The following is a 70,127-nucleotide window of genomic DNA, read 5'->3' on the forward strand; positions in this document are numbered from 1 at the left end:
AGACCCAGAACATGCTGGAGGGATTACATATCTCATCTGACCTGGGAGCGCCTTGGGGTCCCCCAGGAGGAGCTGGAAACCATTGCTGGGGAGAAAGACGTCTGGGGTGCTTTGCTCGGCTTGCTGCCCCCGTGACCCAGCCCCAAGTAAGCGGATGAAAGTGGATGGAGCACTGAGACAAGAAAATGCATTTAAGCATTTAACCAGAAATGCAAAAAGCAGTGAACTTCAGAGTGATACACAGAATATATAGAATAAATTAAATTATCAGCCTATATATAAAATCTATTGTGGCAAGCATGTGGGAGAACAACAGTGGCGAACCCAAATGGCCTGATCTCAAGCCGGTGTTTGGTGTCTTCATTCTCAGCTACTGCAGAACAACATGGCGGCCTCTGTGGAAGAGGACCTGCTCTGTGTGTATAAACGGCTCATTCACAGGTAGCGAAAACACAGTGATTCTTCAGGTGATCATACACAAATTAGAGTTATAAATATTATATTCAATTTCTGCCAATAGATGCCCCTAAATCCTACAGACTGGACTTTTCATTAGTATGTTTAATAGTTAAGTCCCATCGTACCATACACATCTATATTTGGTTGTTGTTGCTCATGTTGTACAGTCATTCATATTTATATCTGTATGCACTTTGCTATCTGGTTAGATGCTAAACTGCATTTTGTTGTACTCGTACCTACGCTGTGCAAAGACACTAATCTAATCTAATCTAATCTGATGTAATCTAATCAGAGTTGAACATACAAACATCATGTGGCTGCACAACTGCATAAAATGAAAATGTCAGAATGAAATAAAAGCCTGACGAGCAGTAACTTTGTAAAATATGAGTGAAATCAGAGCTAACATTTCTGTGGTTTGGAGTTGTGGTTGTTTGTTGTGATGAACCTGCTGGTGGAGCCACTGTTTTAAATAAGAAGCAGCAGGAATGGACCGCATTAACAGTTTCAAGCTTTGTTTATTCTTTAGAAAACAGCATTTCTCAAGTCAAGGCCACCATACCCCTGCGAGAGATGATTACATTAGCCGTAACTACAATATTGCATGCATTTATTCACTTTTGGAATGAGCTGTGTGCAACACGCACCAAGGAGGAGGGGGAGTGCAATAGAAAGTGCTTGTAGAAAAATCTTGAATCTTCCTCCTCTCGTGGAAAGGGACTGCTAGGAATGTGCAAAAATGATGGTCAAAAATCATGAGAAAGTCTCTCATCCTCCAAATTTCCACATCTCTTGTATTCTTATGACTTCTACCTGCAGTATCATGGAGTCACTGTGAGATTAAAGCATGTTTATCAGCTTTTTGTGTCCACTGTATTCGAGCTCAGGAAATACATGGTTAGTTGTTGAAGTACACAATACAAAATCATTACAGCCTCAGACTTTTGCTCTTATGGCATATAAAAGGCTTATTTTACAATACTAAATGCTTGTCATTCCACTTCTCCAATCTGAAAGAATCTGCCTCTCATATTCAGAGATGTAGGGCATAGTTGCAAATAATCAGTCCTTTAATCCAGTGCCTGATTCATTCTGAGTTGGCCTGAGAAGCCTTGCCTGGCTCCACAAAGGAAAAATAAAACCTAATAAATCCCCTGTGTAGTCGACGTTTTTAATTCCCTGTATGACTGTTTTTTGGAAAAATAGGGCTGATTGGTTAAATGGCTGCAGGTAAGAGACAAGCCCAAATGTAATATCTTCTCCTTTTCTGTAATATGGTTTTATTATATGTTATGCAACCCTTACGTGCACTTCATTCAAAGCAAAGCTCTGACCCGAGCACGCAATGGTTTCAAGCTGGACTCATACAGTGATTATTTTACCAAAAAGAAACAGTTTGTCATGTTGAGAAAGACGTTTGACAAAGTTTTCTTGTAAAGTTTCCTAATGATCACTTTTAAAACATTTATGGAGAGTAACTCTGAAGGTTGAAATATCACTCTTAGCTGCAGCAAGATAACCAATGCATCACAGTGATGTATCACAGTGTTTTCTCACAGTGGAGCTGATATCATAGGCTACACATGGTCGCTAAAAGCATCAGGAATTAATTTCTGTGCAAACATGATTACATGTTAAAGGGACAGTTCACCCCTAAATCAAAAACACAAATTTTTCCTCTTACTCTAGCTTATTTCAGTGTGAGCTGAAGTGTTGGGGATATCGGCTGTAGAGATGTCTGCCTTCTCTCTAATATAATAGAACGAGATGGCGCTCAGCTTGTGGTGCTCAAAGTGCCAAAAAAATAAATTTGGAAAAACTCAACAGCAATGTCTCTTTTCAGAAATCATGATGCGGATACTCAAGATAATCCACAGACCTTGTGAGCAGTTTCATGTAGGAACTATTTTCTTTCTACCGAACTACACCCACCAATCATATTACGGTGCAGAAGGAAGAGTGCATCTATTCATTTATGAGAGGCTTGTGCTCATGACAGCTCAAGATCTAAACATTGATGGTGTCCTCCTCAGCTGGGCTGTAACGTTAGCTAGCCCAGTGATGCTAGGTGAGCTAGTAGTAGATGCACACTTCCTTCTGCGCGGTGATGTGGTTGGTGTGTGTAGTTTGGTGGAAAGGAAATAGTTCCTACATGAAACTGCTCACAACAAGGTCTGTGGATTATCTTGAGTAACCAGGTCATGATTTCTGAAATGTGAAATTACTGATGAGTTTTTCAAAGTATTTTTTGGCACTTTGAGCACCACAAGCCGAGTGCCATCTAGTTGCATTATATAGGAGAGAAGGCAGACATCTCTACAGCTGATATCTCCAACACTGCGACTCACACTAAAACAATCTAGACTGATGAAGAGCACTACAAGTAAGAGGAAAATATGTGTTCATGATTTCAGGTGTGTGTCCCTTATAAGATTTTTTGACAACCACAAATGATAATAATCTGTCCCTGTGTACTGCAAACTTAAAACAGCCAATAGGTTTCATTTCGATACGTTTTTACTGCTTATTGCTTGTGCTTTCTGTATGTGTAAACATCCTGCTTGTTATTTGTCCCATGTAAGTTTAACACTCGCAGGCTGAAGTATAATTCAAACATTTAAAGCTAACTCTTTGGCTGACTGGTCGCTATTTCTATTATGTAGTGCGTTCAACACCTTTGAGTATTCCAATAATGTTATCTTATCTTTGGAGCTGGAAAATGTTGCAGAATATAGGTTCCTATATATTATTACACTAGAAGAGTCTCGTATATATAGTATCAAAATCTACAAAGTGTAACACATTTCCATCAAGGAATAAATGGCAAAGCACTTGAAACAAATGAGATTCGACTGAGCTCCCATTACATGCTGCTTCCAAAACTTTACTGTGCTATAAAGAAAGTGCGTATCCTCTTGTCTTTTCAAAGCAGTGACAGTTTCACCCTTCTAAAAATGCTGGTTTATATAAAATATAAAGCAAATCTACAAACAGAATGGAATGTTTTTAAGGCCACAAAGTAAAAAAATATCGCCACAAAGAAATATGTATAAAGTAGAAGCTTTAAAGCCAGCACTTTTTAAAGGTAATAAGATATACTGCAGAAGCTTTGTCTGGAAATCACCCTGACTCCCCCTGTTCAAACAATATACAACCAACTAAGTGTTTTATAAGTTTAAAGGTAAACATCGACTCGTCTATTAAGACCAATTGTAAACTTTTAAATGATGGCAGTGCCAATTTAAGACAGGAAGTGTCAATAGGAGGGATTTGGATGCTTTAACCCCCTGCCTCAGTCACCTCTGAACAAGCCTGGACTTTAACAGGCTGAGTAACGTGCATAATAAAGATGCTGGTGAATTGGCATCATGTTTGTACTGCCAATGTGGTTTAGCTGCATGTTTGTTCCAATGGGTGGCATGATAAGGCTTTAGTTCTGAATGTGTGCTTGTGTTGTGCGCTGGTAGCATTGCATCGAGATTACAAAGGCTCAGAGGTCCTCTAACTGGATTTCTTCTGGTCACTGGCGCCTGTGCCTCTCGACTTGTTCAACACCACCGTGGCCTGAAAACAGAGGAGAAAAAAAAGGGAATATAATTAATTCGACGGCATGCTGTGTGCAGTGTTTCTTGCAACACTCGCCAACTTCTGTTTTTTGAGTTTTCTTTTTCTGCTGCTGTGGTTAATTCACTGAAACCTCTCAGCTTCACCGTCATATGTTTAGCCCTGTCAGGAAGTGCACCAGTTCAAACCACTTCCGGTTTCATGTGAGTAAGAGGCATGATGTTCAACTCTGAACTGCCTCTGAGGGTTTTTAGACTCTCACCATTTTGAGTTTGGACGCTGGATCCAGCTTATACTTTTAAAATGGTGTCTGTTATCTAATTAAAGGTCTACATATGAATTTTTAAATATACCATGCAATATTTTCCTCAACAATAATGTATAGACTCATACAGAGATACTTCCTCTCAGTCATTACTTATAACCCACTAGAAGTGAGTGGCAGTGAAACTCTGCCCTCTGCCTGTGTTCTTATTTCCTGTGTTCAGGATGTTCATAGGCGTGCACCCCTTCAGTGCTCAGGCGAGGGCGGGGCTTTATAAGACGGTAAAGACCAGGTGCCAGACCATAAGCAGCAGTCATCCAAGAGACATAGCACTGAGAGTAAATCTAGGGCTAGCTTTTACTTTTGATGGCGAGTGTGGTTATGAACAGTCACCCACAGTCTTATGTAGTATACCTTTAATGGCTAAATGAAAGGGGTTGCAATAGTTCAAGTCACAGTGAAACACATTTCCACATGCAACAGAACATCTGGGTGGAGTTCAGCTCTTGAAGGATTTAATCAAATATTAACATGCAGGGCTGTTTATGTATTCACACAAAACTGTCACTGTATGTGAGATCAAGGTCTGTTGAACGCAGCGGCACGCAGAATACACAGTATCTAGACTGATGCACCTAATGTATAACCAAAGTTCATACGTGTAAGTCCCACCTGCAAAGTTATAGCTGTACATTGTTAGTAGCATTTACTGAGGTTGGCACAACGAGTGGATTGGCTTGTGACTGTGTGGAAAATGAAACGCTGGAGCTAGAAAAACCTGCTTGCAGCTTCCTGGTCAGCTACAACAGCACCGGAGATAGAGTAGTGTATAAGACAAGGACAATGTGTCGGTGTTCCTCTACTGTTGTAGGGGATGTGAATGGAAACACATCCACCATGCTAACGCACATTTGACAGCATCACCCAGATGTGCCGATCACCAAGATGAGGAAAAAACATTTTGGAGCCCAACTTCTTATCCCCATTGCTTTCAAGCAGCCTTTAGATATTAAACCAGAACAGGATGAAACAATTACTGAAGCAACTGGCATTAACACCGGCATATAGCCAAGGTAAAACTAACTGAAACACTCCTCCTAATGCACAAGTTGTATTTATTACTCCAGGTATCTTTAATTTCATAGCATAACAGATGCCTTTCAGTTTTAAGTCCTTATTTCAACCTGTTGTCTTCTGGGAAAGTGTTCTTTGAGTGTTTGTTCAGTGTAATACACAAGCGTTTAAAATGTTCCTTATTTTTTTAATGTAAATAGTTTATCAAAAATTGTCAGTGGGCAAAATGCTCTCAGTCCCCAGCGAGAGGATTTTGTCTGTCTTTGACACTACTCTATTCAAATTAAATGAAAACCAACATGTCTGTATGAATCTATTTTTTCACCACTGTACTGAACTGAACCATGACTCTTAAACCAAGGTATGAACCTAACTGTGACATTTGGTTTGGGCAAAAACATGACTCGATGTGGAGCTTGAGAGGATTTTGGCCTCGACACTCACTCACCTGCCTTGTTTAATCAGGAGGACAACGGTTAAATGAATAATCAGACATCAGCCACATTCTGTGTTTAACAGGTTTACCAGCTATAATATCTAAACATACACCTCCTAATTTGATACTGCCCTGCTGGCAAAGTGTGGTTTTATAAGACAGGCGGGGTTAGTTGGTCGCCACAGATCCCATTTCACTGGTGAAACTTCACTAGGCTCAAGATGAGTCATCAAAAGTTATATTTACATTTTTCCAGGAAGAGAAAAGAGCAGGACTTTGTTATAAAACTGTGCCCCTATGAACCCACAGACAACCTTATTAGCATGTTTTAGTTTTTTTGCCTTCACTTTTTAAATACACATTTACTGTGTATGATTCAGTCTCACTGCTCATATTAACCCTGTTTAAAAAAGCAAACAAGTGACGACGAACCCACTGTACGCAGCACCAAAAGCAGACAAAGTTAACTAATAGAAACATGAACATTGTCAATCATCTAGCAGGCTTACTCCTGCTGATATGTGCCTAGTACACTCTTACAAAGGTGCTCGTTAGATGGTCTAACAGTGTCTGAAACCCTTTTGTTGTTTTTGTCCCAAGGTACAGACCTCTCTCAACGAGCTCTAAAATGGGACTTCTCTTTACATACTATTTTTTATGTTGTTTTTGTGACCAGTTTGTTGGCAGGTGAGGCAAAATATAGATCACTACTATATTTCTTTAAGTCTCAATTTGCTGAACGCCATGTCTGTCCTTTATCAATTGCTCCCTCTAGTGACTTTTATGGGTACATACATTTAAAAAACAAAGACTATAACACGGTCAGACATCAGCCCTGTTATTCTTACCTGTTCCAGGACGACGCCTGCGGCCTGGTCGATGGCTCCCCCTACATTCCGGTACCGACCGGAGTAGCGGATGAAGGCCCACGTCAGCATGGACATCATGACCACACCCAGAGTACAGTCACACACCAGGGCGAAGGTAGACAGGCCGACGAAGAGCAGTATACCTGACAGCACGTAGAGGAGGCACACCAGGACAAACAGCACTGCAGGTGTCCGGAAGGCGCTGAAGAGATTTTTTGACTTTTTAAAGCAAAGAGACAAAACAGATGATTAAGACACTTCCCAAATCACATCACCGCCATTAACAGAAATGCATGCAATTATAATATACTTTACTGAGAATAATTTCAAGGTGGACGACAACTTAAATGTTTCACAAACGCCACACAATAGAATAAATGAGGTACTTCTGTGTAAGATTCAAATGATTACTTCGATGTTAAACAGGCGTAAAGCTTACGTCATGTTTGTGAAATAGTCTACCTCATTGTGCTTGCTGAGTGACTTCCACATTTCCTCCAGCTCACTCTCCAGCTGTGCTTGGTAACGGTCACAAAACTCTTGTCCGCCCATCTTCTTGGTAGAGGAGAAGTTGTGGAGAGACTCTTTAAAGAAGAATTGATGCTTTTCCTCCAGAGAGTCAGGAGCCACGTAGGGCAGGTCTCCCCCACACACCTTAGAGAGGAAAGACAGAACGTTTGTAGTCAGGATCACATTATGGTGTTACCATGTCCCGTAACACCAACAATGATAGACAAATAGAGCGAAGAGTTAGTTAATGCATCCTGTGACCAACCTTCTCCATGTTCTTGTTATACAGATCTTTGGCTGCTGCCACGGCTGCCAGGTTGTTTGCCTCTGCTGTAGCCTGGTGAGACAAACAAAGCTCTTAGTTAACAGGAATAATTCACGGCTTGTTAAAATGTATGTATAAATGTATCTCCATACCATGAGCATAGTCTTTGGCTGCGGTAAGTCTTCTCCCTGGTAAATCTTGATGTAAGCCTGGTGAGACAAAAATTATAACATTAGATATAGAGCTGCCCCAGACTAAGACTTTTCTTAGTTGAACAATAGTCGTCAATCAGGGCCATTAGTCGACTAGTTGCCCGCATGTTTATGATATTAATTTAATTATTAAATGATATATTTTGGGCGGGGCAACACAACAGTTTGAGTTGAAGGTGTGAGAAAGAATAGTATCAGTAACATTGTTAACATTGTGCTACATTACAGAGAAATACAAAACCGTACTAATGAACCTTCATTAATATAGGCCTATATTTTATCTACAAGAGCACGTCACACACTGAGCGAGCCGCCTGTTAATGACGCTGTCGGCAAAGCAGTAATGATTGTGCTAAGTGGCTAATGGGCATGTAGCTACTAACATGTTTCAGATGATACGTCATGTTTGTAGTCGACCAATGAAGATGAGTTTACATATCACCTTGGGTTCGTCCTTCACCTTCTCAAAATGATCCCACACTTTGGATTTCCTGCCCGACATGTTATTAACTAGCCTGTGGAATAACCGCAGGTACCAGCCCTGGAGATTAGAGGCCATACACATGCTGCGCCTTTAACCGCCTGGAAAATGTGAGTTCGGGAGCTGGGTGCTATGCTTGTGCCTTTTTTGTGCCAGCTTTCAAGGGTGCGGCTACAGGTTGCGTCTGAAGTTGCTAAACAACCTTAACAAGCATCGTATAGCCTATTTATCTGAAATCCTGAGTGCAGAGCTGACCTTCTTCCAGGTGCTGTTTATAAGTGTGTAGGCCTATCGTCTGTGGGACAGATGTAAAGCTCTGGGTAGCCCTGCACTAACATGATCATCCGTTTCCGTATTTATCACAGACTGCGTATTTACAGAAGAAGGGAAAGATATCTGTCGGCTGTGATTGGTTTGTAATGTGACTCCTGTCTGACTGCTGAGCGTGGCCTCTTCCTGTGTCTGTCCTTTCAAATTAAATTCCAACATGGTCCCGTCATATAGGTTTTGATTTATTTTGACAAGGCACAGCTCCTTTATTTTTATTTTTTTTCTGTGACTAAGCGCCCAATGAAATCTTGCCAACTAATGACCTTTCTGGTCGACTAACATTTGGTCGGGAGCCATAATTAGACATGAATAACTGTTTTGGATTGAGCAGGAAAACTCAGATAGAGGAGACGTTACCTTGAAGAATTCGAGCAGGCCCATGCAAGTGACTTTGTTTCCATTGATTTCTTTCTCAGCCAGTCGATCGGGATGCAGCAGTTTGGGGATCAGGCTCTTCAGCTGCTCTTTGAACTCCGGGGTAACAGCTGACAAAATAAATACACCAAAAATCAGATTCTGCTAAATATCAACCTTAGACACAGCAGAATAACATGGAAAAACGAGGGCTCTTACCACTAAGCTGTCCCTCAAAAACAGGGCTGGTGGCGACCTTCAACCCAGGGTGAGGTAACAAGAAGCAGGAAATGTCGGTGAAGCATGAATGGATGTGTTCCCTCACTGTCTGCAGCTCCTCATGTTGGGTCTCGCTGACCTTTAAGCATCAATAATAAGGTGAAATCCCAAACTCTGTATTTAAAATCAGCCAAGTGTATTTATTAAACAAGACAGAAACGGTACCTGTAACCGTTTATCCAGGAATTCCTCGCCTCCTTTAAAGCCATACTTGTATTCATAGGGAAAGCTCCAGTCCCTGATGAGGAACATCAGAGACTGTGGCGAGAAAATGAAAGGTGAATCACAACAGACAGAGCAACAACATCTGTAAAAAAAAAATGCATCATATCCTGTGGTTTACCTCACCTGAAAGGGCTTCAGAAAGATCTCATCCATGGCAAGACGACCATACTCTGTGAACAGCTGTGAGGAGGAGGCGGCCATTAAGCAAAGTTAACACTGGGATGCAAAAATCTGGAGAGCAATGTTCAAAGTTAAGTTTGGTATTTTTCAACCCGGACCCTATTTTCCTATATTTTTGTGTTTGAGTGACTAATGGAAGAGTCGACCTTTCTGTTAAAGAGTGAGATGACAGCCCCAAAATCACTACTGCCAAACCCACCAGACTCCATTTAAATAAACAGTAATTTTATCATCATAGAACACACTTCATCCAAAGTCAACAGAAACAACATTAAACTCACAAAAGCCTTCTTAGGTAGTCTTTCCACCGTTCCTCCAATCACCAACTCTGGTGTGGTTGAAATAAACCCGTAATTTACCCAGTTAGATGTGAATATATGCTGCCTCTATACACACTTAAATGACTGTTTATTTAGATGGAGTCTGTTGGGTTTGGCAACTGTGATTTCAGGGCTGTTTCTGGTGAAACAAAAAGGATCTTCCTCTTTAACCAAAAGGTCTTTCTTTGTAGGGTTCTTTCCAAAATGTTGTCAGACACCCACATCAACAATACAAGCCTATTATTAGCAAAACAAAGAAGCACTTTTCGTGGACGCACACTGATGGTGCGACATGCCCCTGGTGGTTACATTGCAGCCTGTTTTGCCACGGCTGGCTGCAGCGGTCTCGCTCAATACTGGACCAATTTCAAAAACTGTTATTCCCATTAGTCGCTTTGGAACATGTGGGAACATTTGGGAAAACAGGGTCCACATACCAAATTTACCTTTTAATAAGTAAAGTCACTGAAACACCCTTCTGTTAGAAGCAGGAGAGCTTATTCTAAAGATGTTATTAATTCAGTTTTGTCAAAGGTGGAAATTTTCAGAGCTGTTTTTGCATTAAATCACCATCAGGCTGACTCTAACTATTCTAATACTGATGTATACAGACCTGTAGCTGCTGCAGATCGTCCTCTTGTATGTTCTGTGACAGATTGTAGATCTAGAAAAGAAAAACTATGTCAGCGTACATTACAAGAATCAGTATCATTTAAAGAAAATCAGTGATAATCAGAGGAGATCAGTCACCTGTACTGAGCTGGTCATGGTGCTGAGGGCAAAGATGGTGGCGCAGTCCTTCACCGTGGACTCGTTGTCAAAGGCTCCCTGAGTGTCCATCAACACTACTGCCACCTACAGGAGACAAAACGTAGCACATGACATGAACATGAACAAGAATACTTACATTTCTTCTAAACATGTATGCTCTGAAAAGCTGTTAAACAGAATAAATCCTTCACTTAACTTACAAATAAAAACAAAAGCAATATAAAATTCTATTTTACATGAAATTATCTGCATTAATGTAAGATGTTGAGTAAATTACAGGACAAATCATTACTCTAAAAATCATTATTCATTCTCTCTAATGTGCATCTGTAATATGAACAAATTATTTCATTGTTATTCTAGTAATACGTATATCATTCTAATTTTTTTTTCACATTTATTCATTCATTCATTTTTTTGGTGAATGAAACGCGCGTTTCAATTTCCTTTCCTTGCACCACTGTCTTTATTGTGCAATACTGTGCAAAAATTGGTGCAATAATTCAACTGCCGTAATACTAATAATTATTTAACTGTGCATTAGTGTTCAGTATACTAATTTATTCTTACCAACATCTCTTGAATGTATATATTTATTCAACATATAATACACATAACTGTACATGTTTCTTGTTTTTATTCTATTGATGTAGTGACCACTATAACATAATATACATATTTTATATTTCTGAATGTAACACTAGTTTATACAGTATAATGTAGCGCAGTGCGCATATTTGTATAGTTTTACACCATTACAGACTAAGCACAGTGAACATACTTTTATTCTCAATATCTTAAGTACTAGTGTTGAACATTGTAGCATAATGCACATTCTTATTTCTTGTATCACTTTATATTCATATACTCTTATTCCTACTTCTTATAATTCTCTATTCTTTACATCGAGGGGACTGTAACGAATCACAATTTCTCCTCAGGGATCAATTAAGTATTTCTGGTTCTGATTGCGAGAACTGAAGGTGACGTCTTCAGATTGCTTGTTTTATTCAAACAACAACACAGAAACAAAAAATATTGATATGAAACAGAGGAAAAATTCCAAATAATTTAATTCAGGAAGGTGGAATCAAAAATGTTTGCCTGATTAATGTTTTAAATACTAATTCAATAATCAGAATAGTTGTTCACTAATTTTCTGTACATCAACAATCCAATTAATATTTTTCCGCGCTAGAAACATGCAGGTCTGACTAACAAATGAGAGGTTGGAGTTACAAAGATAAAAGGAGAAAAGGCCAATTGAGTGGAAAATATGGAATTAATTTTAAGAAGCAAACACCAAATAATGACTCAAGTAAAATAAAAACCTTTCCTAAAAATTATTTGACATTATCATCTAAGTTCTAAATACTGTGTTCCTTAGTTTCACTGTAGTTTTTCAGTAACATGTAATCATCTGGTAACACACAAACACACATACGAAACATAGATAAACAAATAAATGGTGCACGCACCTCTGTTCCATCGCTCTTTGTGACAGGGAAAACCTCACTCCACAGCTGGATGCCTGTCGTCTCTGGTTCTGAACCTCCTCTCCAAGAAAATCCAGTGAGCGGCTCATCATCATTACCCAGCCAGTTTTCATCGCCCTGCAGAAACACAAATCACACTTTCCAGATCAGTCCAGGGGCAGGCTGGGGCTTCTCTGTGAAACTCTGTGCATTAAAACCTTCTGGCTCAATCAAAAATTTTAAACATGCCTTGTCATGTAGCTCCAATAATCCTGAGGAATATAGCAGCAGCTGCAGACACTCTATCCTCAAGTGTTAACAGACACTCCAGCTGTTCTACCTAATGTACAACACAGAAAATGGAGTGTAGTCCTCACTCATGTCATAATTATCTCCCTATTTAGCTTTTCTTTTGACTGCACTGGTTAAACGACACAAACGTTAAATGGTACCCAACGTTTGGCCTGATGATGGCACTGCAGCAAAGCTAATGAAGTTGGCAAAATCAGTGGGATTTATCAACAACTGCAATGTCAAGCATCAGATATGTTTCCAAGATGTGCACAAAAAAAAAATAAAATGAGGGCATTCACATAGACTCCACGCCTTAATTAAGGTTATGACTAAATTCTCAAATATTCATGTGAAGTGAACGAGTTAGTTCACACGTTACAGCAGGGATGGGCCTTATTGTGTCAGTCAAAGACAGACTATAAGTAATTTTTCAAGTTATCACACCTCCAACGCAACAGGAGGAACAAGTCTGTATCATCAGCACTCATACGTTGAAGGGAAGCTTGTTATTTCTTAAACTGAATCCTATGTTCTCATGTTTTTGTGTTTAAGTGACAAATAGAGACAATTTTTCAAGTTGGTCAAATATTGAGTGTGTGTGCTGCAATGTAATCAGAGGGGCACGTGATTTTTTTGCCACTTACAGGCTCAGATTATTATTTTAAATGTCTGACAACATCACAGAAAAGACCCACCAGAAAAATTAAACATTTTTCCTCACTTTTTGCTGATTTGTTTCTTACTGTGACCAAGTGTCGCTCAAGGACTAATCTCATTCTAAAATCTTGGGTGACTTTTGACGCCAGAAACGTTTGTGAGAGTTGGAGATAAGAGTGCTAGATGAGTGTTTTGTGTTGGCGTACAGAAAGCGTGCATAAATCTAATCTGATCTGATGCTTCACACTAAAATAAGGGTGCTGTTGTCCAGTTTGTGCCAGAGTGCAGAGTGACTATTTCCAAACACACTCGCAGTGTTATCTAAAAAATGTTCAATGTCATGGCTGAATATTGAGCTGATTTCAACAATGTGTACAAGTCTGGGAGATTTCAGAGCAAGACTTCTCTTTGAGCGTGACTTGTTAACATGCTCTAACAATCAGACTGGATCAGCAAAGGGTAAAGGAAAAACATTTAATTTCTCTGTAGGGTCTTTTACATAATGTTGACGGACACTTATAACAAGAACTTAAGTCTGTGAGTGCCAAAACAAACACTTTAAGTGGACATACACTGACGAAGCACATTTGCCCACATGGATTACGCTGCAGCCTGTTTCACCACTGCGGCTGTCTGGACCAGCTTCAAAAATAGTTGCTTCCATTAGTCACGCGGACACAACAACAAGGGAAAAAGTGCTCCAGCCTCAAAAATACAAGTTTACTTTTAACAACACTTCAGCATCAGGTTGACCTCTACGTACAGTAAGAAAACTCAAGGAGTAAAATATGATGTCTGGAGGAGTGACATGCTGAAAGATCATGTCACAGTGTGACTCACCCTTCTGTACATGTAGCGGAGCATGAAATCAAGCAGGAAGCTCTTGCCCTTCCTGAAGGCTCCGGCCACCGACAGCACCACCACATGTTTGTCTCGGACCTTGGGATCCAGCAGAACCCGAGTCAGAGCCTCGGTGTCCAAAGTGAAGGAGTGTTCCTCCTTACACACTGTGACGATCTGAACTGGGCCTGGTTCACTCCCCATCCTTAAGAGGCACTGGTCCCTGGGAACAGACAAAAACAGCAGCTTGATATTAGTACTGGAACAATTTAAGGGCCGCAACTAAATTATTATTGTTCATTTATAGGTCCATTATTTGATAAATTGTGTGGTGTATAATCCTACTGGTCAAGGGTGACAGCTCACAGTTGCCACCCCAAACAAACATTTTAAAGTAACATAAAGCATAGAAAAGAAGCAAATCTGAGAAAGTGAGAGTACTGTGAATCTTGGATATTTTTCTTGACAAATTAATCTAACAATTGATCAATTATAAAAAATAGTTGCCAATTAATTTTCTGCCCATTTACTGATTCATTCCGCACTAGTGTTTTCAATATACTGGAAATTTCAACGTCAATCAAGCTTTTATTAAAACATAAAAATAACAAAGCTAGTTTTCTTCTCTTGGTTTGTGGCAGAAAACAGCAGAATGACTGTAGTAAACATTAACACCAAGAGAGAGTGAGAAAGCACAGCTGGTGCAGGTGTTGGGATACTGCAGAAAATCAGTACTGAAACTGTTTTAGATATTCAGAATCTGACAACACTGTTTAGCACTAAGTTATTTCTTTAAAAATCACTTTTAGTCTGCAACATAGGGTTATTAAATTTAACTTCAGAGCATCATTTAATAGTTTTAGCTGTTAATATTTAACAAACACAATCATCAAACATTTGCTGGTTCCAGTTTCATAAATGTGTAGAGGAACTTGATTTCCTGTATTTTAAGTTATTATAAAAACTATTATAATAAGTTCCTCTTTTTTATTTTTTATTTATTTATTGTTGTGTGTGAGTGTGTTGGCTAATTCTAAAGCATTGTTAAAGCTCTAATTAACTTGTAATGGACATTTCATAATAGTTATTGTCTGCCCATGATCAAAACAGAAATCATTCAAAGTAAATTGGTTAAAATGAAATAATCAGTAGATAATCAATCACCACAGCAGACATTAGTTGTAGGCCCACAGGGCAAATTGTTTAAAGGTCACTCTGCTGAGGCATGCAACTGACTGTCTTTCCAGCGTCACTAAGACGTGAGATTTGGATGGTAATCCCACCCAAAGCTGTTTACTCGTGTCTGCCATTTCGCCTGTGCCTACTGAAAAAAAAAATCAGCCATGAACTGATCCTTCATCAGACACAATATTTAGCTCTGTGTGCAGCAGACTGTGGGTGCTCTCTTATGGGTGTCATGCTGCTTTGCCTCCAGCTTGTGGATTCACCATGCTCTCCAACACACTGATCATTTCATCTGCCTCAAAGGACTCAATTGTTGTCGCTCTCCCATGATGACTAAGACAGGGAGGTGCTTTCATAACAGTTTATCTGTGATTATAATGCCTAAAGCTCGCTCTCTCCTTTCACTAAAAACAAAAAAAAAATCTACACCTCAAACGAGGTGTGGCAGTCAGCAGCAGCATGCCAGGCATTTCTCTGCTCTGGATGTGTTGCAATGTAGAGAAATTCTGCAGCTAGGAGACCAAACTGTATTTTGCAACCTGTCTGCGCTTTGTCATAAACCTCAAACTAAGCTGTGCAGTACTTTCTCTGTAATTTACCCTGCTTAATCTTAGCAACTGCCATTTAGCGTTGACAGCGATGTTGGCTACGCTGGCAGAGGACTTGTACCAGTGTGGCTAAACTACACAAATCTGTAACGTTAATCTGGATGTAACCGAAAGGCTCAGCAGCTAGCTAACGAGCAAAAACACACAACTATTGACGGGCTATTTTACTATTTAACGGCTGTAGCTAACGTCTGACTGTACTCAACAACAATACAAAAAAGCAAACCGTTTTTAGCCATTGAAGGAAACGAGTGTTTCAAAACGACCGTTGCAGCAACATTTTACGACGTAAAGCCTAAATTAGCAAATCTGAGAGCTTTAGCTTCTGTTTGAAGGTGTCATGTTACCTTTGGTGTCTTCAAACGGCTTCAACAAAGTCTCACAAGAGGCGAGAAACGACTGAAGCGTGACTTTTTTCTACACTGGCATGAAAACAACTATGAGAACTTTTTTCCACCACGAAAACTCACACACTTCCGCCTTCAACGAGCGCAAAGTCTCATGGGAAATGTAGCTTCGATGTGGTTTCCTGCATTTACTTTACTGTGTCTTCGAACTACGCTACCCAACGTGCCACGTAGGCGTAAGAATGTGTCAACCCTGCCTCATAGCTTCGGGAAATGTAGTTTTTTAAATGTAAAGTCACGAATACGGAACTACCTGACAGGTAAAGTAAAACAGAACTTGTCAAGCAGTGTTTTGCATAAATACAAATCAGAGCTGACATATTTCCGTGGATAAAAATACACTGTAGCTAAGCAACATGTTTTTGTCTGAGAATATACCATGTAAATATTTATCTGACTGTCACGCCCTCTAATGGTTTTATTTGTATTAACAACAACACTTCATAGATGATTTAAATACCCAAACCTAACCTTTTTTATGGGCTGGATAAAAATATGCAATGGACTTAAAAATGATTTGAACAAATTATTTGTAAGATGTGGAAAGAAACATTGCAATAAAATATTTTAAAAAAAATATGGTAACAAACTGCCAGACAATTTTACTTCACAAGAACGGCATGACAAGATTTTATTTGTTAGATTATAAAATCTAAAGCTTTGGACAATACATACAATTTACAAACATTAATTCAGTGTACCCTGAAATGTAAAGTGGTTTAAATGGCAGTGAAATAATTTTGCATTTTAACTCCTGATTGAAAACAACTCAGCATAGATTACAGGATCATATCTACGTTTTCAAATTCACAGAAAACTAATAAGAGACATTAAGGAACATAACATCATGTACAGAACGTCAACTCCAGCAAACATAATCTGAAGAGTGACAATGGGTGTAGAATTAATTAGGAATCAAAGTGGAAGTACTTATATTATTGTAATCAAGTGATGCTTTCCCACTTTTCTTACAACTAAATTATAAATTAATTTTTATTTTTTCAACTATTATACTCAGCTAATTCTAGAAAGGTGGCATTATCAGAAAATGCTACAGAAACAGTGTTAAGGGGGCAAGATATTCATTTTAAGATTGTTTTGTTGGTCACCACATGGAGTCAAATTGGCCAGTAAGACATGTTCTCATTACATTGGTAATAATGTGTGAGTCAAGAGCTATGTTTTTACTTTGAAGGCTATATAAATCTTATTTTAACATGGGAAACTTGGGAATCTTGAGTTGAAATCACTCCTTCCACCCCTGAGAATGAACTAAATGTGTTAAAAAAAATCACACTGAAAAATCCATAGCGTATTAATACTTGATACCCCCCTGTTTTAAAATCTCAGAGTATAATTTTGTCCATGATTTTTTTTTTTTACATTACACTCTCAAATCTTTGTCCAGCATATCATTGTATGGTATGTTATGGTGGTAAAATTCATTTCTGCATTGTAAGTGCCTGAATACATATGAAGTAATATGATCCATTGTCTCGTTAGTCCATCAGAAAGTTGATCTATATTTTTACCTAACTACAAAATAATTCACAAGCCTTAGGGCAGTGTCAGCGTTTCAGGAAGGAGCAGCCGATCATCTTATCATCCCTCCCATCTATTAACACTTAAAGGAACAGTGTGTAAGACATAGAGGGGTTTAGTGGCATCTATCAGTGAGAACTGCTCCCAGTTAGGATTCCTTCAAAGTTCATTGTACAGGAGATTTTTTTTTTACCGGGAGCTGAATTATCGGCAGAGGTCTCTTTCTCTCCAAAACATACAGACCATGTGATTTAAACCTGTAAAAACACTGAATAAAGCAGTTTCATGTTAAAAATCAGTGTTTCTCTGACGCTGTTTGGTATGTCTGAGATGGGCTTGCTAATGTTGCTCACTCTTTTTTCTTTAACAGCTTGAGATCCAGACACTCAGGAGGTTTTTACCAGAAGCTGAATTATCCACAGAGGTCTCTCCCTCTCCAAAACAAATGGACGCGGTGATTTAAACCAGTAAGAACACTGAATGAAGCAGTTTCACATTAAAAAATCAGTGTTTTTCTGATGCCCTCATTGCAGAGGGGCTAAGTATGGTCGCTGATGCAAAAACGTGAATGGCCCTATCTAGAGCCAGTGTTTGGTTTGTACCATCTGGGCTACTGTAGAAACATGGTGGTGCCAAATGGCGATCTATGTGGACAAGGATTCATTTCAGGTGATGATACACTAAAGAAAACATACTTGTCATATTCCATTTCTACCAGTATATCCCCCTAAATCCTACACACTGCACCTTTAAGACTACAAAACATAATCCTCATTTTTTCTTGTTGGAGTATTTGCTTTCAATATATTGAAGCACTGCATCAGGTGTGATTGTTAGATGAGATGTAACACTAATATCCACCACCTGCCAGGTCCAGCAGTGACCCAGCAGCCTCCTGGGCCTCGGCATCCAGCTGAAGGATCTCCACAGTCTCCAGGTCCAGCTCGGTGTCACCCGGCAGCACAAGGTACTGGTACTGGTGAGACTGGTAATAGTGTAACTCGATGTACCCGCTGTCTGACAGGGGGTCCTTCTCCATCTCCTTGCTGACCTCCTCCTGCTGGTAGTCAACCGACTCCATGGTGACAAGCTCCTCGTGATCCGGGGTCAAGGGGCACGGAGGGCTTTCAGAGAAAGTTGGGTTGTCGGTGTTCAGGATTTGGGGTGAGGGCGTGGAAAGGAGGAGGGTGTGAGAGAGAGGATCTGCATGAGAGAAAAACATCGAGCAGAATATGAATCAAAAAGCACAACATCAGTATTAATAACTTGTTTTCATTCAGGCTGGTTAAACGACCACTTGTCGGATTCTTTAGTGAGCATGAAGACCCATATAGCGCCATAGGCTCAGAAATAAACCGAGGGGATATAAAGGAGACTAAGCTAGGCTATTGCTGGGTTGCCAAGGTAATAGAAGGTTGTTGCCATGCCAACAGAACACAAACAGGGGAACAATGTTGCATGCTGAGAAAGCTGCAGAGAGGGAGAAAAGCTGTGGGCGATAAAAGTGTCACAGAGAGCTGTTACACCACTGATGACATATTGTCGACTAAAATAAATTCATAAAGGGTCAAGTCAGTGCGTTCTTGTGCTAATTAAGTGACACGAGCCCGCTGTGAGTCTCCTCGTCACTAACCTGAGATTTCCATAGAGTCGCACACTGCAGGCACCCCAAACTCAGCTCCTTCCAACCTGCACACAACATGGCAAGACAGACAACGACAACTACATGAATTAAGTTTGTGTGCTTGTTTAAAGATTTAGTATGCAGGATTCTCCAAAAAAAAACAATGACAACTCATACAGAAATAATTCCTCGAAAAAAAAATCATCACTTATGACCCACTCAAAGTGTGTGGTGGTGTATTTATCTGCAGAGACTCTGCCCTCTGCCTGTGTTTTCTGTTTTCTTCTTATGTTTTGTGCACAGACTTTTACAGGCGTGTACCCTGACAGCGCTCAGGTGAGGGCAGGGCTTTACAAAAAGGAAGCAACCAGGTGCCAGACTGTAAGCAGAAGGCATCCGAGAGACACAGCGCCAAAAAATGCAGATATAATGAGGCGAAACATCAAATGAGAGTGAATCTGGGGCTGGATTTTACTTTCAATTTAGCTGGCGAGTGTGTTTACAATCCTGCATGGTATACCTTTAAAATACACCTAAGTAAGAGAGTCATTAAAATGTGAAACACCTCACCACTACACACACATTATACTTTACTGCTCTGGTTAGACAGCAATCTCACAAATCATTAAAATGATCAAATGATTACTTTTTCTTACAATGAATGAATGAATCAATCAATCTATTTATAAAAAACATTTAAAAAAATGCCCCTTGCAGTTTGCAAGAGGTCCAAGGAAACGTCTTCAGATGGCATGTTTGGTTGGATCAATAGCCAATTATACAGAGATATTCAATTTGAAACTGTGAAAAGCAGTACATTTTTCACATTTGAGAACCTGGTGTGTGAACCATGTGTGGCATTTTTTTCTTGCATAAGTGACTTGGAAAAGGTTAACACATATTTAAAAGTCATAATGAAAAGCATAGATGTGGGTCGGGGGTGGGGCAGGGGACATGACCCGCTAAATATTTAGAACATGTGTGTTTGCAGAGGACTTTAATTTTGAACAAATAAGTGACATTTACACCATAAGCTGATGCAGAGGAGGCACAAATTGGTGCATATAAATTCCCCAGTATGAAATGTTGAAACTTAACCTACGCCCATAATAAAAATAATTTGTTGCAGTCCTGTTGCACAAACTCAAACTGCGTGATTATACTCACAGTGCGGGCTTGTTTAACAGATGGATGTTGTTGCTGTGATAGCTGTGGGTCTTCCTCAGCACTTCAAGGAGCGCAGGCCGATACTCTGGACACACACACCACAGCGATCCCTTCCCCACTGACTGAAACAAACACACAAAACCACTTGAAACATTCAGACTGCAATGGGCCGTGCAAAGATTTCAGCAACGCTGAAACACTTGACCAAAAAACAACCTCAACACATGTGGAGCACATTATAATAATTTCCCTGTCAGTGTAGTTGCTGACTTGACTAAAACTCAGCACATCTGGATTCAGTGTGTTGCTCAAGGACATTTGTGTAATATGGACGCTTGAACCTCTGTCTTATAATTTAAGTACACTCCATTTAGCCGCTACATGACCCAGTTGCTGATTCATGTCCCCACCTGGCTCTTGTCCCTCTGAATGCGACGGAAGCTCTTGCTCAGGGACAGGTTGTGTCTGACAGAGTTCCTCCAGCCTCCAGCAGCTGTCCTGTAGTAAGGGAAATTGTTCACAATCCAGTCGTAGATGTCCTTCACTGGAAGCCTCCTGTCAGGCGAGTCTTCTATAGCCATGAAAATCAGACTACTGAAGGAGTACGGTGGCTTGGACGAGGCAGTAGAAGGAGGTTGGGTTGGTGTGGAGGACTCTAGCTGAGGCAGTGCTGTCATTTTGGGAAGGGGCTGCAGAGGTAGCAGGTTGCCCCTCTGATGCAGCCAGTTGAGGCAGGTCAGGTCATCCTGGTCAGATACGTTTCCTGGGCTGAGGCACTGTATGTTTTGTCCTTCGAGGCACTGAGATGCTGTGCAGTGCGACAGAGGCGAGGATGAGTGAACAGACTCTGCTGTTGCTGGAGAAAGTGAGGAAGGGGACGGGGGGAATGAAATAGGTGAGAGTGGAAGTGAAACACGGCCATTTGAGCAGGTCTGCTGCGGCGAGGAGGAGAAAGGCAGGGACCCTCCATAAGTGGTGGGACACGGTGACGAGGGTGGCAGTGTATGAGAGCTATTCTCCATCTCACTCCCAGGAGGAAACTTCCAGGGTCATTCAGCTGTAGCACTGCTGGAAGACATGACAGACAAAATTCAATGTTAATGCTGAAAGGAATGATTCAGGTAAATCAGGAATAAAAGTTTCCTCCTGTAACTGCTGTACATGTTCATTTACTCTGTGTATATCTCGCATGTTAATATCTACTCCTCACTGTTTATTCTGTATCTATTAGGGCCTGAGCACCGACCACAGGTGGAGGCCCTATTGAAACTGCAATAAATTGAGGAAATGAATCACATTTTTGAGGAACTAAAGATGCTCAAAAACTCACAAAACATCACACAAACATAAGAACTGGTGAAAATTTTTGATATTTCATGGGTCTTCATCTTGGGTGTGACAAAATGGCTCAATAGTGCTTCCCTACTAAATTCAACGGAGTAGCCACCATGGTGCGCTTTACCTAGATCTACCAAATTTGAAAGGCACATGTAGCATTTCAAGACTTAAAAAAGTCTCCTGGTGCCACACCATAGACTACAAATAACGGACGTAGCTACTGTGACGTCACACATTGGTTTGTGGACTCCCATTTTGAACCTTCAAGTTTAGCATTTCAGCCGTCGCCATCTTGGTTTTTGGAGCCAGAGGTGATCTGACTGAAAAGCTAAGGACACTATAGCACAAAGCTTGTCACTCAAGCGACTCTCCCTTAATTATGCATAAATGTACGCCTACGTTAAATGTAAACGGGTGAGTTATATACAGTTATAGTTTTAATGAATGTTAAAATTAGCTGTACAGACCAAAAGTGGCCGTTCAAGGAACTGCAGTGTTTGTCATGTCCATGTTGGCTTCATTTTTCAGCTGGAGGTGGCCAATTGTGGACTTCCTGTTGGGATTTGGGTATGGCACAACCATACCCAAATCCCAACAGGAAGTCCACAATTTTGAATTCATTATTTACTTTTGGGGCATTTTTTGCCATTTACAGGCGCTGTACTTTAACAAACTCCACCTACAGATTAAACTCAACTGACTTCAAATTTTGGCAGTGTTATCTCAAGACCTTAGCGATGCTACGTTGAGAAGCTTTTGAGTTTTTGTCAAACAGCTTGGCTGTGGGGAGGTGTTGAATTTCCATGTTTCGCCAAGACACAGAAAGCAGTCTGTCACTTAATTTTACATAGTCCACATACCTGAAATAATCTTCATGCCTATACTGAGTCATAGTCATAGTGTCACAGCTGACAACAAGCCGTCAGCCATATGTTAAAAACATCATCTGAGTTACATGAGATTTACATGGTGTTGTCGACACATGATCAACAGCAACATGAGGTATGATTCGTGTGTGTTTTTTTTGTGCCTCATAGTGGACTTAGGAAGTGGTAAAAAAAGTTATATTACGTCATTTTCAAAGAAAAAACATCTAACTTGAGTGCACTGTCTGATATCTGCAGAAAGCATGGCTGCATCAACTGGTATCCGTGCAGGAAGGCCCAGGGGCTGTTCATCGCTGCCTGCAGCTTTAATTCTGTATCTTATTGTTTGTTCTACTACTTTGCACCTTACTGCTTTTTGCACCTCTGTTTAGATGCTAAACTGTATTTTGCTGTCTCAGTACTTGTTCTGTGATATACCCAGTAACAATAAAGATTTATTCATACAGCCCAAAAACACAAATAACAAAGAGCTTTACGATTTGTTCAGCATACAACATGTCTTTTTTTGCAGAGCAAACAGAATTAAGGATAGTGAAACTGCACTATATTTGAATTTAGGCTTTTTTGTTTCCCTTTTCAAGGTATAGAAAACAAACTTTAAATACTACCTTTAAAAACTAAAATAATCCAAACATGCAGGGTAGCTACTCCAGGGTCGACCCAGCTCCAAAGTCTTAGACTAAAAGAGCTGATGGAAAATGCTGGAGAAAAAGAGAAATATTCCAGTTAAATGTTAGCCATCCTTTCCCCTCTGATGAGCATCCTGTTCATGTACAAAGTCCACTGTGTGTACACTCTCACAGTACCATCTCCCGATTTAACAGCCTCTAAACACTAAACGTGCCCAGTGGACAGGTGCAGAAACACACTGTTGCTCGTATACACACTGAAGGTGCGCTTTAACAAACTAATAATACACTTACTGTGTGTAAAATCAGATTTATAACGCTCTGTTAGTTTGCCTGTGATGCCACATGGCTCTACAATGCAGTTCAGAAGGCAAATGGCGGAACAATATAAAGTTTCATTTAGTCAGGAAAGCCGCCTTTTCCTCTCACAGGTGAGATTAGCTGTTGCTCCAAAATACATAATATTAACTAGTTACTCACCAAATCACCAAAACGATAATCAGGCAGAGTTCACAGCTTCTTAAATGTCCAAAAAACGCGTCGTTTCGGAGTTAAAGGTGAAATTATGGTGTTGAAAACTAGACTCGGAGTCGGACACCTCTGCCTCCGTGTTCTGTTGCTGTCCGAGGTCTCCATGGAAACCAAAAGGACGCTTTGCAGGGTGCGCGTGCCCAGGCGCGCTCCCGCACAGATTATACAGCCTGACACCAATAAACTGACACCAATAAACAGAGGAGACAGAGGACTCACATCCAACAAGACAGTGAAATATAAACAGCAATACCCCCAAGATAAACACCTCATAAAGTAAACAGGAAGAAGTTTTCATGTATTTTTTACTTAACTAAAAGCAGTAGGCCTAACCAAGTACATCACTCAACTACTGTAGTCTCCTTAACCTCCTGAGACCCCAGCTGTTATTTAGCATGTATTTTTAACGGCTCCTATCTATTTATGATGAGGAGGACCTGGTTAGTTTAAAAAATTAAGTATGAAAAGCAAGCAAAAAAAAAAAAAGAAAACAGGTGTCGTCATACAGGGGGCACTGGGTTTATTTTTAATAATCACAAGTGTGCAATAAACTGTAAAACTGGTTATTTTAATGCCTGAAAATTTTTGTCCAGAAACAAATACAACATTTGTTAAATGTTTTGTAAGTCTATGGGTTAGGAGTCTCTGTGTGGGGCAGCAGTACCTCAGCCCATAGGAACTGTAGGTTCAAGTGCCTGTCTGGACTGGACTGGTAGCTGGAGAGGTGCTAGTTCGCCTCCTGGGCACTGCCGAGGTGCCCTTGAGCAAGGCACTGAAGCTCCAACTGCTCAGGGCACCTGTCCAAAGCAGCCCCCTCACTCTGACATCTCTCCATTTAGTGCATGTATAGGTCCTGTTTGTGCATGTGTGTGTGTATTTCGGGCCTGTGTGTATATGACAACAGAGTAAAAACATTGAATTTCCCCACAGGATTAATAGGGTACTTCTTCTTTACTTCTAGTACTTAAAGAATATTTTGATGCCAATACTTAGAACTTAAAGGTCCAGTGTGTCAGATCTAGGGACATCTATTGGCAAAGATTGTATATAATATTCATAACTATGTTTCCATTAGTTTATAATCACTTTAAAATAAGAATCGTGTGCTTTCGTTGCCTTAGAATATGCAATTTACTGTATATCTACATACAGCGTGGATCCTCTGTTCCGGAGGCTACCTAGTTGTTTTACAGTAGCCCGAAACGGACAAACCAAACACTGGCTCTAGTTGAGCATGTTGGCCACCATAGTTCTCCTACACACTTGGCACACAGTAGAGGTTTCAGTTCTGCAACCTCACCCCTAGATGCCACTAAATCCTACACACTGGACCTTAAAATGTTGTTTTGAATGCAACTTTAACTTGTAACAGATGAGGTATTGCTACTTCCTGTCTTTTAGTACTATGGAGGACTTCTTCCACAACTGTGTGAAAGAACAGACAGTGTGAAAGTAAAAGTCCTGCCTTTACGAATCTAAAATGTAAAGGAGTTTCAGCAAAATATACTTGAACTATTAAAAGAAGTCATAATGCAGCACAATAACTGTTTTTCACATATTATACATCATACCGTTGGTTTATTACTGCTGCATTAACATCTACACAGCATTTTGATATTTTAGCATGTCTACATAAGACAATACTTTTTTTATATACTGTTGTATATATATAAAATCATACTGAAGTATAAAACTTGAGTTAATGTAGTTTTTGTTTAAGTCCACCTGTGCAAAATATTTCATCACTAGTGATGCATGTTTTCTTACATGGCATGTAACACGTTATGCTGCAATTATACTTTAATGCAGTGGTTCCCAACTGGTTCAGCCACAGGGTCCAGATTTCTCCTCAGTCATTAGTTCGAGGTCTCACAGTTTAATATGCAGAGTCATACTTGTGTTTGTCCATGTCGTTGAGCTAGTTTACTGTCTGTAAAGTAGCTGTCTGTTAGTCACTCACTCTACAGCAGGAAATGGCACTTCATGATAGAAGCTCTGTGCTGGAAATTCACTGTACTTAAAAACAGTGTGTTTTATTTTACAAAATTGACACGTTCGTGAGTCACTTGTGGTGCATTCAGAATGGACTCATGACCCACCAGTTGGGAACCACTGCTTTAATGACTACACAACTACAGATGACACTTGATGTAAACATAGTGGAGAAAAAAAAATAACACAATTTCCCTTTGAAATGTAATGAAGTATAAATTCTCACAAAATGAAAATTGTCATGTAACATGTCAGGGCTTCAAAATCATACATAAGCACAGTAATTCTAAGTTTTTAATTTCACTAACTTCCCACCTCTCTGTCTCAGTTAGACTGCTGATTTCTGGCACCAGCTTTAGAAATTTAAACTTATTAAATGAGGTAAATCTTTTAAGAGGAAATAAAACAGATACAACAAATGTTCCCTGCAAAACTATGCAGCTTTTTTTTTTTTTTTTGTAAGAAAGAGTCTCAGAAACGGTTAAAATTGAATACACAAAGCTAAATATATTTATTTTTTTTCTACAAAAAATTCAAACATTGTCATGCTGTCAATTTTAGATAAATAAAATCCAGGACTCACAAGAGAAAAGGGGGATAATGCAGCAACAATACCATACCAGAAAAATGGTACTTGCATCATGTGTGCAATGTGCATTTGATGTGTGTGGTGTGTGTACTGTGGGGTGCAAATACTGTAAATCATGTGAAGGGACACTGTATAAAAGAAAACTTAAACTGAGTTATAATTAAACAAACCTCACAATGAAAGCCCTTTTTCTTCAAAGTTAAGTGGCCAAAAATAAGCATTTGTCAGAGTTACTGTACACCCATGTTGGAAAACAACTTCCAGTGCGACACTTTCTGCGTCACACTCTGTGGTGAAATCAACGAAACCATTTCATTACAAACATGTCCGTCTGACAAGCTCGACACACACTGCAGCTCAACACCGTCTACATATGTTTTGAGTTTACTGACAAAAGAGCGTAAAAAGGCAGGTGTACAAACACTCAACAACCACGTTTTAGGTCCAACACACTTGGACTTCAGGTTATTTAATGCCTCCCGGTCACCTGACCAGGTGAGAGGTTAACCAGTATATAATGATTGGCTGGAACACTGCAGTGGCCACAGTGATATAAAGGCGGAATTGAGGTTTGGCACTTGATCCAGTTCCCATGGAGTCCGAGGAGAGAGAGGGAAGGATCTTCATTTTCAGAGATCGAACCTGCCAAGACAAAAACATCTTTAAACGTCCAATTCAGGCCAACATGATGTCTGCTTTTCAGTAAAATATTGGAGCATTGTTAAAGGTATACTTACAAGATATTCATAAAAAAACCAATGTATTGAATCATACAAATAAAATCCCTCTCAACCATCACTTATGACCCAAAAGAAGTGTGTGACGGTGCATTTTCTGCAGAGAATCTATCCAGTGCCCGTATTTTCTGATTTCCTTCTGATATTGCTGTGTTCAGGACGTTTTTCGGACTTTATAAAAAGGTAGAGACCAGTGAAAGTTGTGTTAGACTTTCTCATCCGTCATTTTGAGGGACAGGTAGTAAAACTCGGTCATAATCTATTATTACCTTAATTATAGCTGCTGCTGGGTGATAAATGTTATCACTATCAACGTTACCCCCTTGACCTTCATCCTCCGCCGCATCAATCTCTCTTCTTTTTATTTTTGGGCCTTGAAGCTTCAGTAACATTAATAATTAACAGCAAATGTTTCGAACACTTCATTTTTACTATATACAGGATTCCCACATATTTTCATGGGACAAAATTTCAGAACCTTTCCATGACTTTTCAAGGATCCATAATACATGTAAACTTCAGAAAAGCATGCATTTCACTGTGTCTGCTGCACTTGCCTGCCTGGTTACCGTACTTCCCTCAACACACACATGCAGGAGAGCCCTGCTTCCCGTAAAAAATGCCGCCATACTATGTCACATATACACGTAACGTCTAAAAGCAGAAGGCTTAACTGGTATAAGTCATGGAAAATGAGAACCATGTCTAGACTTAATTTGTCTTACTTGACATTGCACGTCCAACAATGGGAATATTGCACATTGCAATGTTGATACTGGAACGATATATATCGCACAGCCCTAGGTTGATGCATATTAGAGCCACATTATGTCAACGGCTAACTTCGACATAGTAAATTTGCTGTTATGTTACATTACGTGGAGGGTTATCCCCAGAGGATTAGTGTAACAAGTAATTTAATTACAAAATTCCATAGGTTTTCCAAAACGTTGAATGATTTTTATGACTTTTACAGTCCTGGGAAATGAGATTGTGAAATTCCATGACTTTTCCAGGTTTTCCATGACCGTGGGAACCCTGTATATGAAATGGGTAAACTCTCAATTCATTGTTAAGCTGTGTGCAGCACAGTGATGTACCATAATGACGCACAAAGCGGATATAATTTGTTGCTGCACTGGACATCATGGTGTATTTATCACACTCAACATAATATTAATCAACATAAGGATTATTTACATGGTTCATACAGATATTGATTTAAGTTTGATGTGTATTAGCTGTCTTTGTGTATTCTATATAATTGTTTCTTTATTATTCTCTTCTTAATGACCCTGGGAAAGATCAATTGAAATGAAGGAAAAAAAAGGATCTAAATGTGTAAATATCTGACCCACTTACAGAATATAATGAATTATAATTACACAGGCGATCAGCACCTTTTCTGAACCAATGATATGTTACACTGAAGAAACACAATGCTGCTGTGAGTAGGAATGCCATAGTTTTAGCTTCGAATTATGCATGTGGTTCTAATAAATAGAAAAGCACATTATATTGTTGCCAGATGGTTGTGCAATATTTTAATGTGTAAATGTTTCTGATCCATAGACAGGATTCTCTAAAATCTAAAATGTCCACTTTATAGTAATGCAGTAATGTTATTTACTGATTAAGAATGAGCAGGAACTAGTCACAATGATTTGATTTTCTGTTAAAGAGAAAAGTTTGTTAATTTCAGGTTCATAAATACAGTAGATGATGTCAATAAGGACTCAAAATACTTACAATGAAAAACATAAGGGCACAGGAGGACCAGGCGAGGGCCACATAATAACCATCACTGCCAAACAGTAAGCCACACAACACTGTGAAGATCATCCTGAGGAGAAGCATAAAATGTAATTAATAATCTACAATATAAATTTATAATGCAGTTAATGTAAACCAACTTACATTTAAATATGGAATGCCTTTATTTACAAAGGTACTTTTTTAACCACTATGCAATTTACCTACATCTATGAGCAGGTAATCGATTTATAACACAAGTTAAAGCTTTGGGTCTAAAATTGACCCTCACACTGATTATTCTTTGTCAGTTAAATCATAAATCCATATTTCCCTCTTACCTGTGGTGCTATTTATCGGTCTAGATTGTTTTGGTGTGAGCTGCAGAGTGTTGGAGATATCGGCTGTAGAGATGTCTGCCTTCTCTCCAATATAATGGTACTAGATGTCACTCAGCTTGTGGTGCTAAAAATACATTTGAAAAACTCAACAGCAATGTCTCTTTCCAGAAATCATGATCTGGTTACTCAAGATAATCCACAGACCTTCAGCCACCAACCATATCACTATACAGAAGAAAGCATTCATCTACCGTTAGCTCACCTAGCATTACTGAGCTAGCTAACATTCAGCTCAGCCGAGGAGGATGCGTTAATGTTGACATCTCGAGCTGTCACAAGCACGAGCCTCTTGTCCATGAGTAGATGCTCCCTTCCTTCTGTGTGGTGACACAGCCAGTAGAAAAAAATAGTTCCTATATGAAACAGCTCACAACAATGTCTGTGGATTATCTTGAGTAACCAAATTCTGGAACAAGACACTGCTGCACTGAGTTTATCTGGCTCGATTATATTCAAGAGAAGGCAGACACCTCTTGGGGCGATACCTCCAACACTCAACAACTCACAGCAAAACAATCTAGACCGATAAATAGCACTACAGGTAAAACTGACTTTTTAAATGCGTCTCAAGTACAACATGACACTTACCCAACATATTTGTATCCACTGTAGGCGATGAGATCAAAGGTTGAGAGGTCGCTGTGTACTGTCAGCAGGTACAAGCTCAACAGCATCACCAAGACCTCGATGATGATCCATACGAGGGCGGTGCTGGCACACAGTCCAAGAACCTCTGGACTGAACCTTCACACAAAGACAATACACACTCCTTATCTACCTTTTTTGATACGGTGCATATTTACTGAGTCATTAAGTAAATAAGATAAAGATGAAATAACTCACCGTTTCTGAATGCCGAGGGCCATTCCAGCGAGTAAAATGTAGGTTATGAAAGCCATTGCTAAAAGACAAAGATTACAGTCAATACATCTCACAGGCTTTACAAAATGGCCTGTTAGTGATCATTTGGTGTGTAAAGGAAACTCACTTGGTATGTAAAGGTCTGGTGCATTCACATCCTGTCTTGGAGTCAGTGGAGTGTCCCGATGGTAACGAACTTCCCAGTCCTACCAACACAAATAAGAGTACAGTCTGTAGTCAGTAATGCTTTCATCTGAAGGGTTTACAATATGGAACAACTTAACTGGAATTGAACAACAAAAAAGTTTAGACAACGACTTTATGAAAATTAATTTACACTAGATTAGATTAAAGCTCAATGACAAATTAGGGCTAACAGCCGTAGTAGATGATCATTTTAAGTAATGTGTCTGTAGAATTTTTCAGATCATATTTGGCATCTGAGAAAATCCAACTATTAACATGCATGTTACATTCTGACTATGTATGCTATTGCGTTCAAGTTCATTTCTGTCCATAGAAGAGGTTAACTAACCCGTGCTACCATTACTTGTATTATGTTTTTCATTAACATATTGCATAAATAATATTATATTATTGTTCCTCCCATATTTTTAGTTTCTTTTATAAAAAAACAACAACCAAAAATTAGTTGAAAAAAGTTAGATACTTAAATTTTTAGGGCATCTGTGCAGCCTTGTTTATTCGCGGTGTCCATGGAAACGACGATGAACGCAGGTTTCCTTATGCAGAAAAGACTGTCTGTTTACTTTTCTAATAACTTCATTACTGTATAACTCAGAGATAGAGACAAGCTTAATACTTCATATTTCTGATGCTATGTTTATATGCAATTCAAAAATATTGCCGCATTTTCTTTCAAACTAATTTGGTCACAAATGTCCAGATTTGGTTCAGTTGCCCTGTATCACGCTTGGTGTGGAGCTGTTCTGCAGGCTGTGTATAGGTGTAGAGGCAGCTCTGCGTGGGAGTGTGTGTGTTCAGTCGCACGGCCTACTTCTTGCCTTGCATTCTACGAAATCAAGTTCACTCTGGCCTGCACTCTCCCACGCATTGGTTAACATTTTGGCTCTCATTTTGGCTGCCTGCTCCAAACGCCATGGGAAACACTGTGTGCTTGTGAGATCAATTTATATTTTAGAAATTCAGAATTTTAAATATTAGAAAACAAACAAGGGGCAATAGTTTGAACATACAAATATTTTTCCATACTCTCTTATCTTCTCTTCCACATTTATCCACATCTGGAGATGACTAAAATCAAATTCCATACTTTCCTATATTACGTAGGAACCCTGTAAGAACTGTGGGAAAATGCACCAAGACTCTTTAGTGTGGCTTTTTGCACGCCTGGTCCTGTAAGGAAAGTTTGCACTCTGTGTGGATGGTGTATTATCAGGGCACAGAATGTTTTAGTGGTGACTTTATTTACAATCAAAATAAGTTAAAGTGCGTGAGAAATGTCGGAGCTCAGTGTGCATTTATATCCGCACTGGCAATCAAAGCATTATGATGCTTATAAGTAAAGCTGGAGTAGTGATTAGGAGGCTGATTATCTTGTTTGTATGGTTTCAATGTGATAAGTGGGTGAAAATGTGATACCAGGGAAAATTATCAAGCACTTATGCACGCTATTAAATGTTTTGTCCCGTACGTTGATGTAGGACAAAGTCTGACAGAGTGAATGGCTCTGATTACCTGATGTGTGTACGGGAACATGAGGATCATAAGTTTCTTCAATACATATCTGGTGTCGACGGCAAAGAAGTATTTCAGCTTGTTCACAGACATGAATCTACTGATCTGAAAGGCAAAGGAAGTGCAAACATGAATTCAAAAGACGAGCAGCGACAGTCTGCCAAGCTAAATAAATACAGTTGAGTCATAGTCATTTGTATAGAAGGCTGTGGCTGCCCTCAGGATTGTGTATCACTTTGACACCCAGACTATGTACTTTGAATCACCTGTGTATCAAAGTTGCAAATCCAGTAGAGCAACATTAGTTTTATTTATGTGCCATCCACAGGTCATACATTTATGTATATGTTCTACCTTTAATCCTGGGTGAGGAAAATCATTGACTGTTCATAGAAAGCAAACCATGAAATGGTCTTCTTGGCTGAAAACCTATCCACTAACAATGACACTGTCTAGAGATTAATGTTTGTGTTGTAAAAAGGCTCTGGGTGTGACTAATAGCAGGCAAAGAAGCATAGAAAAGCACAAAGTAGTACACTGCTGTGGAGGAGTAACCATATCTATGAAAGAACACATCTGTGTGGTTTTCTGTATTGGAAAAACTTCAAATAATGAACTTGTTGAATCACTTTTTGGGTCAAAAACAAAATAAAATGGTTTGAAATTACTTGCATCTGCAGCTGTAAATCTAATTGCTGTATTTGAGATGACTCTGTGCCCCTATTCTCTGATCACATTAAGAGTTGGGCTGTGTCTTGGTCTACTTGGTCATGCAGCTAGGGAGAAACTTCAAAATCTTGTAAAGATTGTTCAGTGTGTGCTTGGGGGGCATTCAAACCGCATTTATCACAGTCAACTTGTGATTTAATCACCCAAGAATTTTTGCCACATGTGAAAAGTGATGCCAACTGCCCAATCCAGGCCCTGACCTTATTTATAGGTTACCAGGCTAACACCCCATTCCCTCCATTCAAACACATACAGTACCATGTATCATGTCTAAAGAAAACCAATCATCATCCTGTTTTTTCTCACCTCTTTGTTAACCATATCCTTTCCTTGGTTAGCTAATGAGGAGCCGTACATCATTGCAGCGTTGGCCATTGGGTCAGCAAACAGGTTGTTCGACCCAGCATCTGCGTGCATGTCATGTGAGGGTCCTGCCATATTGTACCCAGGAGTGTAGTATCCTTGATTGTTCATTGCTGGAGCTGCAGAGCTAGTGTCGTCAAACAGGACAGAATCTGCAGTGGGGGGAGCTGCACGAGCTCTCGGTTTAGCTTTGGAAAGAGGGACACAAGAGAGTAAATGGCGTACATCTGAATATATATTTTTGGGTTAGTATTGTATTATCCCCAATATCAAATAAACATACAGTGATATCCATCTAATTGTTTATGTTAGTCCTATTACTTAAAACATTCCAACCGTATCAAATCTTTCATCTAAGGAGGAGAGGAACAATACTCTGTGATGATCAAGATAACAAGAGGAGCTTTTTAATCTTATTTCCTTTCAATACAGTTACTCCAAAATTGACCATATTCTGTTGTTAAAATGACTACAGGTAAGGTTTACACTTAGCTGCCTGTTTATATGGTACTGTAAACAAACACTAATGCATGGTAATCAAGGGAAAGGCAGCTCTGTAATAAATTCTACCTTCATGAATGGTTATTTTTTGAAGTCTTGGTTTAAAATGTTTTAGAGAGGTGTTGATTTAACTTCAGGTATATTGTAGTGGCTGTAGTTAGTGGTGCTGTTGAATTGTATTGTATTATACTGCATTGGTGTTACTTTTTTGTCAATCCTCATGCAGGTATGATTTAATGAAGTACTTGCAACTTAAACTCCATTCATTTCTGTTAGCTGTACCTAATAAATGGGATCGTTTACTGTATATTATCAGTCGTGCGACAGCTCTACTTGAACTCTGTCTTCCCCAACTAAGAAATCAGGAAGTAGAAACTATGGACGGATATTTTGCAAAAAATTACAAAAATTTCAAATGACGGTGACACGGTGATTCATATAATTTCCTCTTACTTGCTCGGTATCCTTGATGTGGCAAGTCCATTGTGACGTTCGCTGACGTTAGCTTAAAATAAAAACAATGACACGTTAGCAATATTTGAGCTTATTCAACACTAAGTTAACATTAAACGAGTTAATCCTGGGTTTGCTAGCTAAACAGAGCACTGTGAGGCTACACCACAGCTAACACTGATAGCATTAAAATACCTGAGATAAGTCAAAGGCCAGCTTGCTATACCTTTATGCTAACAGCTACTAGCTAACCTACGTGTAAACTTATTAAACGGTTACCACTAATGCTAACAGTTAATGCTAGCTAAGTTACCTAGCCGGACGAGCTAAGTTAATAACATCACATTTTCAAGTAACACTCGATGAAGACGCACAGGCGATAACATATATCCAACAGTAGCATTTTAAATACCCAAACAGCTTCTCTGTAAGATAATATTACCATTATAAAGTAAATATCGAGCACAGGAGCACTTACCAACACAGCTAACGTTGTTAGCTAGCTACGTGGCTACCAGACTGTTCAGGGGTGATCCCACCCATCCACTGCGGTTGGCTGACTCGAGTGTGCCTGCGTGGCAGAAAACGGTGTAACCGACAAAGTGCACTGCTGTACCAATACACACAGCTAAGAGGTAACGTTACTGCTGGTACTGTTTTTACATGTGTGAGCCGTACTTTCCATGCTATGTCCTATCCATGCTAAACTGTTTTAAGGGATATTAGAGTAGGCTGCAGGTCAACTTTGGGAGCTATGAACTTAAAGCACCTCTGACCAGGAAATGACACTAACAGTGAACAGTGCCACAGATAAGACACCGTTTCCCTCACTTTATCCCAATAACACCACCTACAACATTGTTAAACTAATTACAGGTTAATGCATCAAGTCAAAATAGACTTATAGAAGGAAACAGTTGAAAAGTAATCAAGTACATTTACTTAAATACTCTACTTAGGTCCAGTTTGAGGTACTTGCATTTTACCTGAGTATTTTCATTTTGAGCAACTAACTTCATACTGAAACTCCACTACATTTTAGGAGAACATACTTTGCTCTGATTCACTCTGTGCAATCTATCCCATGTGGTTATAGTTACTAGGCCTACATATTTTGCAGATATGATGACTTCATAAAACTTTACATAAACCTACCACATAGTAGTTTATACAGTGCAGTTAAAATTAGATCCATCTGGACCAGCTGCAATGCTTCAACTTCACTTTTGTAACTTAAAAACATTTGGCTGCTAATATTTAACAGTTGTACTTATGTATTTATGTATGATAATTTGATTTTTCAATTCAATTTTATTTATAAAGCCCAATATTACAAATCACAATTTGCCTCAGAGGGCTTTACAGCATACGACATCCCTCTGTACTTTGGACCCTCACAGCAGATAAGGGAAAACTCCTTTAATGGGGGAAAAAATGGTAGAAACCTCAGAAATCATAATGATTTATACCTTTACCACCTCTACTATAATGGACTGTGCTTTGGGATAAGTACTTTTACTTCTGTTATCTGCACATTTTACGGCTAATGCATAATACTTTTAAAGAAGAATGCCAAGCTGATGAGAAAATAAGGATTTTATTATTTTATTTTATATGTTGCACACTATTTTCTGTATTGTTATTTGATATTAGTCCAATTTTATTTAATTAAAGTCATCATTAACTGATATTATTACTTGTAGACTTGACTTACATACAGTATGTGAGCACCACCTCAACAAACCATGACTCAGACAATCAGAATTTGTAGTGCAGTTTTGTACCATGTTAAAAACTGCTCTGTATAATCTCACTAAGATAATCTTACGCATGAATTGACAAGGTGTGAACTGTAACACCCATTAACCATTTAATTGTGTGTGGCATGAGGATGCTGTTGTGCTCTGTGAAGCACGTGTGTGTGGGTGTGTGTGTGGGTGGGTGTGTGGGTGGGTGGGTGTGGAGAAGCATTTTAGGGTGAGTAAATGGTAATGGAATCTAAACTGCCTCCTTCCTCTTTTGAAAATTGTTAACTTTGGTAGAGACAATGAGAGGTAAAACAGAAAACAACAACTTACTCACATCCTCTCCTGTGGATGTACATAAACTTAAAAACAAACATTCTTTTTTCATTCACCAAAATGGGTGTGTCTCAGGAGCAGACATTTCGTAATCAAATAAAACATAAAACTAACAGCTGGTGGATAAGTGACAATGCAATCAGGGGGGGGGAAGGTAACTGACATGTCGGGACATCTCACAATTAAGAGAAAGCAAGTGTGGCATCACTGCATTCCTGAAGCCTTAGTCATCTGAGCTCACCTTTACTCCATATTCCTTTCATATGATACCACCAACCATCCTGCATGTGTGTGCTCATTATCACAGCGTTTAATAATGTTGAAAACTGAAATGTGAGACTTGGCAGTGAAATGGGCCAATGAGCCAACAGGTGTCTTTGTTAAATGTCACGCTCTTGGCAGTTTGTGTTCATTGTCTCTGTTCTCATTCATAAGTTATGAGTACACTGCAGTCCACAATGTCTTAATTTCTGTATCAATAAGGATCATTAATTTGCACTATTTTCTCTCTTTCCCTCCCAGATTAGATTTTATTGTAATAGAAACTGTATTTGCAATTAACTGTAGTGACTCTTTTTTAACAAAATTGCCAATGTGCTCCCAGAAGAAGAATTAGCAGTAATGTGAGACACTGGTGCAACAGTCAGCAGCTAGCAGAAATCAGCCTTTGCCGGGAACTCTGTCCTTTGGGACTGCAAGGTCAGCAGCTGTTGTGACAGACTAAGCGCGCTGAATCTACAGCATGCAGTTTTTTGAATCTTTAATAGGTGCTATATTGTGCTTGCGAGTAAAAACGGTCGTTGGAACGGATGGTGATATAATTGAGCAGCTTTGTGGCGATGCACTGACTCATCTCCACAGGCATGCGTGCACATTGATGTGGTTTGTGAAGTGAGAGTGACTGCCAAAAACCTCAAGGCAATCAGGCACATGCACCCATCTTTACGCACACTTTGTAATCTATTTCATAACTAACTCTGTACATGCAACCTTGAGATTCATTCAGATTTAAGATGAGTTTAGAGTCGTGGCGGCAGTAGTAGTAGACTTTTTGTCCTCCTGCTGTTTTTCTCATCATAAGAGTATTAACTATTATCAGACCTGACCACTATATGATGAATGAAATGACCATGTAAAAGTACTTTTCAGGAGTAGGTGTACACTTTAAAGCCCACAAGTTCACTTCAATGTAAATTATTGATAGTATACTTTTAATTCATTAATTTATTACTGAACTGAAGATATTTTTAAGGGACTGCTGATGACTGAGCCTTTCAGCTACCCTGGGTGCATTTACATTTGTTTTAATGTCTAATAATATATATTGTCCTTCTCAAGTAAAAAATAAAATTAACTTCTTAAAGTTCTGAAATGGACCTGAAAATGAAAACTAGAAATTTTAAGTTAACTTAACTTGAAATTAACTTTACATCTAGCTAATTATCATAGATTGATTTCATTTAACCCCTGTATAATGGCTTATAGCGTGAATTTAAATCCATTAAATTCACTTTAACATAAGGTTTTACTAAAAACCATACCCATACAAATGTTTTAAACTCTCCATAAGCTCTGGAAATGGAAAAGCAGTGTGTCTGTTTGCACCAATAAAGAGAGAACGAATCTTCCATTTCTTTGTAATTTCATAAAGTTAAATTCTTAACAGTGATAAACTTTTTAAACAAGTCCAGTGTGACTATCACATCAAATAGTGTCCTCATAAATACAGCAAATATTTAAATAATTATAAGGTACAATTCAAATAACCCTTATATATATATTTTTTTTTTATTAATTTAGCCTATTTAATTTTTCCCAAGTAGGATTTACTTTACATACTTCTCCTTAGCGTAAATAAAATGTCATCTCAGTGAACGTACTTCCACGGGAGTGGAAAACTGTAGTAGTAACTCAACCACTGTGTCTGTAGTGGTTTCTGTCTGAGGAATCCCGGGTGCTACTCTCAGGAGGAAACTCTCACCATATATGGTCAATGACGTCACGGCACGTGGTTAGATTCGTGAGAGGTTCCAGACAACACTATTTCCCGTAACTTCGGAGGGGCGTGGTGATCCTATGGTGCCGCTTTAAGAGTTTACAACCTCACAATCATTCCCAGACGTTGGCTCCTAGATGTATGACTAAGGACGAGGGGATGTGCTAAAACTCGTTTTCGGAAGTTTTAAGGCGATTTGAAAAAAAGCGAGGCGACATTTCCTTCCTTGTTCCCCCTTGAAGACTTACCCGTTTGGACTCTACCGACTTACCGCAATAAGGTGGGCTTACCCAGAGTTTGAATTGACACACGAGAATCAAAGTAGTTTCGTGAAACCCGAAGTCTTTATAGCTCCAGCTGGCTCCAGTTTTCATTTTAGTTAAATAGAAAGGATGTATCGAAACTTTGGGAATCAAGGAAGTCAAGGAAGAGGCAACCCGGACTACACAGGCAGCGTCTCTGGGTCAAACTCCCTGGGAAACACCAACACTTCCACCACACAGCAGGAGCAGGTAGGTGAACTTTAACTAAACTAGGCTAGAGATCACCACAGACTGCTATGGGTCTAAAATGTCAAATAGACTTTAAACTAAACTGTGAAGAAGAAAGTTTTAAAAAGTTGTGAATTTAAAATGACAATATAGTAAACCTGTACTGTTGTTGTCACATTATATGTAATTTATGTGTAGTTAAACAACTTATTATGCTGTATGTGTGTGTAATAAGGCAACTCAATATATATTATCTATCATGATAATCTTAATCATTACTTCTATTTTACTTTTTTAGACTTTAATCTCATTTAGGCTTCAGAAACAATGTGTTTTAATATTAATCAGACATTGGATTCTGTTATAATACTTTCACCCACTTTATCTAAATTATTCTTTTCAATCTTTTTTTCTCCAGAAGTTTACAATGGCTGGCAGCAGTCAGTTCGTACCAAGCCTCAATGCCATCACGACCAACCAGGACCTCCAGTGGCTGGTCCAGCCCTCCCTCATGCACCCACCAGGCCCTTCACGATCTCCAGTGCCTCCCTACCCAACCCTCTCAGGGGCACGTCCGCTGGGTCCACCACCCTCCCATCCCCATCTCCTCAGACCAGGGGTCATAAGGGCAGCTGCAAACACCACGGGGTCAACAAGGCGCAGGAACGATGAACATGTAAGAAAGTAGTCTCTAAATAACAGAGTCAGAAATTTTATTAACATATGTTTTTGCTGATATTTAGACACTGATAGTTGTGGATTTCTTGTGTTTCTGTTGTTTGAAAAGTGAGCCGTCAACCCGAGGGAACATAAAAGGAGCTCTCTTGGGAGTCATATATTCCCTAGAGGTGATGCAGATAGCAAGGTGTGGACAGTAGCTCAATCATTTCTGTGTAACCAATGCGTAATATCCTGTAACACTCTGTGTGTCATATCCTTTAGACTTACACATCAGATGGATCCCTTTAGCTTAAGGATAAGATCATGTAGAGGTGTTATTTAACCTATTATTCAAATAAGTTTAAAAAAAGGAAAATTTGGCAAACACACACTGTTTATGTCCTCCGATGCTGTTTACTTTGAGTCGATGTTGACTCAGTGAAATTATCACCTGTGACACACTGTTCGCAAAGATCTGCTCTTTGTTAGCAGAGCAATGTCAGAACAAGAAATCACACAGAGATGTTTAATAGATGCAGCTCAACGCAACTTCAACCCTAAGAACCACTATCATGTTCGTCACCACCTCACTGTCGTTTTTTTGGTTTCATCAGGCACATGTTGGCACACATCCCCGTCACAGTTTTGTTCTTGGAGTTGTTATTTCGTGGTACAGGAAGTCGACTGTCATGTGACTCACAGGGGCAAGTCATGTTGTGTGACTCACACCTGAGTCATCACTGGGGTCTGAGAGTGACTCATCACCCCAGAAAGGGCGGGAAATATTGGATCAACGGCAATTATTCAGTAGGGCGCTGGATTAAGTCAGAGTTAGGGTGTTACAAAGGCACAAAAGCTCAGACGTTTCAAAATCATTCAGCCGTCATGACTGTGATGACTCAGTGCACACACATGGTGGTAGTGTTTCTCCTGTGTCATGTAGTCCATGGTGGACTCCCAACATGTCTCCCTGTACATTTGATATGTGGAGTTTTTTGCCCAAAGCGTTTTCACAGTCCAACTGTAGACACTCAGAGTTTGACTCACTGTGTCAGGGTAACCTATTTTATGTCTTTTAATCTTGTTTCTTCTCTTTCTCATCACAGTTATCCCAGGAAGAGCTGGAGAGACGAAGAATAAGAAGGGAGCGGAATAAACTGGCTGCAGCAAAATGCCGCAATCGCCGCAGGGAGCTGACAGACACACTACAAAATGTAAGTGAAGACTGTAAAAATGTCAGAACATAAAATCTGTAGTGGGTAACTTTTATAAGAAAATAACTTTTGTCATATTTTCTGACACTGTCACTGTATTCACACAGCACTAAATAAGACAGATAATCAGTGAAAAAAGGTTATACTCCACTGCAAAGTCTATTGCTATGTAGTGCTTCTAATGGTGTTACCTTACATGGATTTGTGGACAAAAACCAATCAGAATGGAGTCTCTAACGTAGCTGTCAGTCACTGCTTGTAAACTGTCAAACTAAGCAGTGTTGATCAGGTATGAATAAAGGTTCTGTTACTTTATTGTCTATATCTCACCTCAAATGTTTACAGCAACATAATTTAGTGTACGGTTTAGCTGTAAAATGAGAAAGTTGGCTCGGCTGGTGGGCAGTGCTCTGCTCGCTGTGTCCAACAGGTCACTCATTTTACAGGTAAACTGTACACTAAAATATGATTCTGAAATCATTTGAGGCGAGAAATAAGCAATGAAGTAACAGAAACCGTTTACAAGCAGTGATTGACATGATTGACAGCTGCGTTAGAGACTCCTCGGCTCCGATTGGTTGATTTTGGTGCACTGTGATAGATCGTAGCGAATGCCATGAGAAGTAGAAGGAAGAGGAGGAGGGACGTGATTTTCTTTTCTTGGATTATATGTTTCATGTTGTCCTCTCTGAATGTAAAGTCTTAGGGCTGCTGTGAAACTGTGCCTACTTAGGGCAACAAAAAAGCTTATGTTGGGTGCGTCGGTACAACGGACAACCAAGAAAGGGAGGCAGAAGAGATACCCGCACACCAATACAACTGGTCTGGACAGCCACAAAAAAGGTTCACAGGCATTTCAGTCCGTGACTATCATGACACAGCAGCAAATGTTTCAGTCCTTGACTTAGCTTAAACGCTTGCTGCTGTTTTTTTGCCGCTGTTTTTTTTGACGGATGTTCTTGAAAATTTGACATATTCGTGCATTGATCTCAGCCTGTGAACCTTTTTGTGGCTGTCCAGCCCAGTTGTATTGGTGTGCGGGTATTTCCTCCGCAGACATTTCCGAATGAAGCAACAGTTTCAGCAAATATGACGCAAACATATTTTCATTAAAGTTACCAACTGTAATCATAAGTGCTATATCGTAGGAATCCAAGAAGCTTCTTCAGTTCTAAAGGACTGGTGTGGAGTCACATCAATCCTGAGAATCTTCACTGACATGTTACCAATTGTAGCTCTAATGCTTAAAATATGAAGGTATTGGTCAATGAGTCATAAGAGAATTGACGTAACTGTCTTTCTTCCTCTGCTTGTTATAGGAGACTGATGTGCTTGAGGAAGAAAAGTCCCGTCTACAGAAGGAAATCGCTGATCTACAAAAGGAGAAAGACAAGCTGGAGCTGGTCCTGGAGGCTCACCGTCCCATTTGTAAAATAGAGGACTCCGATTCCGATTCTGACCCGAATTCATCAATGTCATCTTTGGGAGGCATCAAACTGGAGCCACAGGACTTCAGCAATCCCGGACCCTCGACTAAACTGCCAGCAAAGATGGAGAAGCCCAAACCGAAGATAACCCTCCCCACCAAACGTGTCACGTCTGCTGCCTCTGCTGCCACCACTGAATCAGAGTCTCTCCACACCCCGGTTCTCACATCTACTCCCTCTCTCATACCCTTCACAGCCGGTATGGTTTTCACCTATCCCCCTGCCGTTTTAGACGCCAGCACCTCCATCACATCCACTGCCACATCACATCAGGCAAACATCCACCAGTCTCAAGCCCCACAGCCCTGCGGGATTGCTCACCGCCGCAGCAGCAGCAGCGGAGACCAGTCGGATCACTCACTGCACTCCCCGACCATCCTCACCCTGTGATTGACAGCACTGTCTCCCTGGCAAAACACTAATGTTTGTTCCATCATGTGTGACAAGAAGAATCTCTGGGAAACACGAGGGAAATGAAAACGATTGAGATAACCATTTCAGAATGAGCTGCATGCATCAGCTTTGTTTCTTCTCTTTAGAAAGTCGATTCTTTACTTAGATAATATGAAAACTAGTGGCACTATCAGGATATGAATGTTACACTCTTTCTAGTATTGATATAAAGTCTTTATATTTTATAATTATCAGGTAGAATAAGAATGTTTGAGGTTTATTATAAAAGTGTTGCATGCAGAGTTACATAGGCTAATTACATAAGCTTCTTTGGAAACAACTGTGATAACTCCATCTGATAACATATTAACAGCTATAATTCAGAATAATGTTGAATTTAATGACTTTATACATTGTTACGTTATGTTCGGTAACACTTTATAAACTTCCTCACCAAGGGAAATAGAGTACTTATAAAGAAATGGTCCTTATTTTTGTATGAATCTTTTAAAGAATTCTAATATCGTCTATACAAATGATTGACCACTAAGGCTGGGCCGTAGGAGTTAATACAGATGATATGATCACATATTTATTTTTAAGAGTGTAATATATTTTTGGTATTGTTGTTATTGTCTCTGATGAATGCAATGATTTGGTGGGCAGTGCCTTACTTTTATCTTTTGTCAAAGATGTATGACTTCACAGACAATAAAGAGAGAAAGTTCATAACTTTATGTGTGATGGTGTAATGTTTTTGTTGTTATAATTAAAAACAACAACAACAGGAGGATGTGATTAGACTGAAATGCATCTTTTAAACAACACACTCAGATTCAGTTGAGAATTAGTCTGAGTGGGCGGAAGTTTGCTGCAGAGATCAGCCTCTCATTGGGCGGAACGAGCCACCGCTGAAGTCCCGCCCTACCACCTCCGGTCGTGTAGCAGTTTTCAACCGTTTTCAACACGTCCTTTACTAACTTTTGCTGTGTTTGATCTTGCGGGGATGTAGCCATTTTTCTGCCATGGTTCGCGTCCTGTAGGTGATATTTTTGTGGGCGTGTTACACCAAAACCTGTTTCCCCCCCGGCTGTGGCACCGCCCAGAACAATTGTAATTGGTTGAAAGAAGTACAAGCAGCCGGGGCGTTTTTTTCTCCAATCTCAAAGTGAGAGTCGGCCCAGCCAGACCTTTCTTTTCTTGACAAAGGTCTGGTGAGCGAGACTAGTTGAGAATGAATCATCTAAAGGTCCAGTGTGTGGAATTTAGTGACATCTAGTGGTGAGGTTGTAGAACTGCAATGTCTCCTGTGTAATAAGCTTGTAGAAAAACTATGGCGGCCATCAAGAAAACGCAAATGGCCCTATCTACAGCCATCTCGCGTCCGTAACCACATTCTGCACTACATACCCAACATGTGTATTATTGTTCAGTATACTTATGTGTACATAAACAGCTGTATGTATCCCTTTGGACGCACTGATCTGTAATTACCACATCATTTCCTGAGAGCTTCTTTGCTGGTTGGGTACGCAGAGGCTAACCATGGTAACCCACGCTAATTCAAGCTCTACCACTAATTTACAAAATAATTCTAAAACTATATTACACCCAGCAAAGTGAAATCTTCTTGCATACTTACACTTAAATTGAACATTATTGATGTTACAGAGTTGTCTTGGTTTACGTCTATTATGGATGTTGTCTGCTGCACTGCATTGTGGGATATTTTTGCGGATGTCATGTCGAGTGTTTGAATCATATACATGGATTTTAATAATCGTCACAGACTGTATGATAAAGATGGACGACATGGCAGCTCCCCAAAAGTGAAAGCAAGACATCTGGATCACCTCCTGATGGTTGACTTCAGTATACAGTAGGTTATAACCCCTCCTCCATGTTAGTGGATGGGACACAGAGCCAGACTTAAAGGTCAAAGTACATGTCAAATAAATATTTCCCAAAGATGGTTCCTGTCATTTTGGGTAGTTCTTGTCACACTTGTGTGTGTTCAAGTGTCTATTTTTCTGATAAATATGATTTTAAATAGTTATTTGGTGTTATAAAAAAGGGGATTTGACGACATGATTGACAGCTTTGTATGCCAGTTGGTGTGCACATGTTCAGTGACACTGCTCATGATTGGTCGGACATGTGTATGGGTGGGAAGTCAAAATTGCAAGATCTGCTGCACTCTAAAAATAATCCACTGGCTCAACTTAAAACAAATTGGGTAACAATTTGCATGCATCTTTTTTAATAGTTCCAACTCTGGCATTATTGAGTCAGTCCTATAACATGACAATCTCCGTTAGTTTAGTACAAACAACATGATTTGCTTTCACCTCAGGAAAACTAAATGAAGTTGAATCAACTTAATATTTATTCAAAAGTTGGTGTCATATTTAGTGGTCAAATTATTTTATTTAAGATATTATAACTTATTTATTTGAATTCCTTCCAACTTCTTAAAATAAGTTAACTGACTGAAACACATTGACGAAAGAAGCATTATTTTTAATGCCGAAAGCGCTGGCTCTGGCTCCAAATGATGTAACCAGCACAAGATGGCAGCGGCTGTATCCAGGATGATTTGGCTTCATGTTTGTACAGCGGAACGAAGCGGAGATGTGTCGTCCATCTTTATATAGTCTGTGGTTTGTATATTGTAATATTTTACTGCAAACAGTGCATAATTTACGTAGTAATTGTTACAAAACATTTCAGATATACTGAAAAAATCTCACATACTGTTTTAGAAAACTAAATAGTGTGTGAGTATGGAATTTCAGACACTACACACTGGACCTTTAAAGTGTGCAAAAAAGGTTCTTACATTTTGTCAAGTGAACACTGAGACACCAGAATAACCCAAACTGGAACTTGAACACTGTAGAACTGAGATCAGTCACTCTACTGAAGACTAATCTGCATCTATTTTGTGTTTAATCAAGCAAAAATGAGAAGTAAATATTGTCTGGTTGAAGCTTCTCCAATGTGAGGATTTGCTATTCTGATTTATATAATTGTAAACTGAATATCTCTTTGTTTTGTGTGTTGACCCAGAAAAAAAGCAATTTGAAAACATAACCTTTGATCCTGATGAATTATAATGGGCATCTTTTTTTTCTACATTTTATAAGCGAATCGACTAATCAAGAGAATCGTCTGTGATTAAAATTATCACAACCGTTTTACTGACACTCATAAAAGGCTTTGATGGCTGCATTTATCCCGACCAACTCTTGTGACCGCTCTGTGCCTCTCAACTGTGAACACTGTGTGCTCTGTTACAGCGTTTCCCAAAAATGAAATGAATCTCTCGCTAATACATACATGGCTCAGAGGCCATTGGACTGCTCTGTTAAAATGGGGTTAGAGAGAGAAATAGAGATGGAACGAGAGTCAGATTGAGAGCTAGAGAGCATGAGGGGGAGAGAGAAAAATCAGTGTGTATGTGGCTGTCAAAGGACGTCTGTGCATCACTAAGTGGCTAAAAGCATTACTGCCCTCTTCAGCTCTCCAGACTGTGCAAATAGGGATCCAAAAATAAAACTGATGAACATCCATAAAGTCAGCCCGTGTGACATGACGAGAGCATCAATCAAGCGCAGTCGGTTCAGACACGAAGGTCAAAACAGCAAGTGTAGAAATCAATCTTTCATTCTGTGTCACCATGTAAATGTGTAAATGTTGGTTTTTCTGCAAAGTCAAGCACACAAAGAAAGGTCAGAACAGCACAAGGTGTCATACCCACTGTATTTAAAGCTCTTCAATGCACTACGAGCATAGCCCACCAATAAACAGCTAACGACAAAATAAATCTGCTCTAATCCATGTGCATCATCTATGATTTAAACTGAAATCGGTTAGTAATGCTAGTTAATACAGATAAACCAAGATAAAGAAGGGTCAAAGTTAAGATCATCCCGAGTGTTACAGGGTAAATACAAAGCATGAGTTACAGGAGACAAAGCTGACTGCCGCCAACTCAAACAAACCGTGATATGCTAATTGAACATCAACAACAATGCAATAAAAAATGTCATACGTGTGAGTTTAAACAGCTTCAAATAGAAATCATTAAAATGTGTAGACCTTCCAGTTTGATACAAAGAGTTTCCAGTTGTTGGTTTTTTTCTTTTAAAAAAAGTGACAGTTCAGTTCAGCTCTGAGTGAGGTCCAAGGACATCTATCATGTCTGATCCAAAACCTTAACACGTGTGCTGGCTCTGCCCAGGCTCGAGCACATGTACATTATGCACAGCAGCCCCACCCACCCACCCACCCACAGTAAACCTGAAGGGCCTTCACATCAGACTGGTTAACAGGCCTGTACAAATTGTGACAATCATCATGCACATATGGCACTCCAATCCTGTCCTGAGGAAGAGAGTGCATAAAATATTACACATTATTGGGCGTCTAGCAAAAGCAAATATCAAATAGTTTCATTTTTTTTCTTCTTTTATCACAACTCATCTATTTCAGTGCTATTGGAATTCAGTGGACTAAATATGGCTCAAAACTGGATTGAAATGAATCTTTAGATCAGTGATTTAAAGACCCATGGTAACGCTGTCCAGTGCAATAGAAAACAAGGCTTCTACCAGTGTAGGCTAGTCCAGTGCATGAGATAAATTTATATATGTGACCCACTTTTTTGGTCCCATTTCTTATTTTTTTTTTCAACAACAGACCACTGAAAAATGAGAATTCCCCCAAACAGGGGAGTCATTAGAAAAAACACTGTAAAATTTAGATACATTATCATCTGGCAAACATCTATTAAATGTCTTTAAAGTCCTGAAAATGTCAATAGTGGTAGATTCTTTGTCAAGTCAAAACCTGGTGGCACACAAATCTTTGCAGCATTCAGAAGGCCCTAATGCTTTTGCACCAAAATGATTTGCATTGTTTGACAAAGCTTCCGTGTCTCCATCCTGTCACTCACATCACCCCTAGTCTACAGATTCCGTATTCGAGTGGAGAGCTTCTGACATCAGTCATCAGGTGAGCACACCAGGTGGAGCTGGTCCGGGCTTCCCACGCTGCCTGTGCTTGAGCTCCCGTCCCCCAGATCCCGAGCCACCATGCAGGGCAGGTTGAGCTCGGTGGACCCTCCGGGGCTGGAGTCACTCCTGCTGACACACTCCTCCTCCAGGACCAGGCAAAGCTCCTTCAGGTCCAAGTTCTCCTTCACCAGCCCGTCCTGCATGCGCTCCAGGTCGGCAAGCTTTTTCAAGTAACCGCCCAGGTCCTCCCGCATCACTTTGGCCGCGTGATGCCCGAACAGCTGCCATTCCCTGGCCAGCTTCTTCACTTTGAGCCGGTCGTCGTCCAGGAAGCAGCACAGGTCCCGCAGCTCCACGTTCTCCTCCTGCAGGCGCTGATTGATTACTTTCAGTTCCCTGATTTCGAGGAGGTGTCCCTGCAGCTGTTTGTTCACCTCTTTTATCAGCCGTCCTCGCTGGATGAGAGCTGAGATTTTCTCCGACTCCTCTTTACGCAGCCGGCTCACCAGCTCCTCTTTGGAGCACGCCAGCAGATCCTCGTCAGACATCTTTGACAGCTCCCTATTTATCACCTCACCTTCGCTCCCCATTTTGCTATTAAAAACCTACACCTAGAGGGTACCTGAGAATCTATTAAAAGAGATGTAGCTGGATGCTTCAGTGCTCAACACGGAGTCATCACATCCTCTTCCTCTGCACACAGTGTTTTCCAGATGTCATATGCAATCACTACAGCACCGGGGGCCAAATCATGGCATAAACATGTGATTTCTTTATTTAGATGGCTTTCTTCAAGTCCTAATTTGTGCTCAACCCAGTGTCTGTTCTCCGTGGAAGATGCCTTAATGAGGTCGTGTATGAAAACGCACCGCAAACCCTCATTAATGTCAATCTGTCATCTTCCCAACAACAGGCTGTGTTCTCCAAAGGCCTCCAGGAGCACAACTGTCCTTATTTTACCTCCTCTCGCTGTATTTTGAAGACAACAGCCTCCCCGTGGGCTCCTCTGTGCTGTACGGACAAAGGCCCCGTCGATCCACGGAGGCTTAATCCAGCAGCCTCGGATGCACACCCTGCAGATGTTGTGTTTTTACGTCGCTGGCATCGTCTCACCAGGCTGTGCTCCGCTCGCCTCGGCTGAATGAACTCCGTTCCCCGGTGGCTGGAGGATGAGTCCGTAACGGTGCAGCAGCTTCTTCACAATCGATTCATTCTTTAGATACAAAAACAAACAAACAAACAAACAAAATAAATCAAAATCCAATCTCGGTGTTTATCCGCTCAAAGTAAGTGCATCATCTCTGCTCATCCTCTGGAGCTGGACTGTTACCACAACAATGTCCGCCTCCGCCACTTTCACGGCTGTGAATCCGCTAAGCAGCGAGCTGCACGTCAAGCTGGAGCACCACCGGAAGTCAGTGTCAGGAGAATTCAAAATAAAAGCACCGATTTGTGAAACTTTAAAGGGAAAGCCACCTAAATTAAAAAATTACGATATGTTACTTTAGTGGCCTGTGAAAGTTAATCAGTATTTGTGAACATGAGCTACTCTCAAGAAAATAAATCTCAAACGCGTGACGTCATAGCATATTAAGTCTGGAGCTGCTCCATAGACAATGAATGGGAGCCTGATTTTGTGAACCCACATAATGTTTGTTTTATATTAATACCCACCTGACCTTTATTTCTATTGTACATTTTTATTCCTGTATATTTCTGTTGTATATTTTAAATTTTAGTACTACTTATTTTGAAGTATTATCTATCTATCTATCTATCTATCTATCTATCTATCTATCTATCTATCTATCTATCTATCATCTTCAAACTTAACACGCTATGGCATCACAAATTTGAGTTATACCACTCTAGGTATTTGATAAGAGTTGTTAATTTTGACAAGTAGTTATGGATGGTCTTACACCTAAGGGATAGGCCTATATAAGATTATTTTTCCCAAGGTGTGAGATAACATTGTGACATGTAACTGAGGTAAATAACTAACAACACACAAAGCAGAATAAATAAAGAAAGCACAAATTAAAGGAAAAACAAAACAAAAACACTCATACACAAACCCTCATCAAGGTAGCAAATATTATATCAGAAATAAAAAATAGTGATTAAATACAAACATGTATACACTATCCAAACCCCTGCACCCCCATAAAATAAATAAAAATAAAATAAATTAAAATTAAAATTAAAACTGAGAGCAGAAGTTCTTGAACAATCACAATTAATTTCATGAATAACTCATCAACAAATCATTAAAATGATAAGTTTAACAATTTGCTTGGAAAACATGCTGTTGATAAATGAGTAAATACAAAATAAAATTGACAGATAATTTGAAAAAAAGACCCCAATAAACAACAAACAAATAAAAGTGCTCCCCCAATTTGGCTGTTGACTCTTACCAGTATCTATTAATCAAATCTATAGGCTGCCAGAGTGTCTACTGTTACCATGCTTTTTATTTAGCCCCATTTGCTATGTAGCTCTTCCATTTGGCCCACAATGTGCGTCTGATAAGATTTCCTCTGACACCCTTTACATGTGAACGGTTCCATTTCTTTTACTTGTTCCTAAACTGCAGGAATAACACACAGATTTTTTAAAAATTAGAGTAGTTCCCCTTTAATGAAAGAAATGAGAGCCCCTTGTATTTAACTACAACTAAGTGTTCTTACTTCTAATTCATTTTTAATTTAAGCATTAACTTTCACTTTAATTGATGGCGTCTTAATCCAATGCAATGATGTTCCTCCACAACAGTGCTTTTATTTTGAGGGATTTTTCCGGAAGTTTCACTTTTTATGATGACTGCTGCCTTGGCTCGTCGGTTAGATAGTAATCAGACATACTTGTGGTTTCCTTTGAGGTTTACAGTGGCTCTTACATACCATAGCCCTACTTATGGAATGATATTCAGTGGCAGCACAGAGTCGAGCAGCTCAGTGATCCATCTGAGCTGACTCTGACCATCTCAGCCTACATTATGAAAAACATTCAAGATGTGTGCGTGAGGATCTGCTCCATGTGTTCCCACAGTGAGGAGCTTGTGCGCCCCCATTTGGATTCAAAAACATACTTGTACCTTTATCATGCTATGAAACCAAAACAACACGGATGAGCACAACTCGCAGAGGAAATGAGTAGGAAAGGCCTGCGTGAGTCCACTTCCTCTGGGGGTTTCTGTTCATTTGAATGATGTCATCCTTAAAAACTAAAGACATATGACCAGATCTTTGCTGTCCTCAAACCTTAGCCAAACACCAGACAGTCTACATCAATAGGCCCTACACGCCTTTGGAGTCCAGTACAAAGAAAGGTGTACAGTACAATGCAGTTGTGTCATGACTGACTCCTGGTTGGACTCGTTTCTTTTCAAAGAACTCTGGCGGAAAGTGTGACTGCAGGCTTTTTTCCACGGGTTTATGCTGAGGCATTCAGCCACATCCTTCCGCCCTCTGTCCCACCTCTATTGTTTCACTGAGGCCATAACAATGTAGGGTGTTAACCGTGCAAGGGGGAACTGCTGGTGGAATCAGGGTGTCATGTGGGGTTAGAAACGAGAGTGTTGATGTGCAGCGAGGGATCCGACAAAAAGACATGTTGACCGAGTCGTTTTCCCTTATGTTGTGATTTTGAAGGACACATGCAGAAGCACAGAAAGGGAGGGCGAGGAGAGGGATTTGCAGGGATTTATTTAGATTAATCGCCGGAGGAAAAGAGAGCAGATTGTGTACACGCAGCAAGCAGAGCACATGAGGGCCCGGTGCTCACACAGAGGCCCATCTCTCATCCGACACATTTTAAAATAAGAGCTCAAATGGAAGGGCAGAGATCAGGCTGAAAATGCGATGTGGTAATTTGAGTCTTTACATAAGCGTCCATTGTAGTTTTCATCTGGCCATTGATGGCTTTATTTTAAAGGAATGGTAGCCTATATTTGTGTTGAGTGACAGGACTTATAGCCCACTGTAAAGTCATATGCAGTAGATCCCATCTTTGGAGTCCGTTGGGTGTATTATCCTCTCTCTGCATTGTCACTCAAAGGTACAGATGATAAGAAATACGCAGGCCGGAAACTGTAATGACCTCTTCAGGAGTCAGCCTGTATTATGCGCCCTCGGTGTGACTCTGGTTTAGCCAATAGGATTAAACACGGGCCAACTTTACGGCTCACATATACAGCATGTCAACATGGGGCATCAACACTCAGCTGTAGGTTTGGGTTTAGAAGTGGGGAGATACAATAAAGACAGGGGTAATAAAACAACCCAAGGTCTTCCGATAGTGTAGGCCCCAATATTTCTATCAATCTGGCAAATATGATGCACTATTCCTAATAAGATAAGATAAGATAAGATACACCTTTATAACCAGCTTTTATCTTAAATTGATGTGTTCAGTTTATTAAATTTGTCCTCAATGCAATTTTGTCTGTCTGTACATTCACTGGTCACGAAAAAAATCTAGTTGTAACCCAGAGGATAAAACAATATAAAAATAAAATAAATGGGCTATAATAATAATAAGAAGAAGAAGAATTATTATTTTTATTATTATTATTTGGTTTCAGAATAAAAGCCTAATTTCTATAAATAGGCTAGTGAACCTGACAAAAAACTAAAATTTTGTGGTAAACACATAATCCTAAAAAACTTCATTTCGCAAAGTTACCTTTCCAGCTATCCCTGAATAATATCCTACTTAATTTTACCAACTTTTTAATTTTTTTAAACCATATCTTTACTCTGACTTTGAGGGCGAGAGTATTGCTTACTGTAATAAGTGAAATATGACCAAGATGCTGTTTTATGTGTAGGTTCTAGCTATTATATTTTTTAATTTGTTTGTTTGTTTTCCCTTTTGCACTACTAGTACATTTGTTTTAAAGCTACTGTCTATTTGTGTAAAAAAAAAAATCAATAAATAAAGTGCATCAAAAAAAGTTCATTACATATTATGAGTAATAGACAATGTGGTAATTATGATTTAAAAATTGAACATGCAGGTTTTGGCTTTCTACATACAGTGGCTTTTATTGGTACTGCACAAGATGCAATGTATGTGAGAACACTTCCTCTGATTTGCACTCAAACAATATATGATAATTAATATAAAACCTATGATAGCCTGTTGTCAGATGTTCAGGAACATTATACCAGCAAACACTAAATAACTAAAGTTCAGCATAAAATCGTTTTTATTAAAATAAATGTTGTTTTGTTTTGAGAAGATAACTAAAGAAACATTTAATATAACAGTCCATGTACAGTCTTTTTCTCTGACGTAACAAAACCGGAAGTTCGTGTAGCGTGACTGCTGTTGTTGACACTTAGCACCTTAGCACCTATAGCAATACAGTCAGGCTACACTTTAGCAGATGTTCGTGTTTTAAACAACGTCCGTTAATTACTCGATAATGCCGCCTTGTTAATTTGGTGTTAGTCTACCGTTTTGTTGTCTGGTTGTCAGTTTAATCGCAGCTAACGGTGCTAACTTTGTGACGTAGCTAGCATAAGATGCTAGCCTGCAATGGAGGAAGGTAGCCAGTTATGACGCCATGGAAAGAAGCTCTAAGTTTAACAATTAGAATTTAGCTGTATACTTTGTATTTCAGTATTTATCGTTGCTTCGTGCTTTAAACCAGGTGGAGCAACACCCAGAAAACAAGGTATGATGTGTGTTTGGCGCTGTTAACGGCGCTGAGCTAATCTGACAGCTGATTGTTGATAGCTACTTTAGCTAATCAAATGCTAAACATCTCCTGATCCATGTGCTTGTACTTGTTTGCCTCCACGCAGATGGCAGTGGAGCTGGATGTGTTCGTGGGTAACACCACTATCATGGATGAGGAGGTGTACCAGCTCTGGTTGGATGGTTACACAGGTACGAGTCCCACCACAGACTAATGTGGTAACAGTTTATTCAGGACTGTGGACACACTGATGAGTAGGGGTGCTTTTAGAGAGTCCTGGGTTGTTAGAGGTACCATGCAAAGATGCACACAATGTGTTTGTTTATTTATTGTTTTTCCACAGGAGTTTGGTTACAGTCTAAATTAAAATGCAGTGGTTCCCAATCTAGGGGCCAGGGGATAAAGGAGGTTGAATAAAAAGATTGGAAACAAAGAAGAGAAATTGCTGCCACACAAATGATGTTGTATTTTTCTCACTTTTCTTCAGTGTTTGCTCTTTTAATTGTAAAATTAAGGATAGTGATTTTCACCTCCTCAGACTCCTGAAAGCTGTTCAAATGAAACAATCACTCTATTATAGTAATAGATCTCACCAGTGTCAAGGGATTGTGGATAGACACTGTGTTACAAGCAGAAAGTTTGGGAACTATGCACTAAATGTGATAGGATTGAAAATGCACAGTGACTCTTAATAATGAGCTGCACATAAATCGCAGCATTTACATCTACACCCTACACATTAGAAGAAAGCCAATGTTAAGTATACCTCTTGTATTTCTTGTTGAAATGTTTTGCAAAGTATGTGAATAACATCAGCTGACAGGAAGCAAACATGGACACAAGCTGTTGCCTAGCAATTTAATTTTAGTGAAACAGCCTATATAGAGGAACGGAGTGTATCAGACAGCGTGATTACAGATGTATTCAAGCGGACAGTATGAGAAAAATAATGTGTGTTTTTTTTAACATTAAAGAATGTCAATCTTGTGTGCTTTCAAAATACAATTATGACCTGAATACAAGCAGAATATGGGAAATTTCATACAGGTTATTACACTGCAGCCACGACTGGCTCACCAAGCTTGTCTTGATTTATCCAACAGTGAATGATGCAGTGAGGGTACGAATGGAAGGAGGAGTGCTGGAGGAGTATGAGGCAAGTGCAGATGTTCTGCTGAGTGACACCATGGACCAGTACAGGACCTTCCAGATGTGTGAACGTCTGCTGCACAGCCCATCCAAACTAGCCAACCAGCTACTGTTCCAGATCCCACCTCATCGACAAACCATGCTCATAGAGAGGTGCAGTGATGATGCTCTCATTAATTCTCCTTCAGTTATCTGATGTCGTCGCTGTCTGATCTGATGTTTCTGACATAGTAAATGTAGAATCTGTTCTTACAAGTTTCCTCTTTTACCTCCGTGTTTCCTTCTTTAGATACTATGCCTTCGATGACGCATTTGTCCGTGAGGTCCTGGGGAAGAAGCTCTCCAAAGGAACCAAGAAAGACTTGGATGATATCAGTGCCAAGACAGGTGTGACACTAAAGAGCTGCAGACGACAGGTAGGAGCCCTCTGAGCAGCACAGTGACTGTTGATGTGTATTATCAGTTTTAAAATGATCGGTGCTCCCTGATTTGTTACTGGTCCTAATCTGGCTTTTAGTTTTGTACTGGCTATGTGATGATAAATAAACTAACTTTAATTTAACATTGATTTGGGTTTCAGTAATAAGATTTTATTTATTTTTTTGTGTGTGTGTGTAGGATTTAGTTGGATATATTGGCAGCTATGGAATAAAAAGTAATACATATGTTTTCTTTAGTATAATCACCTGAAAATAAGAATTGTTGTGTTTTTGCTATGAAGAATGAGACGTTTATATCTACATAGGAAGCAGGTTCTTGCTCATGGAGATTGCTATGTTTCTACAGTGGCCCAGAACAGATGAACCAGATACTGGCTCGAGATAGGGCCATTCCTGTTTTTGTGTTTTCGCATTGACCACTGTAGTTAGAAACCCCTCTGTGACAAGCAGCATCAGAAAACACTGCTTTATTCAGTGTTTTTACAGGTTTAAATCACCTGGGTCGTTTATTTTGGAGAGGAAAAGACCTCTGCAGATAATTCGGCTTCTAGTAAAAACCTTGTGAACGTCTGGATCTTAAGTTATCAGAGAAAAAGGATGAGCGCATATTAGCAGGTGCTAAACTAGCGGCCCGTCTCCAACATGCCAGACAGTGTTGGAGAAATGCTGATTTGTCGTGCGAAACAGCTTTACTCTTGTCACTGTGTTTTTATCGATGTTAACCAATGGGTTTGTTTATTTTGATAATTCAGCTCCCGGTAAAAATTTTCTGAACAAAAAACACTGAAGGAATTCTAAGTTTCAGCTGGTTGACATCTGCAATCCTCACCACTAGACGCCACTAAATCTCCCTAAATCTTTCACACTGCTCCTTTAACGATTTAGAGAAACACCTTTTATTGTCTGATATTTTTTGTGCAGGTTTTATATAAGTCATGTTGTAATTTTAGTGCATTGCCTGTGTCATGTGTTCAATTTCAGTTTGACAACTTCAAACGTGTTTTCAAAGTTGTGGAAGAGCTGAAGGGACCCCTGGTGGAGAACATACGTCAGCACTTTCTTCTTTCTGACAAGCTTGCAAGGTAATCAGTTTGAGGAGTGGAGTAAAAGCCTCCCTGCCTCAGGTCTGTTTTGTAAAACACTGGTATTGCTTCTAATCTGTTTCGTCGTAGTTTTTATGATGACTCATTACATGGGTTTGTATTTTTGGCTAACTCTAACATAACCACACCTGAAATGGCGGCATTCAGGATATTTAAACAAGTGAAAACATTAATTTCTTTCTGATTGTCTTGTCTTGTTGTTTTAGCTCCTATAATGCCTCCTCTGCTTATTTCAGGGATTATGCCGCCATTGTTTTCTTTGCCAACAATCGCTTTGAGACGGGGAAAAGAAAGCTGCAATATCTCACATTTCAGGACTTTGCTTTCTGTGCTGGGCAGCTTATCAGCAACTGGACCGTCGGGGCTGTTGGTGAGCAGTTTGTCTTGTTTCCTTTGGCCGTTGGCTGCCATTTTTATCTGAGATTTAAGGGACATGTATAACATTTAAATCAGTTATATAACAGATATATTAGTCATGTGAAACTATGTTAATGTGTCTTAGTTTGAGACTTACAGAGTGATTAAACACTGGCGTTAAATCCAAGAGCAATAAAAAAAGAGATTATAGCTTAGACTAAACATAAAATGGGCTAAAAAGAAATTCTTCACATAAGAACCAGATATGGTGATGTATGCCCTACTACTTACTAGTTTGCTGATCAGATAGTGTAATCACAGTGAAAATGCTCTTGAGATGGATTTGTCTTCAGTGAACTGTATTGCTAACGTCACACACTGTGCAGCATTTACACTTTCAGACAGGAAATACAGTTTTCCATTCATCTTTTTTTTCTCAGTGGACGCACAAAGGCTCTCACTGTCCAATACACAGTGCTAACTAACCTTTAACTCAACTACAGTTACAGCTTGTGACTGTACGACTGTGAGTGGTGGGGATAATGCAACAAGACTAATAAAAAAGAAAAATGTCGCTGCTCCTGTTTGGAAGTATTTTGGGTTTAGTCCAGATGATAAAGGTGAGCCAGCCAACATGGATTACACTGTGTGCAGTCACACATCATCTCCGTTCAGCCCATGGATGTCTCACTATCTGCTGTGGCACCAAGTGTCATCGGGTCCTCCTTTCATTATTCTATGAGCCTTAAGTATTTAAATCCAGAGAGACTTGCCTGAATAGGCTAATTGCATATTAGAAACACACACAGCTTTGTAGGCTAAACAGTGTCATACATGCACACATACATATATATATATTTTTTTTTTTTACAAATACAGACATATATCATGTATCTTTGTGAAACGTAAAGGAGGTATGAAGGTATGGAAAAAATAGATAGCACTAAAGTCACTGGTTATTATGAATAAGGAACATTTAGAGCAGTGCCTCCTTCGGTGAAGCCCACTGACCACCAGAGGTCCAGATTCTCATTAGAATGACCATTAATTTAAAATGTAGTTACCAATTAGTAAAGTAGAAATGTTTAATTATGTTAGGCAGTTATTAACTGCAGGGAAAAGAATAAGCAGTGATAATAATTATGAGGAAAATCTCTGAAGTGATTTGATGGTGTCTGACTGGAGTTTTCTTTGTAGATAACATGGTGGAGGACATGGACGTGGATCTCGATAAAGAGTTTTTACAAGAGCTGAAAGAACTGAAGGTTTTAATCACTGACAAAGATCTGCTGGATCAACACAAAAGGTAACAGGAACACAGAAAAATTTGCACATTTTTGCTGATTAAATACATTTTTTACTGGCTTTTAATTACAGTTTTATTCATGCTTTTATTGGCAATTTATCTTTTTCCATTCTCTCCTCTCTGTTCAGTCTGGTCTGTACAGCTCTCAGAGGGAAGACTAAAGCTTTTAATGAGATGGAGGCTAATTTCAAGGTGAGAAATATTACACACACACATAATATCCAAAATGCAATCAGTCAGTGACGTCTACAATGAAAAGGAATAGTAGTTTTCTTTAACTGTAACTCTTCTTTTTCTTGTAGAATCTTTCCAGAGGCCTCGTCAACATCGCCGCAAAGTTAACCAACACAAAAGATGTCAGAGATTTCTTCATTGATCTTGTGGAGAAGGTGCATATTCCTACAAAATGTCTATCTTTTCAAGTGTTTCGAGCCAAAGACGGATCACTCAACCCGTTTTTCAGAGGCCAGTTTTAAAGTCTGCCTTTGAGACGGTGTGATGTAATGTCTCCTCCCCTCCTTTTTCTCCCCCAGTTTATTGAGCCGTGTCGCTCAGACCGATGGACAGCTGCGGACATGAGGCTCTACCTCACTCACTACAGCAACTCTGCACACATACTCGACACATTCAAGTGAGTTAATGTGCTTTTTATTCTGTACAGCTTATCAGGTAGAGCGCAGCTCCAACCATGCCGGGGTTATCATTCCCCAGGGGGCCGACCCAGGCTAAAAATACACTCAGGATGTCGCTGAGCTCTTTGAGAAAACTAACCAAAAACCGAATATTACTTCCCCTTTGCTGAGGCTGCTCATGCTTTAAGTTGTATGTTACAATCCTCTCTAATATTGACGTCTCTGTTCTGCCAGTGGGTGTCACCCTATCTCGCCCATGATTTCTTAAACTGTAGTTACCTTGTTTCTCATGCAAACACTCTGGAATGTAGTTAAGGGTTTACACAGCCCTGCACCACGACATGCTTAACAAAGAGATATTCATAAAGAGAAACATAGACCCCCCGCCCTCCCCATTACGCTGAGTGGACAAAGATTGCCTCATTTACTCTCTTCACCCAGATTTCACAATTACAGTTTCTCATGAGACTTGCTCTACCTCTCTGCTGCGTTTACTCACAGTTTGCTCTCTTTCTGTCTCTCTGTCTTGTGCCCCTCAGACACCAGGTTGTGTGGGACAGATACATGGGCGTCATCAAAAGCTGTATCTTCAAAATGTATCACGACTGAAGCGTTTTCTCTGCGGCTCGCCCCTCATTCCTCCCCGCTCTTCCCTTGGTTTGTTTCCCCCACTGAAGCTGTTATCTGTAGCCCTTCATTTTGTGCTTTCTGTGTTTCCAACAGTGTCTGTAAAATTGATTTGTAAATAAAATTAACGTATTTACATCAAAATGTCATCCTGTTTTATGTTGTTGTCTTATCTGCCGTGTTGTATGGAAGAGATGTTCTCGTTAACCCGTTCCAAGGACAAGATTTACTGATCTTGTGAGTGTTGGATAAAGATTAGAGAAGAAGAGAGATACTAATCATAGCGCAGAAATGAACAAGGCAGATTTTAAGGCACTGCTTCAGCAGCCTGCAGCATGGACGACAAACTGTGTGAATGTTTTAAGTTTTAAATACGACCAGCAGATTACACGCGTCATGAATTGAGTCCTTTTCCAGTGTGTTGGATGCAGCGTTATTATAGTTTTGTATTTTCCATTAGTGTTTAATTTTTTGTTTTCAGTTCAGTTTAGTTTCAGTTAGAGTGGGTTTGCTTGTTTCAGTTTAGTTTTTAATGTTTGATATGTTTAGTTTGTATTCGTTTCAGTTTTGGTTTTAGGAACATTATTATACAGTCAGGGGATCTGAACAGGTATCACAATACAAACACAACACTGACAGTCATGTCAACATGCCAGTCTCAGTAAACATCCAGTGCCTCCTCATGTTTGTTGTGCTGACAAATTTGACCCACTTGAAAAGACCAAAACTAAAGATGTTTCCTGTGTATTTGTATTTTAGTTTAGTTTTAGTTAACTATAATAACCATTGTTTGATGTCTGTGTGTGGTCAGGGGAATAATGGACCAACCAGGGGGGCACAGTTGGTCCAGCCAGGGGGTTGTCTGTGTGACTTTTAACAACATCCCCCGTAATGACAGCTGCCACCGCTGCCACCACCCAGAAAGCCAGGACAGATAAACAATGTGAAGTTAAGTGAGGGTTTTTAAACCAAAGATTTTCTTTGGGGGGAAAGAAACCTGAGAAAAATACAATAATTGTAACCCTAATGTTATAAATAGCCTGATTGTGCGCTTTAAAAAGATAAGTGTGTCTATTAAAGAAAATTTGGTCGTAAACTTTAACACATGCAATCTTTTTGTAATTGATGTTACATTACATACATCAAGTATCGTGGAATAATGCTCGCAATTACAGCAATGCGACTGGTGCTCATTTAATTCTGAAGAGGCTCTCATTTTGTGGGGAAACACGAGGGTGACCTTCAAGTTTGACTTCGAGCTGAGTCAGACTAAAACTAATAAAATCTGACATGGGTTAGGCAACATCTTGACCAGTTTGCAACATAACAGACGGCTAAGTTTTTAAGAAGAAACACTGCCGGAAATGATTCCAAGAGCAGTAATGGATTAGTCACGTACAAACAGAGCAGCGAAGTTGGTCAAGAATAATGATAGCATTTTATTTTCTCTTATTTCATCCCAGAAAGCAGCACCGGTTTTATTCTGAGGAACAAGCTGACAAATTTTCCGAATACGTCTCCGCTCTCTCTCTTCCACTCTCTAATTTTTGTCCACATTCCATTAACTTCTCTCTCCCCAGCTATAAATATCCTGCATGTCAGATTGGACGAGAGCAAGGGCTTTAGTCGCTTTATGGAAAAAAAAAAAAAGATGGGGGAGGTAAGTATAGATAGATGGGGGGTAAATGGGAAAAGGGAGGGAGGAAAAGGGTGGGAGAGCTTGGGGCTTTTGCGGGGGTTTAGTTTAAATGAAACCAGGTGTGTTGTGGGACCCGTAAGAGGGGGCATTGGGTAAGAAGATGGGGGGGCAAGTGTGTGAATCTGTGAGTTGTTGTTCCGCCTGCGATTTGGACGGATTTGGAATTTTGGTATTTGGGCCGCAGACCAGGAATTTGCATCCTGGGGGGTCAGGGAGAGGGGGTTTGGAGAGTGGCAGTGCAGGGGGCCAGATGGGGGAGGAGGTCGGGGTGGGGGGGGTAAGAATGGGCTGTCCCTCTCCTCCCTCTCTTCTCTCCGTCTCTTGCCTGCGCTCTTTCTCTCCCTCCCTTTGCATGTGTTCAGCTGCTCCAGCTGTCGGTCTCCCCACTCACTCTCTCAGGGTCATACAGGCAGGAGTTTAAGGGACCACTTCTGTACGCCAACTCAGCCGGGACGACCGCAGCTAGCAGAAGGACACACCGGTCAGAGGGAGAAGACACATCCGAAAAGATTCAGCTGTGAGTTCCCCTTTGTTTCTTTCACATCTGTTAGCGGAGATCTGTGTCAAGAAGACAATGACTCACCACGTTTGCTGAGTTTTAAGACGAACTATCGGAGGTGAGATGTACCTCTTACCCACTTTTCTGGTACAGGCCATACACGTCACAGCTGCACCACTGCTGTGCTCTCCGCTCTGCTACACTTTGCTCCTCACAGGAGCCAAGATACTGTGGCTCACAGTCTGTGTAGTTTGCTTCTTGGCTCCGTGCTTCAGAGACTGTAATAGGGGGATAGACAGGAAGAGAGGTAATGAGTCACAGGGCATGTATTATTGTACAGTATGTTGCAAAAGTTCTTCCACCTCATCCCTCTTGTACAACTCTTAAAGTCAGTGTCACAGTCTCAGTTTAGTCATGCAGAGGGGGGGGGGTGAATTCTTCCTCTCTTTTCCTCTATTAAACAAGAAGAAACAGGTGGCAGCTACAAGAACATACACACACAAACGTCTCTGGATAACATCACAGACAGTTTAGGATGCTGCTTTACGACTTTGACAGTGTATTTTATCACTGTTTATACAGTTTACTCCTAATAGCTAACATGTGACAGCTCCACCATCACTGTAATGACTCAGGTGGGATTATAAAAGCAACAGGAAGGAAGACGAGCTCCCCTGAGAGCAGCGCATCATCTCGTGCCACATTGTATGCATACACTAATACATCACAGCCCTTTAACACCCTTTACACAGGGAGACAGAGCAGTATCAGCAGTGAGAGCACAGAACGGTTAAAGTGTGTGAATTTCTCCCACAGGCCATTATCCATCACTGGCTAAGGAGTTTCCCAGAACAGGACGTTGTGTGTGTGTGTGTGTGTGTGGGTGTGTAAAAGTGACCCCCTAGTTGTGGATTTGCAGGTTCACTGCCACAACGGTAACAAAGCGCAGCTGGAAAGCGCAGGGCCACCATGTTCTCAGGCTGCTCTACGCACAGCCGAGCAGAACAACACAAAGTTAGCTATGTATACACTACAACCCACGATGGTCGTCCTGCAGTTTACACTCTGTGTGTGTGTGTGTGTGTGTGGTCCAACTGTGTGTTTTCCCTGGTCCCCATGTGGTCACTTTTGTGAGCCGCCTGACATTTTGCTTGTTAAATTGTGCTGACAGTGAGAATTTAGAAATGGGTCAGCCTGCTGTTACTGAGGCAAAGACAGGCCCCAAATGGTGATTATATTATTGTTGATACTACACACAACAGGTGTTCGGGCAGGGATATTTTGAGGTGTCAGCGAGGGCCAGAGGTGGAACCCAGTCAGTGTTTTGCAAGTCGCAAGTCTCAAGAACTTTGACTTTTGAGTCCTAAACAAGTCATAATGACTCCTCACCAAAAGGCCATTTTAACTTTACAGAAATCATGAATGCTTTTTGTCATTTGAATTCATTTGTTAAAACTGGCGTGACTGAACTTAATCATACGACAGCAGTGCTGACATTGCACTTTCATACAGCACTATTAACTAATACCACAATTAGCTCATAGCACCCACATTATCTTGCTGACTATGTTAAAACTTCTTCCCCTGTTCTTTGTGCAACCTCAGATGACGAATGAGGTTTGAAGTTGTTGCGTCTTCAGTCCGCATGTTTTGCATACTGCAATTTGGTTTCTCTTGACAACCACATAATTTTTGTATGTGTTTTGTAATTATTTTTGGAATTTTTTCAACTGGTGCTCAGTAACGTGACGTTAGATCTTCATGGTTTTCTCCTAACTTGACTGGACGCTGTCAGATTATTTCAAAGGGAATCTGGGGAATTAAGTGTCAACTTGTTGGTAATTAATAAGATTAAAATTAGTTGATTCAGGAAATTAAGGGAAACAAATTGATTCATGGCACACAATACCCAATTTTTGGGCTTGGGTATCAAGTATTTTTAGGTCAAAAGGCTTAAGTCCAAGACAAGTCACAAGTCACTGGTGTTTAAGTCCAAGTTGAGTTGCAAGTTTCCCACTTTTACTGAGTCTAAAGTCAGTGAATTTGTGACTAAAGTCTCATTAAAGTCCAAGTCAAAACAAATGTCAAAACAGTAAAAAAAAAAAGAAGCCCATCACAAGCTCCCAGAGCTCAACACGTCTTCAGATGTCGTTTTGTCCGACCAACAGTTTAAAACCCACAGATATTTCAAATCATCATAACTGTGAAGCTGACACCAATAAAACATTTAGTATCTTTGATTGAAAAATGACAGAAATGATGAGTCTAGATACTTGTTGATTATTTTGATGTGATGTGGTGTTACAGTCAACCTGTGTTTCTTTACGTCACTCAAAACCCAGACGATGAATTCCTGCACTTGGGTCACATTCCCTGGCATCCTCCTACACAATGAGGGGAGATGAGAGGTTAGGGGAGCAGTGGCTGGAGGTTTGGCACCAGCTTTCCTCTTATGTGAACCATGGGGGGTTTCCCAGAACCTGATACTCTGGGAACCACTGCCGTGGCAGGGCATCCCAGCTGGGAACTGGCGCCCACATCCTTGCCACGGGCATTCCAGAGGTCCACCGCCACTTGATCTCCAGCGGCATCAGGGCAACACCCATGCGTCCCTGCTGCCCGCACTCAGTAGCCAGTGAGTGACTGGACCCTGAGCTGATGGTCAGTTTGTTTTTGGGTGGTTTTGGGCCACATTCTTGCTGGTTGTAAGTGTCCGCCGGGCCAAGTCAGAGAGGTCACGTACTGTGGCTGTCTGATTGCATGGCGGTATGTGTTACCGTCCATGCTTACAGGGTGAGGGCATGTTTTGCTGCATTTCACCACGCAAAGGTCACAAATGGCCGATGATGTCATCCATCAAGTATTTGAGGGTGCCCACGTCACCTTGTGGCCTTCTGTTTCTCTCAAAACGAGACACAACAATAAGCAGTGCCTGCAAATGTGGCCTCGGGAGCTTACATCAGTGCGTTTGTGCACGTAGACAGTCAGTGATTATAACCTTCCCGTCACGTATTTTAACTGGAGCTCACTGACTTTGCAAACAGCACTTGCTCAGAATTTTTTTCATTCCTTCAATTGGTCTGGGGTTTTTTTCGACTCTTTTGGTCTGCGGGAGCTGGAAAAGGTGATTTGTTTATGTTTTAGAGTCAGCTTAAACACTTATAGCCTCTCTCCAGGAACATTAACTGAAGGGTGGTTGTGTGTGTGCTGGGAGGAAAGCCCAGTCCATCAGAATACTCAGCAAACATAATACACTATAAATCTAAGTCAAACACACACAACACTGCACAGAATGTTGTAGTAAAATATTAAGGTCATTTACGTAAGTGAAAGAAGCAATACCACAGTGTAAAATCACTCCACTGCAAGTAAAAGCCCTGCATTCAGAATTCTGGTTGTGTACAAAATACATAAGCATTACCAGCAAAATTAAGTTTAAGGATCCAAAATGAAAGTACTCACTATGCCTAATGGCCCCTTTCAATATAGGGCCCTTACATGCACAACGTCATATTTTGTAATAATACAGTTATTATCTAGCAAAACAAGATCAAAAGTAGCTACTACATAAAACTTCAGGAGCTCTTCTGTTAGTTTTGTTTCTGGACACCTTTGTCATTATTACTGGTGACCTCATGTAAATCCTAGCAGAGCTTGTCATCATTGAACCAGAGCAGGTCTAATCAGCCACGTGAATGAAATCACCTGTGTGGGTGTGCAGCACCTTTAATCGATAATAATAAACATTGTTTCCTTATTAGCTGATCACATTTTGTATATATCTTATAAATTAATGCAACTACTAACTTCAGTTCTCAGATAAATGTAGTGGAGTAAATATGCAAGAACAATATTTCCCTGCTTCCCCAAGCTAACTAGCTTTTAGCATGCTACTTAGCATGGTCCTAACATGCAAGTCAACACAGTGGGCTACTTACTTTAACAGGTTGTTTGTTTCATTTGGTGGCTCAAAATAAATTTTGTTACCAAGTTTCTTTATGCCATTGCTCCAAGAGCTCATAGTCCCGAAGACTCAGTCATCTACAAATAGGCCCATTGGACCAAAAGACCATTTGACTGACAGTGTGGTCTAACAAAAACAAATGTGCATTGCTCCAACGGGCTGTTTGAGAATTATGGTCATTGGACCGTCTCACTATGGTGAAGGCACGGCCTGCCATACTCTGCCTGTGACTGGCTTACCCTGATTATTTTACCCTAACCCAACCAATTACACACCTCATGTTTGTTTTCAGGACACTGGGTGCCAATTATTCTTCCTCCTATAGTGAAGGCAGGACCCACCCTGCACTGGCAAATAGCCGTTGCCTTTGTTGAATGGGTTGGTTTAGGCTTGAGGAGTGAGGTTGGTCAGGGTAAGAATATCAGGATATGCCAATCAGAGGCAGAGTAGGGTGGGTCATGCCTTCGTGTACTGGGCACTCGGACAATTGGGCTTTCAGTCCAGTGGTAAAAATTTTCTGACAATGTGGCACTTCATAATTATGATTCGTCAGAAGAACGAGCAGTCCTTCCTTTTTTATTTTAAGACATGTCAAGAGACATTCATCCATCCATTTTCAACCGCTTATTCATGACTGGATAAGTGGGGGCAGTAGGAAGTCCAGAAGCACTCCAGAAGTCCCTCTCCCCAGCAACACTTTCCAGCTCCTCCTGGGGGAGTTCCCAGGCCAGATGAGGTATATAATCTCTCCAGCATGTTCTGGGTCTGCCCCGGTGCCTCCTACCAGTTGGATGTGCCCAGAACACCTCTAACAGGAGGCACCCAGGAGGCCTTTGGACACGAAAGAGCAGTGGCTCTAGTCCAAGCTCCCTCCAGATGTTTGAGCTCCTCACCCTATCTCTAAGGATGAGCCTAGCCACCCTCCTGAAGAAACTCATTTCGGCAGCTTGTATCAGTGATCTCTTTCTTTCGGTCACTACCCAGAGCTCATGACCATAGGTGAGGGTTGGGAAGTAGATGGACCAGTGAATGGAGAGCTTTGCTTTCTAGCTCAGCTCCCTCTCCACCACGACTGCCAATCCATCTCAGCTCCATTCTACCCTCCTTCATGAAAAAGACCCCGAGATACTGGTAATTTCAAAAAAGTTTCCCCAACCAGTGGCGTAACTAATCTGTGGCAACTGGTAGTGAAACCAGTTTTATAGTGACGGTGGCTGGACAACTGAGTGGGTCATGACACTCACATGAAGTTGCCCTCTTTTAAACCAGTTGGGTTGGCCACTGCAGTCAAGAGCAGATATAATGTATAAGGCCAGGGGGGAGTATCAGAGGGGAGGGCACATTGGCTTTATGACGGCACAGCCTGATACCCCCTGCAGGGCCTAGTGATGAGACAAACGTCATTAACATGAATACTGGGCTTTCATAAGAGGCCTCCCCCAGCTTCTGGCACACTTTACCCAGAGCTGCAACAGCTAATCAATAAGACGTCAACTGTACCTCCACTTAGAGCTTCAACTCAGTAACACATGGAGCAGCCAGTGGGAATTGTAAAGTTCCTCTGTGTAAATCCTCATTTGGACAAACAGCTTTTTCTGTCCGTGAAATTAACATGTGGAATTCTTTACCTACAGAACTCAAATTGGATCCTGATTTCGATCACTTTAACTCAAACTGAGACAGAATTTGAAGAGGAATAAGTTATGCAGTCATGGATAATTTGGTGCTTCCTATTCTATGGTGCTAATTATGTATTGCAGTTTGTGTCTTGTATTGTTCTGCCTGTATTTCTATTGTTGTTTGTACTTTGTGTTCTTGTTGCTGAGTCTTTCCTATCTTAAGGCCCAGCTAGGGATGGGCATTGCTAATTAGCTTAGGCTCTAAATGCTGTGGTGTACTGTGGCAACTTATTTGATAACCCCATAATCGATTTGAGTAATTTTTAAAGAAGAAAGCTTTGATTCCAGCTTCTTAAATGTGAATATTTCTGGTTTCTTTACTCCTCAATGTCAGGAAACTGAAGGTTGTGGACAAAACAAGACTTTTGGGGACGTCATTTTGGCCTTTGGGAAATGCTTATCAACATTTCCTGACTTTTTATACCCCCAAAAATGAATTGATTAATTGAGAAAATAATCAACAGATTACTCAACGATCAAAGTAATCGTCAGTCGCAGCCCTAATTTTACTGAGCGTTGATAAGTCTCTGATGTAGAGTAGATTTAGGGCCTTAAATCTTCTTCATCCACAGGGATTCCTTGTCTCAGTGACAAATTAACTTGTGTCTCACAGACGGGAGCAGCTGAGCAGGACATGCTGTTGTAAAATATGTATCTAATAGCCAGGATTTATTTGCTCCCAGTGACATTACTCTGATACACAGTGAACCTCAGGGGGCAGCGTGCGGCGAGACTATCATTCCACTGAGTTGTAGTCTGCCAGTCTGCAGACACAGTCTGTCCTCTGTGAGCAGTAAATATGAAAGTATTTCTGTTCATGTTGACTTTGTTATTTTCAGCCGAAGGATGGAGTACGTCACAATGTTTATGTTTTTTACCTGGCAGACTGATTCATTCCATTTATTCCTGCTGCGATCAAGGGGGAACTGTTTAGTTAACAAACAGTGAACCAAGTCCAAGACGCTAACTGTTTGTGTTCTGACTGACTACTTAAAAACTGGCTCCAGTGCTTCTTTGCTTCCAGTTGATTTATCCACTTCAGCTGTGGGAGCACTCATAGCACCAGTGTGTTTTCAGACTGAAACCATTTTGTGATTTCTCAGTTTCTAATGTTGTTGTTTTTTATCTCTCCCTCTGATATACAGATACCACGTCTTGGCTGCCCGTGTCATCTGTACAGCAGCGCTACCTGTCTGTTAGCAGTGTGTGTGTGTGTGTGTGTGTTTGTGTGCATGTTTTACGTGTGTTCCCGTCCCATCTCCCGCAAATTAGTGCATTAGTATGCAGGGTGCTTGTGTGTCAATCTTGTGCGTGTGCATATGTGTGTCTGTGCTCCTCCGCAGTGCTATTTCACAGCCGCCCACAGAAAGTGACACCTACACGGTAAGGATGGATGGATCTCTCTGCCTCCTTCTCTCCTCCTCTCACACTCCTTTCTTTTTTTTCCTCCATATGATATATCACAGATTCTTCATGTGGAAACGTTGGCCTCATATCCCCTCTCTCCTCTCTTAGCTCTATTTATGTCCTCATCTTCTACTTGTTTAATATTCCACAGCAGTTTTCCCTCTTCAGCATTTTATAGTAGTCGTAGCTGGGGGTAATTTTAGCTCTAATTCCATGTTTCTTTTAGGCGTCACTTTTTCTTTCCATGCAGCGCACAGCAATACTTTTTTCCCCAGAATGATAATGACCCTTTTTCCAAACAGTGGCCTTAAATTCTTTGTTTCTGAAGTGACATTTGGCTTAGAGGAAAGTAGTTTAAAATGTCACAAATCCTTTAACAGCGGCAGACTTCTTTTCTCTTTGGCCTAGCTTCTTGAACACAGAGGAAACAAGTTTCTCGGTTTCTTTTTTAAAGTCCCACTACTGGGGATATATTATGTATTATGAATATATTATGCAACTACTTGGCTCGGAGGGCCTGTTCACATCTTTCTTTCCATCGTTTTCTCACACTCTCTTTCTCTCTCTGCTGCTCTTTGTAGGAATGCACAGATGGGTATCACTGGGACCATCAGACTGAGCACTGCAAAGGTAAAGTGCTCTTTTACCTGCGTTTATTCCATCTCAGCACCTAATTCTCAGCTGTGATCATGCTGTTGCTCTTCATGTTGTGTCCTGATTTGTTCCTAACAAGTAAAGTTTTGTCTCATCAGACATAAACGAGTGTGAGACCATTCCAGATGCCTGCAAAGGGGAAATGAAGTGCTTCAACCACTACGGAGGGTACCTGTGCCTTCCCCGCTCTGCGTCAGTCATCCCGGCCCCAGAGCCCGCCATCACGCCCACCGAGACCAACCCCTGCCCTCTGGGCTACGAGGCGCAGGGAGACAGCTGTGAGGGTGAGTGTCTGGTTTGTAGGTCTGGGGGGTTGGAGGTGGACAGGTGGCCACAGGATGAGTGATCATTAAGCATGTTTGTGTGTGTGATTGTGTAAGTTTATTGTCGGCGGCCACAGATTGCAAGGGACAGGTGGCTGTAGCAGGTGTTGGGACTGGAGGCTGCATGTTGGTGCAAACTGCGTGGGTGTGAGTGAGTATGAGTCCACGGGGGGCAGACAGACAGTGTAGGAATTTGGAAGATTTCACACCAGGACAGCTGCTGTGTTTTTAAGAATCTGACTAGCAGCGAGAAACCTACTCGCGCTGGAGGACAGCGAGGTGTTCATCTGGGACAGCAAACATGATTCATCATGATGTGATATTCTCAGCTGTCGGGTGCAAATGAGGAGAACAGAGTCGCCATCGTCTGCACTGCAACAGTCACACTGTGTCATTCAGTCACGGTGAATGACGCCGTGATTCATCACAATAACCACATTTCTTTTACATGTGTGTCCCTGTTTCACTTCACCCACAAACACAGATATCAACGAGTGTGAGCGAGACGAACATGACTGCCAGCCCAGCCAGGAGTGCATCAACACACTGGGTGCCTTCACCTGTCAGTGCCCTGATGGTTATCGCAAGGTTGGCACAGAGTGCATTGGTGAGATAATTTGAATTTATCCTGTAACTAAGCAGGCTTAAATAAGGCAACTCAGATTTTTTTGCCACATGGCCTGAGGGGGAAGTTAGTTACAGCTGCAAGAGTGACCTTAATAATGTGCAGGAATGTGAATATCCCTCCTCTGACTCTGTTTCTCCATCTCAGACATCGATGAGTGCAGGTACAGGTACTGCCAACATCGCTGTGTCAATGTCCCTGGCTCCTTCTCCTGTCAGTGTGAACCTGGTTTCCAGCTGGCAGGAAACAACAGATCCTGCATCGGTGAGTGACGCCCTCTGCAACGAATTATAAGACTCAACTTTCACAGCCACTGTCTCTGAAATCAGGCAAAAAGTCTGCAAAGTGTAGCTTCCACTCAATTCAGTCTTACAGAGATCGTACTCAGGCTTTTGTCAAAACACACAGAACGTAAAGCCTTTGAAAATGTAGTTAAGAATATTACAGATTTCACACATCAAAGTGTGCTTACAGGTCTTGGGGAAAACTATTGCTTAAGTCAGTGCTTATGTCAATAGTCATATAAAGTCTATAAAGCCTTGACTACAAGTTTGAAAAGAAAAAAGAGAAAACATGGGGGTGCTCAGTTGGAAAGAAGTGAGCTTGCCAAACCTCTTTGGATCCTCATCTCTGCTTTAGGCCAAAGGTTAGAGGCTACATTAGAGGCCACTAGCATAACTAAACCAAATCTTTAATGCAACTGTCCATGACCAAGTTGCATTGTTGGTAACATAA

The 70,127-nt window shown here is 40.4% G+C and overlaps 7 protein-coding genes across 10 annotated transcripts in view; 3 read left to right on the forward strand and 4 right to left on the reverse strand.

Annotated features, from left to right (window-relative positions):
• Nucleotides 1-960: 960 nt before the first annotated feature.
• atl3 (atlastin 3) lies at nt 961-16,143 on the reverse strand. The gene is made up of 14 exons (XM_050042057.1): nt 16,004-16,143; nt 13,864-14,086; nt 12,076-12,210; nt 10,577-10,681; nt 10,440-10,490; nt 9,450-9,506; nt 9,267-9,359; nt 9,042-9,180; nt 8,826-8,953; nt 7,598-7,654; nt 7,446-7,517; nt 7,133-7,324; nt 6,650-6,889; nt 961-4,026 (listed from the first exon to the last, which is right to left on the reverse strand). Exons 2-14 carry the CDS (start codon nt 14,065-14,067, stop codon nt 3,964-3,966), a joined length of 1,536 nt encoding a protein of 511 aa, XP_049898014.1. The 5' UTR covers nt 14,068-14,086; nt 16,004-16,143; the 3' UTR covers nt 961-3,963.
• Nucleotides 16,144-16,679: 536 nt separating this feature from the next.
• si:ch211-145o7.3 (forkhead box protein N2) lies at nt 16,680-23,871 on the reverse strand. 3 transcript variants are annotated; one of them, XM_050042059.1, is made up of 6 exons: nt 23,731-23,871; nt 23,230-23,322; nt 20,807-21,464; nt 20,397-20,518; nt 19,239-19,294; nt 16,680-18,808 (listed from the first exon to the last, which is right to left on the reverse strand). In XM_050042059.1, exons 3-6 carry the CDS (start codon nt 21,416-21,418, stop codon nt 18,456-18,458), a joined length of 1,143 nt encoding a protein of 380 aa, XP_049898016.1. In that variant the 5' UTR covers nt 21,419-21,464; nt 23,230-23,322; nt 23,731-23,871; the 3' UTR covers nt 16,680-18,455. The 3 variants fall into 3 exon arrangements, with proteins under 3 accessions (XP_049898016.1, XP_049898017.1, XP_049898015.1); XM_050042060.1 differs by lacking the exon at nt 23,230-23,322 and having other exon boundaries at nt 20,807-21,461; XM_050042058.1 differs by lacking the exon at nt 23,230-23,322.
• A 2,389-nt stretch (nt 23,872-26,260) lies between these two features.
• yif1a (Yip1 interacting factor homolog A (S. cerevisiae)) lies at nt 26,261-34,538 on the reverse strand. Its single transcript, XM_050042728.1, has 9 exons — nt 34,357-34,538; nt 33,879-33,930; nt 32,868-33,112; nt 31,833-31,937; nt 30,241-30,319; nt 30,096-30,153; nt 29,841-29,996; nt 28,849-28,942; nt 26,261-27,004 (listed from the first exon to the last, which is right to left on the reverse strand). Exons 2-9 carry the CDS (start codon nt 33,907-33,909, stop codon nt 26,846-26,848), a joined length of 927 nt encoding a protein of 308 aa, XP_049898685.1. The 5' UTR covers nt 33,910-33,930; nt 34,357-34,538; the 3' UTR covers nt 26,261-26,845.
• A 3,525-nt stretch (nt 34,539-38,063) lies between these two features.
• On the forward strand, nt 38,064-42,932 carry fosl1a (FOS like 1, AP-1 transcription factor subunit a). The gene is made up of 4 exons (XM_050042923.1): nt 38,064-38,467; nt 38,865-39,122; nt 40,213-40,320; nt 41,640-42,932. Exons 1-4 carry the CDS (start codon nt 38,348-38,350, stop codon nt 42,195-42,197), a joined length of 1,044 nt encoding a protein of 347 aa, XP_049898880.1. The 5' UTR covers nt 38,064-38,347; the 3' UTR covers nt 42,198-42,932.
• Nucleotides 42,933-46,494: 3,562 nt separating this feature from the next.
• On the reverse strand, nt 46,495-48,616 carry ccdc85b (coiled-coil domain containing 85B). Its single transcript, XM_050043144.1, has one exon. The coding sequence runs from the start codon at nt 47,806-47,808 to the stop codon at nt 47,206-47,208; it is 603 nt and encodes a 200-aa protein (XP_049899101.1). The 5' UTR covers nt 47,809-48,616; the 3' UTR covers nt 46,495-47,205.
• Nucleotides 48,617-52,512: 3,896 nt separating this feature from the next.
• On the forward strand, nt 52,513-58,686 carry fibpa (fibroblast growth factor (acidic) intracellular binding protein a). Its single transcript, XM_050043067.1, has 11 exons — nt 52,513-52,904; nt 53,035-53,119; nt 54,032-54,230; nt 54,367-54,493; nt 55,499-55,599; nt 55,857-55,990; nt 57,175-57,283; nt 57,412-57,475; nt 57,586-57,672; nt 57,817-57,914; nt 58,455-58,686. Exons 2-11 carry the CDS (start codon nt 53,035-53,037, stop codon nt 58,522-58,524), a joined length of 1,074 nt encoding a protein of 357 aa, XP_049899024.1. The 5' UTR covers nt 52,513-52,904; the 3' UTR covers nt 58,525-58,686.
• A 1,892-nt stretch (nt 58,687-60,578) lies between these two features.
• Nucleotides 60,579-70,127, forward strand: part of efemp2a (EGF containing fibulin extracellular matrix protein 2a) — a 15,659-nt gene continuing 6,110 nt past the window's right edge. Inside the window, exons 1-6 of one of the 2 annotated variants that reach the window (XM_050042663.1) lie at nt 60,579-60,858; nt 67,529-67,766; nt 68,372-68,420; nt 68,543-68,728; nt 69,252-69,374; nt 69,540-69,656. In XM_050042663.1, coding sequence (XP_049898620.1) covers nt 67,665-67,766; nt 68,372-68,420; nt 68,543-68,728; nt 69,252-69,374; nt 69,540-69,656 — 577 coding nt within the window. In that variant the 5' untranslated portion in view covers nt 60,579-60,858; nt 67,529-67,664. The remainder of the gene's footprint in view (nt 60,859-67,528; nt 67,767-68,371; nt 68,421-68,542; nt 68,729-69,251; nt 69,375-69,539; nt 69,657-70,127) is intronic. The other variant, XM_050042662.1, reaches the window with a different exon arrangement.

The sequence above is a fragment of the Epinephelus moara genome, chromosome 4, assembly GCF_006386435.1.
Source record: "Epinephelus moara isolate mb chromosome 4, YSFRI_EMoa_1.0, whole genome shotgun sequence".
Taxonomy (NCBI): Eukaryota; Metazoa; Chordata; class Actinopteri; order Perciformes; family Serranidae; genus Epinephelus; species Epinephelus moara.

Bases quoted from the DNA above. Each gene is read 5' to 3' on its own strand.
- atl3 (XM_050042057.1), bottom strand. From the start codon at position 14,067: ATGGGGAGTGAACCAGGCCCAGTTCAGATCGTCACAGTGTGTAAGGAG. The intron at 7,655-8,825 runs GTAACGTCTCCT...TTGTCTCACCAG, and splicing joins GCCTGCTCGAATTCTTCAAG to GCTTACATCAAGATTTACCA. The intron at 7,325-7,445 runs GTTGGTCACAGG...TTCCTCTCTAAG, and splicing joins ATAACAAGAACATGGAGAAG to GTGTGTGGGGGAGACCTGCC.
- si:ch211-145o7.3 (XM_050042060.1), bottom strand. From the start codon at position 21,418: ATGGAGAATAGCTCTCATACACTGCCACCCTCGTCACCGTGTCCCACC. The intron at 20,519-20,806 runs GTGGGGACATGA...TGTTTGTTTCAG, and splicing joins TTCAGAGGGACAAGAGCCAG to TCAGTGGGGAAGGGATCGCT. The intron at 19,295-20,396 runs GTGAGTATAATC...TGTTGTGTGCAG, and splicing joins CTGTTAAACAAGCCCGCACT to GTTGGAAGGAGCTGAGTTTG.
- yif1a (XM_050042728.1), bottom strand. From the start codon at position 33,909: ATGGACTTGCCACATCAAGGATACCGAGCAA. The intron at 31,938-32,867 runs GTGAGAAAAAAC...TTTGCCTTTCAG, and splicing joins AGGATATGGTTAACAAAGAG to ATCAGTAGATTCATGTCTGT. The intron at 29,997-30,095 runs GTGAGTTATTTC...CTTTGTGTGAAG, and splicing joins GCCCTCGGCATTCAGAAACG to GTTCAGTCCAGAGGTTCTTG.
- fosl1a (XM_050042923.1), top strand. From the start codon at position 38,348: ATGTATCGAAACTTTGGGAATCAAGGAAGTCAAGGAAGAGGCAACCCG. The intron at 38,468-38,864 runs GTAGGTGAACTT...TTTTTTCTCCAG, and splicing joins CCACCACACAGCAGGAGCAG to AAGTTTACAATGGCTGGCAG. The intron at 39,123-40,212 runs GTAAGAAAGTAG...TTCTCATCACAG, and splicing joins GGCGCAGGAACGATGAACAT to TTATCCCAGGAAGAGCTGGA.
- ccdc85b (XM_050043144.1), bottom strand. From the start codon at position 47,808: ATGGGGAGCGAAGGTGAGGTGATAAATAGGGAGCTGTCAAAGATGTCT.
- fibpa (XM_050043067.1), top strand. From the start codon at position 53,035: ATGGCAGTGGAGCTGGATGTGTTCGTGGGTAACACCACTATCATGGAT. The intron at 54,231-54,366 runs GTGCAGTGATGA...TTCCTTCTTTAG, and splicing joins CAAACCATGCTCATAGAGAG to ATACTATGCCTTCGATGACG. The intron at 57,673-57,816 runs GTGCATATTCCT...TTTCTCCCCCAG, and splicing joins TCATTGATCTTGTGGAGAAG to TTTATTGAGCCGTGTCGCTC.